At 37.7% G+C, this 72,089-nt stretch overlaps 1 long non-coding RNA gene and 1 pseudogene across 1 annotated transcript; one reads left to right on the forward strand and one right to left on the reverse strand.

The window, feature by feature from the left end:
• The first annotated feature begins 23,589 nt into the window (after positions 1-23,589).
• LOC125276280 lies at positions 23,590-44,302 on the forward strand (annotated as a pseudogene).
• Positions 25,142-26,418, reverse strand: LOC125275978. The gene is made up of 2 exons (XR_007186562.1): positions 26,013-26,418; positions 25,142-25,932 (listed from the first exon to the last, which is right to left on the reverse strand). It is a non-coding gene; the product is annotated as an uncharacterized LOC125275978 (long non-coding RNA).
• Positions 44,303-72,089: the final 27,787 nt, after the last annotated feature.

Here is a 72,089-nt window from a genome sequence, read left to right on the forward strand (position 1 = left end):
TTTCGTCTCTTAACCAGAGGACCTGTCTGTCAGACGAACTCCTGCCCCAAGACCTTCTTTGACATTTACTGTCCCGACTCTGTCACGCTTGTGCTTTTAGTGTTTTATGTGATAATACAAATTGGAAGTCAGTTTGGTGTATGATTTAAAATGAAAAGCTGGTAAATGGTTCCTCTTTGATGAGGATCAACCCTTCAGGTTATGATGACTCAAATCACAACACAAAGCAATGCTGTTCATCTCCATTAACACGTGACTGAGCGATGGAAAGAATGCTGCCCAGATGATCAAATCCTCATACTTGAGTTTCTGATTTCACAACCCTGATGATTCCAGTCAGTCCAGCAGTTACTTTCTATTGAACACAAACCCATGACATTTCCACAGCGAACAAATATATTCCAGAAGAGCTTCCCATTCATTTTGAAAACATTATTTCTGAATGTTCTCTCCAGTTTTTTTGTTTTTTTAAACTTGGTTATTGAGGAAACATTCCATTGTTTCATTCTTCAAACAAATGTTACTTTTGAATGTTCTTTGAATATTCTGCAAAAGTAACATTTAAAAACGTTACACAATATCCAAATGAAACATTACAGAAAACAAAACAAAAACATTCCATGAACATTGTAAATAATGTTTTTGTGCTAACTTTGAGAACATTATTACAGACCAGATAACTTTCTATTAACATTACTGGAGGAACGTTTGTTCATAACTTTGAGAGAACCTTTCCACAACATTCCCTGTTAGTCCAAACTAGAACGGATCATCAAATCCAGTGAAGTCATGAACATGTCGTCTCACACACCAACAAATGAACAGTTTCTCTTGTGTTGATCAAGTGGCCACAGATTGTGTTTCTGTTTCTTGTAAAGTGAAACACACCGACAGAAACTCACGTGTGCTGATGTCAGTCAAAGAGAAAGTAGTTCAACGAGGTCTAATTTGTTGAAAAGTCATCAGAATAAAATATTTATACCATAATATACAACAATGTCCAAGTTGAGAATCACAGTGGAGCAAAAGACACAGATTTGATCAAATCTGAGGATGATGAAGGAGATTCATGTTTATCTGTTTGAACACATTCTTAAAAACACAAAAACTCATTTCTGTTTGTCCAGTTCAGAGTGACTTTAGCTCAAATGATCATGAAATCTCACACAGAAACTCTTCCTCTGTTTGCTGGATCACTGATTAATAAATACATATTTCTTTGAAAACTTATATTAAATGTTTTCACACTGCAAGAAAAATGATGTTCTCACTTTCTGTCTTGTTTTCCAGCACAAATATCTAAACATTCTTAAATCAAGATACATTTACTGGTGACTGAAGATATTAAGACTTGTTTAATGAAAAATCATCAAAATGAAGTGAGTTTGTGATTAAAACAAGAACTAATATCTGACAATGGAGTCAGAAAAATCTATTTAATTCAAATGGTTGAACATTTGATGTTTTTTCAGCACAGACTCTTTACCATCATCATCGTCATCCTCATCATCATCATCATCATCATCAGTCAAATATCTTGAGGAGAATCCAGGTGTGTCACTTTACAGGAACCAGAATCTCCTCATACCTGCGGCCGCTCGAGTCTGCCGGTGTTTACTGCAGTAATACTGTGATTTACTGCTGCTCTTCATCATATCTGACTGATGATTATGATGGAAACATTCTGCGGTTTACACTGTCATAACCTGCTGATATAAGAGACTGGTTTAGAGATTCAACACTTTCAATCCTTAAAACTTGTGAACATTTTAACCCTGACTAATGACACAATAGAGAAATCAGATGATTTGAAATGGAAGTTTATTGAAACACTGGTAAACTCTGCATGTGTGTTTTATGTGAGAATATGGAGGAAAAACAGCTCAGTTTCATTCAGAGACTCAAACTGAGCAAAAACATGCTGATATTAATATGATATTCTGAAGATAATGGAAATCAATCAGATCTTTATAACAGATACTGACATAAAACACATATAAATATCAATATCTGCCAATAATGTCTTTCAATACAATGATGATTGAGAGATAAACCTGAAGATCATACCTGATACTCATGATTTTAATCATAAATGATGTCTGGATAATCAAGCGAACCTGAAATATTACATTACAATATCAAAGTTATTCTTACGTTTACTTGATGAAATCAGAGCAGATTTCAAAGACACGTGAAGCACGAGCTGAAGGACGTTTGTTCAATTATACTGAAAGACTTTCACTGGATTAAAGAGTCCAATCTATCAGAATAATCTATCTAAACAATTCAGGTACACAGGTAACACTTTACAATATCTAACCAATATTACTGTTTGTTCTTCCCACATATTTAAAATATTTAAAATATATTTTGAACTTGTAGGGTCATTAAGAACAAATATCTCCTCTGTTAATGTATATCTGCTGTAGAGCAGCTTTACTGAGCTGTGAATCTGATCTGTCTGATCAATCTGGAGATAAAATCACGTGATGCTGATTGGCTGATTGGATGATCACGTGCCTGAACAAGCGGTTTCATTACTCAAAGTTTTTCAGCACCGTGCACACCAGCGACATCTTGTGGTCAAAGCATGGAAAAGCTGCTTTTGTTTCTCAGATGATCCTCTGATTGTTTCATATAATAAATGTGTGTGAGTCCTCCTCACATCCCTCACCTGACAATAAACCAGCATACATTCAAAACGCACGTGCACACCAACTCATTTTACATACATCTAATTTTTATATGTAAAATCCATATAATTTTTTTTGATACATAGTATGTAAACAATATGCTATATATATATATAATAAACATGTATTTCTAATTTGCGTATTACACATACAGTACAAAGACATATGAATGAATGATGAAATGATTACATAACATTTGTATATGGGAATGATCCAATGAGAAGACAGAAGAGTATCACGTGACAAGATAAAACAATGAGAAGTAAAGTCACCTTTATTTATATAGTTCTTTATACAATATTGTTTCAAAGCAGCTTAACAGTGATAACAGGAAAATTAATTTATTCATCAATTATCAAATTAAGCCATTTTGGTTTTTTTTGCACACAAAAAGTATTCTCGTCTCTTCATAACATTAAGGTTGAACCACTGCAGTCACATGACTGTATATACAGGGAGTCAGCTGATGTGAGCCCGAATGACGTGACCTGCCAGAACTGACGCTGGATTTTTGAGAAAAAAGCTGAGAAATTGTGTTTTTGTTAGAGACGACATCCGAATGGGATTCAGAACAAGGATTGAAATACAGATGGAGTAGATCGAGTCCTTCACAGTCCTGGGTCCACATTTCATTCAGTAACATTAGGCAGTTTTGATTTACATGCTGTTTAATGTACAGATGTATATGATTATACATGATACTGCATGTTTCAGCTTCTTCTTTACCCAAGTTTTGATCTGGAGATTCTTTAATCTTTCAGAAAATGTGTAATAGCGCCACCTACCGTAAAACAGTGAAAACACTGATAAATTCAGTCAATGGCAGGGAAAGAGTGAAGGAGATTTGAAGTAAATTCATGTGTACACTACCAGAGGACTAGCCAACACAAAAATTCAGATAATTACGAACATATCTGTTTTCTTAATGAATTTATATTTAGATGTGGCCAAGAACTCAATTATATAAAAAGATTGAGTAAAGGCCAAATATACTTAGAGCTTTCTGTCAGTATGTCAAGTATACTTAAGTATAATTTTAAGTATATTTCTAAGTACAATAAAAAAGTAGATAAAGTATACTTTTAAATTTTTAGGTTTAAAAAAGTATACTAATAGCACTAATAAACATTTTTGTAAGGGTAAACCCATTGGATGTTTGCCACGGAAAGTGCATTGTACTTGTGGGATTTATTTTGTGTGATAATGTGGGGTAATTTGGTTTGCTGTTCGTGGGTGATGCAGTTGTGTAATTATGGATATGTGTTTGGTATTGTTATAGTTATGTGTGAGCGGGACTCCCTATATGAGCTCGCACAAATAACAGAAGTCAGTAAATGTGTGGTGTATGTCTGCATTAATACACTGGACCCGGTTACAAGACACTGGAGCTTCTTCATCTTCCACAGCTCCTCCGTCCAACCTGAAACTTGTCCCAGCAAGCAATTTTATGTCTATTAGACGTCTAATAGCCGTCAAAACATAGCCCAGCCGTCTAGGCTAAAACAAGGCAAAATTTGGGCTGTCAGTGAAAATCTAATAGACGTCTAACCATAACCCAAAAATAGACTAGTCATAAATTACACTAGGCTACTAATGAATGATTACATATATACATGCAATAGACAACAAAATAATGGCTAAAGGATTATTTTCACTTAAATATAACAGGTTCTCATAAATGACAATCCGTCCAAACAAATTAAATATAAAAGGTTTTATTTAGAAAAAGAACTCAAGATAATACACAATGATAAAAAAATAATAAATTAAATTTTACAAATACAATACAAATAAACATTCAAAGAAAATTACAACGTGTAACATAATAAAAATATATAACATTGACAAAAAAAAAGTTAAATAAAAAATTTTAACAATATTTTTTGGTTTATAAAAGAACCTGATTAATTTTCAGTTCCATGAATTCCATGTTTTATGTAAAGCACTTTGAATTACCTTGAACATTGTTGTTGAAATGTGCTATAAAAAATAAACTTGCCTTGCCAAATCAAAAACTCATATTTTTATTTCATAATGATCAAAAGATTAAAAGATATACAAGGCTTCCATAACAAATAATAGTAGGGTGCACAGGTTTCATGTTTACCCCCTTGTATTTAGATAATTACAGAGTTTTAGGGCACAAGGAAACACTACAGTACATGTGCATGTATGTTAATCTAACCACGTTTTACTCTGAGTCTGCACTGTTACCCGCTAAAATGTCACGGTTCCTACACATAATGTACATAAATAATAAACACATGTCAAAATGAAAAACACAGATACTTACAAGACCAAAAGCAGGAAAGAATTTGCTTTAACATTTGCTGTTGCTTGCTCTCCGTCTCCAACAGTTGTAAAATGCGGAAATGTTTATCGCGAGATCTGGCAACAGTGATCGAGAGTCAACGTTCAAGTCTCGCGTTGCCAGTGGTCATGTCTCAGTAGAGCCACAGTTGCCATCTAGCGGTTGAGAATTGTAAATTTTTATTTAACTTAAAATTAAATAGTCATATATGTGTGTGGTATATAATTAATATATGGCTTGGCTATACCCTGATAATATTATATATATATATATATATATATATATATATATATATATATATATATATATATATGAATATATATGATATTGTAGAATGTAGGATTGTGTGACAGCAAAAATATGCTGTTTCAAACTTGCATATAAATGTATAAATGCAAGTATATCGAGAATCCCACAAGCTTTGTGGTCGAAAATAAACACTATTTTGGTTACACTCATTGCTGGTCTGAATCAGGGCTATAGCCAAGCCGTAAAAAATAGACTATAAATTGCCTCGATTTCGCCGGGTGGACTAAAAGCAGACTACACATAGCCTATCCAATTCAGAGCTAAATCGTGACTACATATAGACCATGTCATGAAATGCCACTTAAATCTTGTAGAAATCATTGACATTGCGAACATGATGAGATATCAACCATCTCAAGCACTTCCTGTCCAAAAACTACAATAAATCAGGATTGACTATAGGTGGGCTACAAATAGCCGGTCTGACTATGAGCTAAATCGTGGCTACGCACAGCCTACACAATATAACATGTCAAAGATATGAAACCAAACACCTTGTGATCACTGTTGACTTCACTTACATGATGCAATATCATACAACTCGCAAGTTATTTTGGCAAAAACAACATGTAACCAAAGGAAAGATTATTTTGGCTAAAAGTGGGTTACACATAGCCGGACTATATCGGGTCTATAGTTAACCGAGACGGTGAAATGACGGCTATTGCTTGCTGGGGTGTAGTTTTTCTCAGAGTTTATTTAAAAACACACAATTATGCAGAATATAAGATGGTAAATATTTAATTGATGAGTTGTCAACACAATATATAACAATACAATATATACGGTATGATTTTACCTCAAAATCCAACATTTTGACTCAAAATGATTAAATCCATGTTTCTCTGCTGGAGTCCAGCTGTTTCTGTGAATTGCAGCGATAAATTTGCTTCTTTTTTTCTGCAGCTTTCGGCAGTCTGTAAATATATGCCTCAGGTTTTGTGTCAAAGCTATTTGTACAGTCAATCACAAGCTCTTTCCCGTTTTGGATGTGTTTTGTGTGTTTTTCACAGCATTCACGCTGCCACTCCGTCTTTTTGCCACTCAGTGGGCGTAACCGCAGTCATAACAGCCATCAGTGACGTCACGTGCATACCCTATCTAAATATCTTTTACTAATTTACACACTCCATCCAAAACTGGAAACCATGTCCTCTCTCTATTGCCCTCTAATGGCCAGGAAGGAGAAATTCACCCCTGTAACAGGTTAACTCTTTACCGTTACAATGTTGACAGTGCTAGCATTCAATAGAGTAGTAATCTTTAACAATCACCAACACAGCTTTGTGGTCGATTGTTGGGTATATTATTATTATTATTATTATTATTATTATATACTAACACAATGTTGGTCCAGATTATCTGGCTGAAAGATCTCTCTAGATTCAGGCTGATAGAGTTGAGGTTAACCCTTTAACTGCCCGCTCGACCAAATGGTAGAGCACATTTTGAGTCACTATATTTCACTGAGAGGAGTACCTAACTTAACTCAAGCTGATTGAGCCATCTCTACCATCTGGTTGAGGTATGTTATGCTAAAAAAATCCACTAGATGTCAGAGTGTCAATCAACAGCACTTGTCACAACACTTCCTCAAACATGGATGTCAGAAACAAAGAAATCACTCCTGCCATGTGAACTGTTCTTGGTGAAAATTTGCAAGGTAAGCAAATTTTTTTGACATATTACACTGTAAGAGCCCTAACTTTACAAAATTATGTTACTTGGTGCCATTAAAACACTTTAGTATGTTTCAAATAATTTTTCAAAAACATGCTCAACCAAACGGTTGATTTGACACTTAAAGGTAAATGCAGAAATGTTTTCAGATCATCCATTTCTGCAGTCAGAATGGACTATTTGCTGAGAAATATAAACTTCTGATCATTATTAGCTATGAATATGACAGCTATTGTTATTTCTTCATGAATATGCTGACATAATTTCTTAAATATGTATTTTTTTGCCAGTTTTGCATATTTTTTTATGTAAATATAATGAATTCATTGAATTAATGTGTGGAAATCATAGTTATCAGAGGCAATTACTTCTTAAATGACATGCTGGTGAACTAACATTACTAAAATTGTAAGAGATTGTTATTTATTTGTTTGTTGTTGTTTTTTTTACAGTTACTAGATGGATGTCAACAGTTTCTATGGTACAAGAACATGCACTCTTCAGGCCCTTGCCCCAGAAACCCCCCCAGATTCTGATGCTGATCTCAGTGATGATGATGACCCAATAGAGGATCCAAATTATCACCCTGTCTGAGAAGAGAAATGTTCATATGTCTAAAAAAAATAGAAAAACCACACTTGATGGCGTTTCTTGAATCATAAAAGCCTAAAATGCCATTATATTACTATCTTTTGCTATTTTGTTTTTAGTTTTTGAATGCAGAAAGAATGTAATGTCTTTAGTTTTGTTACTTTTAGTTATTTGTGTTATTTATTTTTGTTTATTGTTAAAAAAAACAAGAAAACGTAATTTTCTGTCATAAAATGAAAATCTGAAATATTTTATAGCATATTTCAATAAATAAACAAGATTCAATATATAAAACTATTTTATTTTGATTATGTTTTAAATAAATTAGTATTATAGTTCATATTTTCTGAATTTCATAGTATGTGTATGAATTTTTTTAATTTACCTTTAAGTGCCATCTCAACCATTTGGTAGAGGCCGATATTTTAAAAATTATGGGATGTATTGAAAAAAAATACAGTGAGTGTGATAACTAGTGACATAATGAGATAAAAAATGCAAACAAAAAATTTTTCAAATGCTTTCTTCTTGGTGGGGCAGTTAAAGGGTTAAGAGAGCTGAAATTCGCTCTCCTGCAGCCAAAAAAACAGAGAAAACAGGAGACGATGTGAAAGGAAATAGATTTATTGAACAAATGTGTTTGTTGAGAATGACACTGAGCAGGTGTTTTCTCACTGGCAGTGAGATGGAGAATCACCAGTTTGTCAGTGTCTTTAGATGGAAACATCTCGTCTTTATCAGGTGGATTTATAAAGATTGAGACACATGATCCTCTGCACAACAAATCATTGCAACAAGAAATGACCAGAGAAGAAAAACAGATTAATAGTTTCATGGAGTCTGAGGTTTGAGCTAAATCATTAAATCCAGAAAACTGTAAGATAAACAAGTGAAAGCAAAAGCAGTAATCATATACTCTAATGATCCTCAACTGAAATTTGAAAGTTTGTTTTTAAAGATAAATTTACTCTTTCCAGCTTAAAAAACGATTTTATATTTTCATAAACGAATCTAACACTAAAGCTGTTAATGTGATCACTGAGCTTCTCACATATAAACTTTTCATATTCTTCATTAACTAGATCACAGCACTTAGAATTAAAAAGTGAACAAATTTCTTTAATATTTTCCACACTAACATCCAGTTTTGTTAGTTGTATCTAGTTGTATCAGTATAGAGCAGACGCGGATTGTGTTGTTTCTTTCTTTAGATTTAGCGTTCTGATCGTTAGGCTGATCTTCATGTGTTTGTTAACGATCTACTTTGTTAATTTTTTATTTTACCTGATCATATATTGTCCTGCTTATACAAATGTTACATTGTGTTGCCAAAGCATTTATATGAGCAGGAAAAATAAAATTAACTAAGCAGAACTAATTGTGTGATGAATGTGTAAAAAAAAAAAAGTATATGTGTATGTACTTTGAGTACTTTGACACCCAGATGAACACTTCACATACCCAGAATATCAAAATCAACCGCAGGCGGTAGATCCTTCTCCTATTTGGCACCTAAACTCTGGAACAATCTTCCTAGCATTGTTCGGGATGCAGACACACTCTGTCAGTTTAAATCTAGACTAAAAACACATCTCTTTAACCTGGCATACACATAACACATTATCAATTTATATTTTCAAATCCGTTAAAGGATTATTAGGCTGCATAAATCAGGTCAGCCGGAACCGGGAACACTTCCTATAACACCAGATGTACTCGTTACATCAGAAGAAGAATGGCATCTACGCTAATATTAGTCTTTCTGTTTATCCCGAGGTTTACCGTAGTCAACCGGATCCGGGCCGTATCCAGCTGAGACCACATCATCAACACGACAGCCAGTGCCACAGCTCCTCAACAAACCGTCCATACCGGCGTGATGAATACGATCCTCATCTGGATGGAACTGAAATAAATACTTTGATTGTTGTGATCCTATCAGACTTATGATAGCAACCCGAATCGTAACAAAGCACTGTTCGCCAGAGGAGAACTGGCCCCCCGACCAAGCGGCAACCTCCCCCTTTCTCTGGTGAAGCCAATACGGAAGTAACTTAAACTGCGATTCATCGACTGGCCGCTAGGGACAGGCTCCAAAAGAGAGCAGAATCTCATAGAGTCCCATGTTAAATTGGCCAAGTTTATAGCAGAAAAAAACATGTTTACAAGTTGGTTCAAATTGTGGTTTTGGTCTATACTGCTATTTTTGCCCTTCATGACAACTCTGAGGGGGGTGAATTTTTTTATAACTTATCCGTTTAAATTATATGAAGCCTTAAAGTTCTACATAATTAAGGGCGTGGTCACTTGAGTGACAGGTAGATTGCGCTGCTGTCTGAGCCGTCATGTTACCTCAGCTGCCGCTGAATTTGGCAGATCAGCCGTATTTCTGCTCGATTATTTTATACAATTATAAAATATGGCTTGCTGCATAATATTCGAGACTGATGTGTGTCTGTGTAGATATACAACTCGTGACAGCACTGCTTGGATATTATAACTAAAACTGCTGCACTATTTTGAAAAAAATATACTTTTGTTTAGGGCCCCACTGAGCAAATTAGGTCCAGAAGACGTCTTTTTGAGGTCTTGTCTCAGGTTGAAAAGACGTCCACTGAGGGGCCAGAATGAAAGTTTTATGACGTCTTTTTTGACGTCTTCTGGACATCCGATATAGACGAACACACACAATCACCAAAGGAGAAAAATCACAATTTTTAAGCCACCATCGTGGAGATGAGTGTTTGCTTTAGTTGGGCTCTTGACCCTTGACTTATTAATATTAGAGTTTGTTTGGGCTGTTAACTCAGTCATAACAGCCAGACAAGCAAAAAGAAATGATCAGGTGTTGGTTATGATCTCACATAATCATTGTTTGATCTGAATATCTGAACTCATGAAGAGCTCAATCTCTGAGTTAGATTCACATTATTGATTACAGCAGCACTGTGATTCTACAGCACAAGATCAGCTTTGTCAATATAATCTGAAGGATTTCACATAAGGTGTTCTGATTAAAAAAAAAAATCTTTCTTTTAGGCACACACAGACATCAAGAATCAGCCTGTGAATCTCAATGACGGTGACAAAGGAAAGGAAATTACTAAGACAATTCAGCTCATAATTTATTCATGCAGCAATGCATGATGGGAGCCATGTGTGAATTTTGATTGATGGCTCCCAGAATGCACTGCAACATGCTTTTTGATGGTCACCACTGTTGAGATTCACAGGCTGATTCTTGATGTCTGTGTGTGCCTAAAATAAAAAAAAAACTTTTTTCTTATTTGTTCAACAAACCTTTTCTGAATTTTTTTAAATCATATTGTAAAAGCAGATCCTCTGCTGTAGAATCACAGTGCTGCTGTAATCAATAATGTAAATCTAACTCAGAGATTGGGCTCCAAATGAGTTCAGGTAAAATAATGTTTATGTGAAAACATAACCATCACCTGATAATCTTTTCTCTTTTCTTGACTAGCTGTTAAAACAGCTCAAACAAACTCTAATATTAATAAGGCAAGGGTCAAGAGCCCAACTAAAGCAAACACTCATCTCCACGATGGTGGCTTAAAAATTGTGATTTTTCTCCTTTGGTGATTCTGTGTGTTCGTCTATATCGGATGTTCAGAAGACGTCAAAAAAAGACGTCATAAAACTTTCATTCTGGCCCCTCAGTGGACGTCTTTTCAACCTGAGACAAGACCTCAAAAAGACGTCTTCTGGACCTAATTTGCTCAGTGGGGCTCATTTGTTTGTTAGATACGATCGTATACAGTTTTACAACATAAACGCTCAGATTGCATTATTTCTTGAAGAACGATGGCAGAGCAGATTATTCAGAAGAAATGTTATGCAAACAATGGATAATATATCAATATTTCATGGACAAAAGTACTGTTTTTTGTTTTGCAATGGACATTTATATTTTACCCAAGTGCCACAGATTGGATTTATCTCGTGATCTCTATTATAAAGGTATGAATATTTAATTTTCCATGTTGTTATTTGCACACCCAACACAAATTACTGGTGTTGGAGCATCTATATCTTAAAAAAACACCGTAGATTGACAGTAAACCTTTACAACGTTCTGATGATAAAACTTATCTTCATTAATATTTTAGATCGTATCTAAGATAGATAGATAGCTCCTTTGCTTGCTAACATGGTCACATCGAGCTAGGCGGGCGTGGTTTCAGCAACCAGTCACATCAGCTCAAACCACCTCCCCGCCTCTTTGCCCATTTTCAGTTATCCGGGAGTGACGTGCGGTGACGCGCAGCTAAGATGGCCGCAGCCTCATTTAGGCGTCAAAACTGCTGTTCAGAACTCTATGGGTGACGTCACGGATGCTACGTCCATATTTTTTACAGTCTATGCCCCCGACTAAGCCTGGTTTCTCCCAAGGTTTTATTCTCCATCTTAACACCTATTTGCCACTTGTTTGCCACCTGATGGAGTTTGGGTTCCTTGCCGCTGTCGCCTTTGGCTTGCTTAGTTGGGGACACTTGACATTTGATATTCAACAGTATTCCTGACATTTATTCAACAGTGCTTTGATCTGCCTGCATTGACACTATTATTTAAGAGCAGCTGTGCAGCCATATTATGTACCAGTTATCACTGTAAAGCTGCTTTGACACAATCTACATTGTAAAAAGCGCAAGGTGACTTGACTTGTTGCACTGCGTGAGGCAAATGGTGGTCACACCAGATACTGACTGGTTCTCAGACCCCCCCAGTACAGTAAAACTGCACATTATAGAGTGATCTTTCATTGTGGCAGCCTAAGACACACCTGTGCAATAATCAGGCTGTCTGATCAGCATCTTGATATGCCACACCTGTGAGGTGGATGGATTATCTCGGCAAAGGAGAAGTGCTCACTAACACAGATTTAGACAGATTTGTGAACAATATTTGAGAGAAATAGGCCTTTTGTGTACATAGAAAAAGTCTTAGATCTTTGAGTTCAGCTCATGAAAAATGGAGGCAAAACCAAAAGTGTTTTGTTTATAATTCTGTTCAGTGTACAACTGTTACGATACACAGGAGGTCGGAGACGCAGGTAAAGGTTACGATGTTTATTGAGACAACCAGAGCAGTAGCAGGTGAGTATTTCAGATAGAAGTTTCCAGACAGAGTATATATATATATATCAAGACAGTGATGACTTGATCTTCACACCAGGTTCGATGGAGGCAGGGAGACGTGTAACCGGACAGAGGATATATCAAAACAGGAATGCTGAACTTGATCTTCACACCAGATTCAACCAGGAGATGTGGAGCATAGGCAGTACATTGACACTCACATAGGACTCAAGAACACGGAGGATCTAGGAGACACACTGGAGACACACTGGAGACACACTGGAGACACACTGGAGACACACTGGAGACACACTGGAGACACACTGGAGACACACTGGAGACACACTGGAGACACACTGGAGACACGTAAGGTAAGCACTCAGGTTAGTATGCGTTAACGAGACCAGACAATGACTGAGTGACTGTGTGTGTTTTTTATAGTGCTGTTGATTGTGCTGGTGATGAGTGTCAGGTGCGTGTGATCAGTACTCTGGTGAGGGAGTGCGACATGATTGGCTGGGTGCAGAGCCTGGTGTGTCTGTGACAACAACAAGTCCTATACAGTAATGTGTCCATTTGTACTGTTAAAATTGATGTTTGCCATACAAAAAAAAAAGTGTAGTCTTGTGCATTTTCAATCACTGCCATCAAAACCGTAGCCATAGTTTACATCTGAAAATGCTGACAGTGTTATATTGACAACATGACTAAACATTTTGACTTTCTTGTTCGAGAACAACGACACAAGCATTGTCATTCTGATGGTATGATATGTTCATTGACTTTTGGCTTTGGCTTTTGAGAAATGAACAGAGGATTTTGAGCAAGTTACAGGCTTTTGCAGATAATCCAATATGTTGTGCTGTTTGTACGAATTGTTGTGAGAAATGAACATACAGTTTTGCAAATTGTAAGGATGATTCGAGAAATGTACCGAAGCGACTGAGAAAAGTTGTATTTTAAAAATAAATACATTTTGTCAAGGTGAAGTATGAAGTACTCGCAAAATCTCACAGTACAACTTTTCTTGTTTTTTTTCTTGGAGAACTGAACTACTGATCCTGGTTTCTCCCAAGGTTTTTTCTCCATTCTGTCAGCTGATGGAGTTTAGGTTCTTGCCTCTGTCAGATCTTTTACTTTATTTAACTTTATATAACTTTACCCATCTTGAAACAATAAATTAGACATTAATTACCACTATAACCCATCAGATGGTGGCAGAGGAGCATTTATTGGCTCATTATTAGACATTTCCTGTAATAGTTTTTCACTCAGTTTCACATTTGAATAAATATTAAACATTATAAAATCACTAGGTTTAAAAATACTTTATTGTCCTTGAAGGCCATTCTTTACGTAGACAGCAGTATACATACAGCAACACAACACACACCAAATCACACACAGTCGTTGCTGACTGTCCTGACGCTGAGAACTGAACCGAGCTCGACGATAATATGTTTTGCAGAACTGCTTTATAGATAAAATGAACTAATGTGAAAATCTTGATCTGTACAGCTAAATCAACACTGAACTGACTTCAGCTGAACTTTTGTTTGATTTAGTGCTGCTGTACAGACAAAATGAACTTGCTTCATTGAATAATTTCCCTGTTATCACTGTTAAGCTGCTTTGAAACACTATTGTATGAAGCACTATATGAATAAAGGTGACTTTACTTCTCATTGTTTTATCTTGTCACGTGATACTCTTCTGTCTTCTCATTGGTTCATTCCTATACACAAATGTAATATATGTAATCATTTCATCATTCATTCATATGTCTTTGTACTGTATGTGTAATACGCAAATTAGACATACATGTGTAGCACATTGTTTACATACGTGTCAAAGAAACTTAATATGGATTTTACATATAAAAATAAGCTGTATGTAAAATGAGTTTGTGTGCACATGCGTTTTGAATGTATGCTGGTTTATTGTCAGGTGAGGGATGTGAGGAGGACTCACACACATTTATTATATGAAACAATCAGAGGATCATCTGAGAGACAAAAACAGCTTTTCCATGTTTTGACCACAAGATGTCATTAGTGTGCTGAAAAACTTTGAGTAATAAACCATTTTAGGATGCAGTTGATGGAAAGCCAAACTTCCACAGCTGGATTTGTCCACGGCTGAACTTTAACCCTAGTCCAGCCCTGAAACACTGTACATGTCCAGAACTTGTATTAGAAGATATGTAACAAATATATGACTCTAAACAGAAAACATGTGTTGCTTTTGTGACCTTAATCCTACTGCAATATTAAACTAATTTATTTTTTTAATATATATTTGGCATAATGAGTAGCACACAATGATTCTGTTTGTGAGGTCAGCGGTGGTCCAGTGTTGTTCAGTGAGAGACTCAAAGATGTCATGTGACCAAAGATAGCCTGTGATCATTTCCTGACAGTGTCAGAGGTTTGGCAGGATCATCTCAGTGTGTGTTTGCTGCTGCGACCGACGTCTGCTGACCAGCCAATGAAAATGCAATGGTGCAATGAGCAATGGACATGGTGCTAAAACTTTCTCAAGCTCCATTTCAAGATATGCATGTCAAGTGTGCCTCTTTTCTCTAGCCATGACCGCATCTATATTCTCCACATAAAAACCACAAGAGCTAAAGTGTGATTGATCTCGCTGTTGAGATTTCATTATTTTATACTAACTTATATCCAGAGGTGTCATCATCGTACGGTCCACATGTATGTCGTACTCAAGTTTATTAGATCTGTGTCGTACAGGGAGATTTGTAATGATCTTATAGCACAGATAAAGCGTCGTCACTCGTCTCAATCATCACGGCTTACAATCAACCGACTGTCACATCAAACACAGTAGAAACTAGGTGTTGTTTTACAGTGACATTAAACCGCTGATGAGTTTAGCTGTGAGAGTAGAAAGGCCTCAAATGTTTTGTTTGATTTATATTTGATCATTTTTAAACTTTTGTTGGAAATTAGGTTCTCGAATGAGTTTTTTCTGCCTACAGTGGCATAACTGTTGATCCAGACATCATTTATTATAAAAATCATGAATGTGCTTCTCCTGCACCAAAGGAGAAAGATTGCTAAAGCATGCACGGATGTAACCATGAGTTTGGAGTAAAACACATGCTGAGTTTGGGAAAAGCCACAATGTGTTCATCAACTTTGTGACGCTACTGTTAGGATAAAGACTACACAGCAAAATCCCAGAGTTAAATCAGCTCTGCTTGGAGTACATATGAAGAGTTTGGTTCCAAAACGCAATAACTCCATTTTGATTAATTTGAGTAAAAAGGTGTTTTCTTTACCAAGAAAGTGGCAAGATGAAAACCACTATTTTCTGTTTCAGACTTTCACATAGCATATTTTGTTTATAAAAACATTAAAAATTCAAATCTACATTTTGATTTTAAAAAGTTTATTATAAAAACGTATTATTTTTTTCCCCAAAAATGCAATAAATCCATGACACTTTTTTTTCAAAATGCAATTAATCCATCAATATAAAAGTTATTTTTCAAATTGAAAATACACAACAAAGTAAGTTGATTCACATATATGACAGAGTCTTATATTTATCTTATATATAGGCATTTGACTAAAAATACATTCAGCCGTCGCTCCCAAAATGAATTCAACGTGTCGTCTTGTTAATATTATAAATTATTTGTTATTAAAGAGTATCTGGCGCCACCGCACGGTTAAATAAACACATTTGCAGAGTACATTGCTATTAAAAATGGCTTTTTAAAAAAGCCTTCAGTGTTTACGGTGGGTGGAATGGAGCTCTGTGATTGGTTGAGCGGATATATCGCGTTCTGCAGAAAAAGGAGACTGGCGTTTGTCGCGTTTTGGAAAGAAAGGGAGAAAACATTACAGAATAACACGACGGATATCGCATTTTGCACAAAATGAATAAATGACTTTTCAATACCGACCAGATACAATACTGATTTTGGCGGAAACTCCATTTTTTTTTAAAATGGCGTTTATCGCGTTTTGGAACCAAACTCTTCATATGGTCCCTCTCTATATAGTGTTAAAGTAACACTGAAGCAGAGTTAGAGTTAATGAGATAATTAAGTGATGATTGAGCATTAGTGATGAACACCTGCTGTTAACAAGCAGAATCACTGAAAAACTACGACTGACTTCAGCCACAGTCTTAGATGAAATCAACTGAAGATAAAAGACAAGATCTCAGTAGAGGAGGATTATCTTCAGTGATTCTGCTTGTTAACAGCAGGTGTTCATCACTAATGCTCATTCATCACTTAATTAATCCCATTAACTTTAACTCTGCTTCAGTGTTGCTTTAACACTATAGAGAGGGACCATATGTACTCCGTGCAGAGCTGATTTAACTCTGGTGATTTTGCTGTGTAATGTCTTTAGTGACTACAGACTGATTAAAAGAACATTTGAGAATGTCTCGCAAGTTGTTTATTAATGCTAGCTGTTTTTGCATCTAATGGCCATGTGCAGTAAATGCATCTGATTTAGTGTTGCTGTTCAACCGCAATGTTTATGAGATTTGTGAGTATTCAAGTAACATTGTTTGTTAGTTAAATGTCCTTAAAATTATCTCATCACTGTGTTTAGTGACTCATATATATTTATAAATGGTTTGTGTTTCTCTGTATAGGTTATTAGGCTAAGCGTCTGAATTAAGCAAAAAATCGCTTCAGTGATGAAGAATCGGATGTTTTGAGTTATTCCATGCGTCCTCTGAAGTTGATTGAAGCCTTTTTCAAGTTTGGCCAGACATTGAGGCTGAGAATCCCTACAATAACTTGACAATCATCAGTCAAGTATCGTTGAGAGGATTTGGAGTTTCACTTTAGAGTAGAGCTGCAACAGCTAATCGACGTGTACAGGATTACTGCAGCAAATTCCCATCACAGGTGTGTGTTTCTCTCGTCTGATGTGTTTCTGTTTGCTATAAAGAGACGCCCTGATTCTCCTAAACATATCTGACTGATGATGATGATGATGATGATGATGAAGTAAAGAATCTGTGCTGAGGATCAGGTTTGATCGGTTTGATCATTACAACACCTTAAATCAGGCACTCAAATAAACTCTTACATCAGTCTTTTGTTCGTTCTCCAGCATGTTTTCACGTGTGTGTCTTGTTGAGGAGAGATCTTGTTACTGAGTGACCAGACTTTAAAGAATAAAACAGGTCAATAAAATCCCACAGATTCCTTCATCATCATTGAAACATGTTTAGATGAATGGGAGTGTCAGAGTTTCACTTGATAGGAAACAGAAAAACTTCCTGCGACATTTTGAGAAACACACAATAAAACTGATTCAGATTTACTGGATGTAGAGTTACTTTAAGAAACGTGAATGTATGAAATGTGTTTTTCATCATGCCACATTATGCACTATACCAGTAAGCTTCTTCCTTCTTGTTTTCCAGCACAAATATCTAAATGTTCTTAAATTAAGATACATTTACTGGAGAAGCAAAGATTGTCTTATCTGCCTCATGCAACCAGATTTCATCACTGGTTCTGATTTAAAAACTCCTGAAGTCTGAGTCTGGCTTAAAGAGGAAATACAGGTTATTAGTCATCTTTATTTCTATAGATCTTTAGATTGTTTTCTTTACAGTATTAAACAGGAAAACTAGGTTTATTTGTGTGATGATGATAAAGTGTTTTTTAAGATCAAGGAAACTTGATTCCTCATGACTAAGACTGTGTCTGAAATCACATCCTTCTTTACTATATTGCTTATAATATAAAGTTTTAGATAAAGCAGAAACATTACTATGAAGCGCACGTTTTCCCAAAACAGATCGGTCGTCATTACGAGAGCTGTAATTTAGTATTATAACATTTTGTTCCAAGGCAATATCTGTGCATCTTCAAACTGCCAATGAACTATAATGCACAGACCATAAACCATCACAGATCATTACTATAGTTTATTTCGGGACACTTTTGCCTCTGTTAACTCAGAACGGGAACACAAAAATGAGAAAGATTTGATTATATTGAGTGAAATGGTCTAAAAAGATTAATTTACGAAGGGTTCAGTTGATTGTGGGAATCAGTATCCCATGCAGTGTTGTACACAGATTTCAGCAAATATGCCATGCATACAGAAAATCTTCATACTACACACAGTATAGAAATAGTAAGAGTAGTATGATAGTGTGCATTTTGAACACAAGAGTTAGTAAACACTATTCAGTCATGTGATGCTCACCCGTCTCCACCATCACAGGCTAAAATAAACCACCTGTATAACGTTACATCAAACATTCATAGTGATTACTAATGTTTTGCTCTTATCATCAGATCGTGGTTGTATCTCTCTATTAGTGTTACTGGATCTTAGTGCTGCATTTGACACTATCGATCAAAACATTCTTTTAAACAGACTCGAAAACTATGTTGGCATTAGTGGAATTGCTTTGGCATGGTTCAAATCATACTTATCTGACCGTTATCAGTTTGTAGTAGTAAACAATGAGATGTCATATCAATCACAAGTTAAATATGGAGTACCGCAAGGCTCAGTACTAGGACCGTTGCTTTTCACTCTGTACATGCTACCCTTGGGAGATATCATTAGGAAGCATGGCGTTAGCTTTCACTGTTACGCTGATGATACTCAGCTCTATATTTCTTCACGCCCTGACGAAACTTACCAATTCGCTAAATTAACAGAATGTATAGCTGATATAAAAAACTGGATGACCAGTAATTTCTTACTACTAAATTCAGAAAAAACAGAGATGCTCTCAATGCATCTCAATGAAGAATGCAGAACAGTTAGTTCATGCGTTCATGACCTCAAGGTTAGATTACTGTAACGCTCTACTGGGTGGTTGTTCCTCCCGCTTGATAAATAAACTACAGCTCGTACAAAATGCAGCAGATAGAGTTCTTACTAGAACTAGGAAGTATGACCATATTAGCCCAGTTCTGTCATCACTGCATTGGCTTCCTGTTAAACATCGTATAGACTTTAAAATCTTGCTAATTACTTACAAAGCACTAAATGGTTTAGCTCCCCAGTACCTGAGCGAGCTCTTAATGCATTTGTAGCATATGCACACGTATCAGGATAATCAATAAACTTGGGAAGGTTCAGAACGCTTTTAGCATGCTGGACTGGGTTGTAAAACCATCTCGGCTCTGAATAAGTCTGCCATAAGATGAGCCCACTTGACACTTTTGTGGACAAGCGATGGTAAACAGTAAAGTCCAACTTCCTCTCTTTGGTGACTTCAAAAGGAGCACCCCCCCCCCCCCCCCCCCCAGAGACTGACCAGATCCACATTCCAACACAGCACACACACAGGAACACACAAAAGCACACACACAGGCACATACAAAAACACACAATCATACATTTTTAACTGTATATGTGAACTACCACTATGCTGGAATATATATATGATATATTTTAGAGCCTATGCATGTTTCCTAGTGTTTAAATGAGTGTATTTGTGCTAGTGTGCATTTTAACGATATAATTTTGTCTGTAAACCATAACTTGGTTTCTATGCCTTTCTGACCTATCGAGTTTGATCTCGTTTCAAAGCTCCGGACTCGAGCTATTCATTGAGACATGTCACAAAACGGACAAATGCATTTTTCTATGTGTTTAATGATACTGTGAAGAACACACTCCATTTGGAGATCTGAACTGATAGTCATAAATCATGCAGATTAAGTCGTGAGGCCAAGCAAAGGAAAAGCTTTCCCGCCAACTTTGCACCCATGTTATTGGCTACCCCACCTCAAGGAGGTGTGTCGGCTTATCTGTCATAAAAGCAAAGACGCACAATTCCGGCTCTCTCTCCCGGCTCTCCCCCGATTGTCTCACGAGCCTCTCGTGCACGTTTTTCCCGGACATCTCCGGTGACCACGCGTTGCCATAGCGCTCAGCTTCGGGACCGCCATCTTCCAGCGAAACTCACTCTCAAGTCCTCAGTTCGAACCTTCCCGCGGAACGGAGGAAGCCAACGAACTGCACCAGCACTAACCTGAAATTCGACACACGCAACCAATGCAAGTATACTGCCGTTTCTCAATCTTAGATGATGAAACTGATTTCCGTGCTGGCCTAGGACTGGTTGTGAGTTTGCTACTTGCCTTCTCTCTTTCCTTCTCTACTTCCACTCTTGTACATAGGTGTGTATTCTTGTATATATATTTAGATGTACCTCTGTATTCGTAGTTTGCATTTATTAAAACGTTATTCACGCTCGATTGTTCTGTTTGTTCTTTCAGCTGAAAACCAAGTCACTTTAACGTTTTTCGATCGCTTTATGCTTTAGTTATTTTCATGGCCAGAAAATAACTCTGTTTATAATATTCTGTGAGGGACTTAGTTTGCTGGACAAACGAACAGTTTCTCTAGATAATTATTAAACCAGAACTAATCATATATGTAATTGATTATAATTCGTTGTAATTGATTCACAATATATGTTTAATTCCCCGTTGGGTTGATATATGAATCATAATTTATTCATAACCTTATGAATTATTATATTCATATTTCATCCATAAATTAATTAATAACTGTACGAACCGCTACATTCGTTATTCATTACACATTATAGTCCTTCACGTTTATTGCGATCTCAGAATTCAGGCCAGCTGATAATACCTAGAATATCAAAATCAACCGCAGGTGGTAGATCCTTCTCCTATTGGGCACCTAAACTCTGGAACAATCTTCCTAGCATTGTTCGGGATGCAGACACACTCTGTCAGTTTAAATCTAGACTAAAAACGCATCTCTTTAAACTTGCATACACATAACACATTATCAATTTATATTTTCAAATCCGTTAAAGGATTATTAGGCTGCATAAATTAGTTCAGCCGGAACCGGGAACACTTCCTATAACACCAGATGTACTCGTTACATCAGAAAAAGAATGGCATCTACGCTAATATTAGTCTTTCTGTTTATCCCGAGGTTTTCCGTAGTCAACCGGATTCGGGCCGTATCCAGATGAGACAGAGGACCGGTGCCTTGACACGACCACAACGCAGCCCTGAAGTATCAGCAGAGATCGAGTCGACTAGATCATCCATTGTGAAGACATCATCAACACGACAGCCAGTGCCACAGTTCCTCAAAATTATAATCACGATTATTAATTACATTTATTCTATCAAAAAGAGTAATGTAATTATGGCTATTTTGCAAGTTCTTTACCAACCTACACTTCACCCAAAAGGCCTGTAGGTGGCACAAAGACTTAATTTAACCAACTATGATAACTTCGTTAGATGGTAAATCAATACAAAACATGGTTTTGGTGAGCGCTTTGTAATATGTATTCACATTAGATTTTAAAGCAACACAATTCGTTTGCAATAAGACAAACCAGATTCAAATTGCCCGGCAAATTCGTAAAGCAAAGAAAAATCATTTCTAGCTGATCAACATTATGAAAACTGGTGAAACCTTTAGGAACTTCAAAAGATAAAACAGCGAAATTCCTAATATTACTTCCAATATTTCCAAATTATGTTCATTTTCATAGAGCGGGCCAATATCGTGACGATTATTTAAAATCAATTGAGAGAAGCAGATATCGCTATGGTGATAAAATACGATTAATCGTGCAGCCCTAATTTAATTTAATTTGACTTGACATTTGATATTCAACAGTATCCTTGACATTTATTCAACAGTGCTTTTGATCTGCCTGCATTGACACTATTCTTTAAAAGGAAAAATTATATACCAATTATCAATGTAAAGCTGCTTTGACACAATCTGCATTGTAAAAAGCGCTATATAAATGAAGGTGACTTGACTTGATTAGTGGGATTTTTTTTTATGTTATTTATTAATGTATACAGGCTTTAAATGTTTAGTTAGGTTTTTATTTGACATTTTCAAACACATTTAAACGCTCATCACTGCAGTGTTGTGTGTGTTTCAGGTCTGATGTGTTTCTGTTTCCTGTAAACTGACGCCCTGATTCTCTGAAACATATTTGACTGATGACGATGAAATCAATAACCAGTTCTGTTCATTACAGTTCCTGAAGAAATACTCAAAATCCAATGGAAAATAACACTAATTGAACAATCTGCAGGTTTCTATCCCTGAATCCACTCACTTCTGTCAGGGATTATGATGTTTTAAAGTGAACATTCCCAGAATTCAGAGCGATTTCAGTGTGTTTGTGTGTTCGTTTCTCAATGAAACCGAGAGCCCAACCCTTACACCACAGATCCTCAACATCAGTCAGTCACAGAAGAATCAGTGTGACTTTAAACTACAATATTGACTTTTAATATGAATGTAATGTGAGGTGAATCCCCATCACAGCAGTGTTGCTCAAGAGAAAAGCATTCCTGTAAAGTGTTTTGATAAACATGAACACATTCATCCTCCTCAGAAGTGAACCAGATCATGATCAGATGTGGAGATTTGACACCATTGTGATCATTTTAGCTTGTGTTCAGAAAGTTATCAAGGCATTGACTTTGATTAGAATGAAATGAATTAAAGGAAGTGCCGTCAGTCGTCGTTCATCACCCGACGAAAGTGAATCCAGACGAACAGCATTGTTTGGTTTGACACTGATGGAACAGGTTTAGGAAATAAAATAAAATGATTTCACTGAATAAGAGACACACATGTCTAAATATTCCTAAAGATGGTTTATTTCCTTGAAAGAGAAGGTCAGCAGATCCTGATGGTGAGGAGATATTCTTCCTCTCGTATAGCCTCGTCTCTCGGTGTTTTCTCTCGATGATGGTTTCTCATTCTTAGACTGGTTCATCTTCTGTCGTTGGGTGGAGGCCCTCCGGTCACGTCCCAACACCCTTTACTCTCATATTCTGAATTCTTTAAATATATCAAATATTCCATTAAACCCACACCTTTAAAGGGCGTGGCCTCAGCACACTATAAAGAGCAAACTCACCTGCTCCAAAGAAAAAAATAAAGAAAAAAATTAATGACGAATCAAAATATTAAATCAAATAATTTGTATCCTTACAGCTTTAAGGAAAGAAAAGTTTTTAAAGAACAATCCTCCCAGGGCAGGAGCACCAACACTGATCCAGCAGCAGTGGAAACAGACTCGGCGGTTCCGTTATTTGAAAATGATCGTACTATAGACCAACACACAGCAGTCCCTCCTCAGAGAGATAAGTTACCCCAGATGGTCTCGGGTGCTCCTGCCCCCACGATTTCTGCGCCAACAGCCACGGTGAGTGATTCTGATCTGTTTAACCTGTTCACTGTCACATTCTCCTTTCACAGCACAGATCTTCAAAAAATGAAAGTGTGAAGAAGTTATAGACCTTATTTTCCAGAGAAACATGCGCGCCGCCATCTTTAGAAAATTGTCTTTGAACTTCCGTTTTCGCGGTAGCCCTGTACATTTCTATGGCTGTTGAAGAATAATTAGCTGGTGAAGTGGATTTACGTGTTATAGAGTTAACAAAAGTTATCATGAGCACTGTAATGTTTAAAGCGGGTGTCTTAACAAATGTCAGTAGAACGGAAAGCTTTTAAAATGAGCAGTTCATTCATAAATACATAAGATCGCTGTGGAAATACAAGCCGGAAGTCAAAAGACAACGAGGGCAGCGCTGAAAAGGGGCGGGGCTACATAAGGTCTATAGAAGCTTAAGTTTACTGTAAAGTAAATGTACAGAACTAAATGTGAAGAGGAGCCAAAGCCACTGGAAGGCAAGCCTGCAAACTTTAGCCAAAAAAGCATAACGGAATGGAAGTCAATGGATGAGAGGCTTCACTATGCTGATTAAACAGCTTTTGTGGGGAAATTAGCTAATCATTTCATTAATCAACACCCTGTTTGCCAATCTTCAGAATGTTTTACACTAAACAATACTTTCGTTGGGAACTAATTGTAGATTTTAGATTGATAAAAATGTATTTTTTCCAAGAGAAGGCAGGGAATGTTGCGACTGACGTCACTGCCATCACACGATAGGCTGAGAGGTACCATGCGTGATTAAGTTAGCTGTTATGCTTTCTCCAATGGGAAGAGATACAGACCCTCTTATCTCCCCATAATATACAAGGTGTGTTCGACATCGGCTGCGGCTGGATGTAACCAATCGATGAGAGTATCCGCGTGCATGCGGGGAGGAGCTGAAAACAGAAAAACGAGCTGCGTTTGCATACTTTATCACAGCTGAAGTGAAATAAATGCAATATTTGACTAATACACTGATGTTTCAGAGACATCTTCATTCAAAACTTTATGTACTGCTTACAGCGTCTGTTTTTACAAGAATAAAGTTCGACATAAGTGTGGCGGGGCGGTGTAATTTTGAGACACAAGCCCAAGGTTTTGTTCACTAATAATGAAGTCCGACTACGCCACCCTAAGGATTAACCCCAGGGAAAATACTCAAACCACCCAAATTGGGGAATATAGCACACAGGTTCGGTTCCCTCAAAATGAGGCCAGAGACATGAGTATTAAAAAAAAAAAAATACAAAATGTTTATTAATACAAAAGTTAATTAAAATACAAAACAATGAATCACAGAAAAATACACGAAACCCCACTTCGAACACAAATTACAAAAAGAGAAAGATATCAAACAAAACCAACTTGAGGTAGTATGTATATGTAAAACAAAGACGGATTAATACCAGCAGGAGCTGAGGCTCCCAACGGCTGGGATCAATGTAGAGTTTGGTTTCACAAGAGCACACTGCCACGCGCACACACACCCGTGCACTCTAATCACACTATCAAACACTCAAGGTGTACACCGCACACGATGAAGGAGAACCACCACCACAAGGAGGAAGATCAAACCACCCGTGGGACCCCAGCTCCAGCAATAAATCAAAAAGAAAATAAATAACTATGAAAATAAACTGGGCAGAGAGGGCAATATGAACAGCAATGCAGCAACTCCTCACATAAGTGGTATCAACAAACAGAAGTGAGGAGAAGCAACAAATGTAACCAGAAAATCAGATAGTTAATCACCTGAAATTGTTACAAACACCAACTTCTATACAGTAGATCACCACACGATTTGAATTGCATTCATAGATTAAACATGCCCATATCGACAGATTGTAGTTTTACAAAAAAAAAAACACATCGAACAAAAGGAGATGTTAAAAAGAATAATATTATGCTCACCCAGATATAAAAAAACACTTACCATCAGGATATCACGCCGAATAAAATGCTTCATAGGCACGGGCTTGTCACAGTCATACCCACCGCTACCACCATGGGGTACAGGAAGTCATGTATACTAAATTAGGCAAGAAAAAATGTTAAATATACTATACTCACTTTATACTAACCACGCAACGAGCTATTAACATTGCATACCTGAGAGGCAAACAGTCATCAAACCCACTAAGCAGCACCAAAAGGGCAGCAACACCAGAATATAGAAACTGCACTCTAATTAAATAAACAGTTTTCAGATTATGCACGCCAACAATGTCTAAGTCACCATATTAAAACACAGCACACTTACCCACAGCCACCGTCAACACAGCCAAAACAAAGGGGAAAAACGGACGTGACGCATCCCAGGTAACAGCCAATCGGCCTTTAAATAGGAGGTACTATTTACTGATAGGCAAACACTGCTGTCAATCACCTAATCCTGTTACATAAGCATATATTATTACGTTTTTTATCAGTTTTATTTTGATAAACATGACACAATACAACATCACAACTACATGAAAACAGCTTTAACTGTTATAAAAACACAGATCTGTGAGCATTAGTGGAGCTGAAGGCGTGACAATAAACACGAAACACACGTGATCATTGTCATGCGGTGAATCCGGCCAATCATGAAACAGCTGTGTCGTCATCAGAGCTCGTGCAGCTCCTCTTGAGAAACTGCGCTGGCTAAAGGTGTGTTCGAGCTCATGCAGCGCCGCAAAGGCCGATCGGCGGCTGACTTGAAGCAGTGCATGCCGGTAAGAAATTTTGTCCGACTTGAGACAGCGCCGACACCATGTGACTGTGACGTATGGCTTCAAAGTACCACGAGAGCGATTCGAGATCAGCTTGCTGTAAACTTATGCTTAATACTGTAAAAGTTTGTATGAAAGTCCAAAATAAACCTATACACAAAACCTTTATAAACAAATTAATCAAATAATAATAATGTAAAAAAAAAAAAAAAGATGAAAACGACATGAAATATGAATTGTAGGCTACTGTTTTGAAAGTGCGTGTATGAGCATGAGTGGAACTGAAGAGGCTTACACTTACAGCATCTGTTTTTACAAGAATAAAGTTCAATATAAGCATATATTATTTAAATACCAATGTTGTGGGGTCTACGTTTCTTATCAGTTTTATTTTGATAAACATGACACAATAACATCGTGACTTCATGAAAAGAGCTTTAACTGTTATAAAAGTACAGATTTGTAAGCATTCGTGGAACTGAAGGCGTGAAAATAAACACGAAACACACGTGATCGTTGTCATGCGGTGAATCCGGCCAATCGTGAAACGGCTGTATCGTCATCACAGCTCGTGCAGCTCCTCTTGAGAAACTGCGCTGGCTGCCTCAGGCGGCTGATCTCGAATCGCTCTCGTGGTACTTTGAAGCCATACGTCACAGTCACATGGTGTCGGCGCTGTCTCAAGTCGGACAAAATTTCTTACCGGCATGCACTGCTTCAAGTCAGCCGCCGATCGGCCTTTGCGGCGCTGCATGAGCTCGAACACACCTCTTAACTCAAGCGGCTGATCTCAAATCGCTCTCGCGGTACTTTAAAGCTATACGTCACAGTCACATGACGTCAGCGCTGTCTCAAGTCGGACAAAATGTCTTACCAGCACGCACTGCTTCAAGTCTGCCGCCGATCAGTCTGTGCGGTGCTGCATCAAGTTGAAATGGCTTTATAACCTTTTCCAGACTGATAGATCTCAATTACTTTCTTTCTCATTTGTTCCTGAATTTCTTTCAAAATTATATGTAGCTTTTGAGGATCTTTTGGTCTACTTCACTTTGTCAGGCAGGTCCTATTTAAGTGATTTCTTGATTGCGAACAGGTGTGGCAGTAATCAGGCCTGGGTGTGGCCAGAGGAACTGAACTCAGGTGTGATAAACCACACCCACACAGCAGGGGACTCCTAGGCGGATCCGCATTCAAGTCGCCAAATCCGCGTGACTGTCACATCCGCTTTGGCGCTGCCCAGAGGATCAGGTCCGCATCCGGGCGGCACCATAAATTCTACTGTCAACAGAGATGGAAAGTCCAGGGGTCAGAAAGTAAAAGTCCTGCCATATTTTTTTTCCACCCGCTGAAGCGGTGTTAAAGTTAAAGGTCCCGTTTTTCGTGTTTTTTTGAAGCTTTGATTGTGTTTATAGTGTGGAATATAACATGTGTTCACGTTTCGCGTGTAAAAAAACACAGTATTTTTCACATAATTTACTTATCTGTATACCGCTGTTTCCACTGTCATAAAAACGGGCTGATGACTTCCTTGTTCTATGAAGTCCCTCCTTCAGAAATACGTAACGAGTTCTGATTGTGCCAGCGGTTCCTGTGTTGTGATTCGACAGCAGTTTAGCGCATCTTGCCCGGAAAGGTCACGCCTCTTACCATAACGTGGAGATGCACGCGCTCAGTGTTATTGTAAACATGTCCTTAATTTTACCCTATCAATCTGAGCCGGAATCAGACCCGGTGATTGGACTGCGGGATGAAAATAACAGCGTTTCGACGACATGGCGACAAACACACTCTACAAACGCAACTCTTGTGTATTCCTGTGGGCGGAGGTTAGTCAAAAAACTGTTTTAGTGACGTCATTAAAGAAGGAAGTAGAGGGATGTAGTCCAAACTGGCCGTTCGATGTAGGCGACTTTGAGCTTTAAAATTTTACAGATTTTATTTATACTCTAACAACAACATTACACACTAACTAAAGTTTGAAACATGGGATCACGAAGAACGGGACCTTTAATGAGATAATTAAGTGATTAATTGAGTGATGATTGAGCATTATTGAAGACACCTGATGATAACAAGCAGAATCACCAAAGGAGAAAATCACAATTTTTAAGCCACCATCGTGGAGATGAGGGTTTGCTTTAGTTGGGCTCTTGACCCTTCACTTTTTAGAATAATGTTTTGTTTGGGCTGTTTTAACTGAGTTATAACAGCCAGACAAGCAAAGAGAAAAGATGATCAGGTGGTGTTGGTTATGTTTTCACATGATCATTATTTGATCTGAATATCTGAACTCATCTAGAGCCCAATCTCTGAGTTAGATTCACATTATTGATTACAGCAGCACTGTGATTCTACAACACAAGATCAGCTTTATCAATATAATCTGAGGGATTTCTTAAAAGTTGTTCTCTTCAAAAAAAAAAATCTTTCTCTTAGGCACACACAGACATCAAGAATCAGCCTGTGAATCTCAACGACGGTGACAAGCAACATATTCTGATCAACAGATCAACTCTGAACATTAGAAAACAAGCTACTAAAAAGTCGCATAAACGGAACAAAATAAAATATGAGAATAAAGGAAATTACTAAGACAATTCAGCTCATAATTTATTCATGCAGCAATGCATGATGGGAGCCATGGATGAATTTTGATTGGTGGCTCCCAGAATGCACTGCAACATGCTTTATTATTCTCACCACTGTTGAGATTCACAGGCTGATTCTTGATGTCTGTGTGTCTACATGAGAGCCTTTTTTAAATTTTTTCTAAGAACAACTTTTGATGAAACCTTTGAATTATTTTGAAAAAAAAAACTGGATCTTGTGCTGCAGAATCACAGTTCTGCTGTAATCAATAATGTGAATCTAACTCAGAGATTAAGCTCCAAATGAGTTCAGTGATTCAGAACAAGTAATAAGCATGTGAAAACATAACCAACAAAACCTGATCATCTTTTCTTTCTGCTTGTCTGGCTGTTATAACTCAGTTAAAACAGCCCAAACAAAATTTAATATTAAAAAGTTAAGGGTCAAGAGCCCAACTAAAGCAAACCATGACCTCTGTGATGGTGTCTTAAAAATTGTGATTTTCTCCTTTGGTGATTCTGCTTGTTATCATCAGGTGTCTTCAATAATGCTCAATCATCACTCAATTAATCACTTAATTATCTCATTAACTTTAACACTGTTTCAGTGGGTGGAAAAAAAATATGGCAGGACTTTCACTTTCTGAGCCCTGGACTTTCCACCTCTGCGCGATACCTCCGCGGTGGATCCGCCACGGAGTCCTTTTGCTGTGTGGGCAGTTATGTTTTAACAGCGGGGGGCAAGCACTTTTTCACACAGGGCCATGTGGGTTTGAATTTTGTTTTCCGTTCATAATAAAAACCTTCATTTAAAAACTGCATGTTGTGTTTACTTGTGTTATCTTTGATTCATATTTAAATTTGTTTGATGATCTGAAACATTAAAGTGTGACAAACCTGCAAAAAAAATAAAAAATCAGGAAGGGGGCAAGCACTTTTTCACACCACTGTATCTATATGACATAAAAGATTTGTAAATGTTTTACTTGTTTTTTTGCTGTAAAAACGTAAGTATTTTTATGCTTTAGTGCTATAAATATGTCACTATTGTACATTTCAGCACCTAAATTTTACCTAAAAATCTTACCTACAGTTGTTTTTAGGCAAAATTAACAGTTTCACTTTCTTCTAGTTTTCATCCTTCCACAAACACAATGGCATAGCATTATATTGGATAAACAGTATATTACATTTTGAGAGATTTAAATGGCTCTGTTACTCTTTTTTTAACATTACACCTGATATTGTCTCCTATAGCATAAGGAGCCGGAGTGTGGAGACCTCATTGAAATCTCCCGAGGCCTATATAAGCACTGGGCTCTTTATGTTGGTGATGGATATGTGGTTCACCTAGCCCCAGCCTGTGAGTGATTTAACATGCTTCACACACTGCCTTCTACTGAATCTGAATCTTTCCATTGAAGTCTCATGAGTCAGGATTGATTTACTCTTCCATCTCTTTCAGCTGAGCATGCCGACGCTGGAGCCAGCAGCCTGATGTCAGTAGTCCACAACAGGGCCACAGTGAAGAGAGAAACACTGAAGGATGTGGCTGGCGATGATAAATACCGTATCAACAATCTTCTAGATGAGAAATATGAGCCCCGTCCTATTGAAGATATTGTACAGGACGCAGAAACAACTTTAGGAAAGGAACTTCCATATAATTTGCTTACTATGAACTGTGAGCACTTTGTTACGAAGTTCAGAAACGGAAAGCCATATTCCCGCCAGGTACAGTTGTTTGACTTGACCTCGCATGTAGAATTATATTGTACTCATTAATGTCTCAAATTAGAAAATCACAGGATTACATGACTGTATTATGCTAAAATATTTTAAATGAATTTAATATTAGGATTAAGGTCACAAAAGCAAAAACTTTTCACAGTGAATTAATGTAAATACTTTCTGTTTTTCTCATACTGTAGGTGGAAAAATTTATGAAGGCTGCTGCTGCTATAGGGTTTGCAGGAATCGTGATTTTTATTTTTATTTTTCATAAAAAGAAATATAATTCTGCTGATCATTTATTCCATAATCATATTTTTAGCCACTTGGCACCTTTTTCTCTAGAATCAGGAGTTATCCCTGCATTTAGTTTCATTTCTAACGCTTCATTTTTATCTAAAATACAAGAGAAAGTAGTTCTCTTTCAACCTGAGAGTTTCTTGGTCAAAGACAAGATATTCGATAAATCTGAAGTGGGTTTTAGGAAACCTCATTGTACTGACACAAATCATTTTAAAATTGTATATACAAACTCAGCTTGGTTTCAATCATACTTTTCAAACAAGAAATATTTATTAACTTCTGATGATTTAAATCACAGTTTCTTAAACCCTGTGAAAAATCAGGGAGTTAATGCACTACAGCTGGATATACAAGTTAATCAGACTGCAAAACCTATTTTCTATCAATCGTTATCTTTGGTAAAACCTTTTGATAATTTAGATTTTAATTTGGGGAATAGACATTCTTCTCTAGCCTACCTTCAGAGGGTTACAACAGGAGCTCCAAAGCAAGAGTATTTTACACAAGTCTCACGGATTTTACATCGTCTACCTTTGCGCCATTTTAAAATGTTTTCATTGATTCCATTTTTAGCACCACTGAGAGCTCTAAGGCCTGCCAATTCTAGAGTTTATCCAACAAAATGGACTAGCCTGCGAATGAAAATCAAAAACATTGTTGAAAGATTTTATTAACCTGGATATGTTTGTCTCTGTAATTTAAATCTTAATAAATTGATTTTAAGCGCAAATGAAGTGGTTTTGATCTTTTTTCTTTTTTTTCCTTTTTTTTGCCAGATGTTATGTGAATTTAGTTTAAAGGTTTGGTTTTGTTTAATGATGTCAGAAAATGGGTCAAGTCAAGTCAAGTCAAATTTATTTATATAGCGCTTTTACAATTGGTAATTGTTTCAAAGCAGCTTTACATATTAGAAGCACAGAAAAAAGGGAAGTGGTTAAAAATAAGCTGTACAAACAACCCACTGAGCAAATTAGGTCCAGAAGACGTCTTTTTGAGGTCTTGTCTCAGGTTGAAAAGACGTCCACTGAGGGGCCAGAATGAAAGTTTTTATGACGTCTTTTTTTGACGTCTTCTGAACATCCGATATAGACGAACAAGCAGAATCCTTCCAAGGAGAAAATCACAATTTTTAAGCCACCATCGTGGAGATGAGGGTTTGCTTTAGTTGGGCTCTTGACCCTTGCCTTATTAATATTAGATTTTGTTTGGGCTGTTGTAACAGCTATTCAAGCAAAGAGAAAAGATTTTCAGGTGTTGGTTATGTTTTCACATAATCATTATTTGGTCTGAATCACTGAACTCATTTAGAGCCCAATCTCTGAGTTAGATTCACATTATTGATTACAGCAGCACTGTGATTCTACAGCACAAGATCAGCTTTATCAATATAATCTGAAGGATTTCACATAAGGTGTTCTGATTAAAAAAAAAAATCTTTCTCTTAGGCACACACAGACATCAAGAATCAGCCTGTGAATCTCAATGACGGTGACAAAGGAAAGGAAATTATTAAGACAATTAAGCTCATAATTTATTCATGAAGCAATGCATGATGGGAGCCATGGATGAATTTTGATTGGTGGCTCCCAGAATGCACTGCAACATGGTTTATTATTCTCACCACTGTTGAGATTCACAGGCTGATTCTTGATGTCTGTGTGTGCCTAAAAATAAAAAAAAAACTTTTTTCTTATTTGTTCAACACACCTTTTCTGAATTTTTTTTAATCATATTGTAAAAAGCAGATCCTCTGCTGTAGAATCACAGTGCTGCTGTAATCAATAATGTGAATCTAACTCAGAGATTGGGCTCTAAATGAGTTCAGTGATTCAGACCAAATAATGATTATGTGAAAACATAACCAACACCTGAAAATCTTTTCTCTTTGCTTGAATAGCTGTTACAACAGCCCAAACAAAATCTAATATTAATAAGGCAAGGGTCAAGAGCCCAACTAAAGCAAACCCTCATCTCCACGATGGTGGCTTAAAAATTGTGATTTTCTCCTTGGAAGGATTCTGCTTGTTCGTCTATATCGGATGTTCAGAAGACGTCAAAAAAAGACGTCATAAAAACTTTCATTCTGGCCCCTCAGTGGACGTCTTTTCAACCTGAGACAAGACCTCAAAAAGACGTCTTCTGGACCTAATTTGCTCAGTGGGAAGCGTGGTAATATGTAACATATACAAGATGGTGCTACATTAAGCCAATGTCGGCTGACTCCCAGGGGTGGAAAAAACCCCCTAGGAGAAAACCCAGCGTGGGAAAAAAGTCCATAGGAGGGAAAAAAAACCCTTGGAAGATATATATAATATATGTAAATGGATATGGAGATCAAAATCTGAATTATACATTTTTATTATAGAGATTAAAAATAGATTATATATATATATTATGTAAGCGGATACAGGAGATTTAAAAATCTGAATTATAGATGCAGCCAGAACTGGATCTGTAGGCCCATTGTCTCCTGGGCTACGTTGTAGTCAGGTCCAGACACAGGTTCTCCATCTGATCTGGATACGGCCTGGATCCAGCACCCGGAAAACCTCGGGATAAGCAGAGAGACAGATATTAGCGTAGATGCCATTCTTATTCTGATGTACAGGTATATCTAGTGTTATAGGAAATGTTCTCGGTTCCGGCCGACCTAATTATTGCAGCGTAACAATCCTTTAACGGATTTGAAAAATGTTAATGTATTGATAATGTGTTATGTGTATGCAAGAGCAAAGAGATGTGTTTTTAGTCTATATTTAAACTGACAGAGTGTGTCTGCTATCCCGAACAATGCTAGGAAGATTGTTCCAGAGTTTAGGTGCTAAATAGGAAAAGGATCTGCCGCCTTCAGTTGATTTTGATATTCTGGGTATTATCAACTGGCCTGAATTCTGAGATCGCAATAAACGTGAAGGACTATAATGCATTAAGAGCTCACTTCAGGTACTGGGGAGCTAAACCATTTAGAGCTTTATAAGTAAGTAGCAAGATTTTAAAATCTATACGATGTTTAATAGGGAGCCAATGTAATGTTGACAGAACTGGGCTAATATGGTCATACTTTCTGGTTCTAGTAAGAACTCTAGCTGCCGCATTTTGGACCAACTGTAGTCTGTTTAAAAGCCGAGCAGAACAACCACCCAGTAGAGCGTTACAGTAAGTCTAGCCTTGAGGTCATGAATGCATGAATCAACTGTTCCGCATTTGTCATTGAGAGCATATGTCGTAATTTAGATATATTTTTTAAGATGGAAGAAGGCGGTTTTACAGATACTAGAAACATGACTTTCAAATGAAAGATTGGTATCGAAGAGCACACCCAAGGTTCCTAACTGAGGACGAAGGTTTAATGGAGCACCCGTCAAGTTGTTAGAGAGTATTCAAGGTTTTTTCGTGAGGAAGTTTTTGGTCCAAAGATTAGGATATCAGTTTTTTCTGAATTTAATAATAAGAAATTTCTTGTCATCCAGTTTTTAATGTCAGCTATGCATTCTGTTAGTTTTGTGAATTTGTAGGTTTCGTCAGGGCGCGAGGAAATATAGAGCTGAGTATCGTCAGCGTAGCAGTGAAAACTAACACCATGCTTCCTAATTATCTCTCCTAAGGGCAGCATGTACAGAGTGAAAAGCAACGGTCCTAGTACTGAGCCTTGTGGTACTCCATACTGAACCTGTGATCGATACGACATCTCTTCATTAATTATTACAGACTGATAACGGTCAGATAAGTACGATTTGAACCATGCCAAAGCAATTCCACTAATGCCAATATAGTTTTCAAGTCTTTTTAAAAGAATGTTGTGATCGATAGTGTCAAAAGCAGCACTGAGATCTAATAACACTAATAGAGAAATACAGCCACGATCGGATGATAAGAGTAGATCGTTTGTAACTCTAACGAGAGCAGTCTCAGTACTATGGTATGGTCTAAATCCTGACTGGAAATCCTCACAGATTCCATTTCTTTCTAAAAAGGAAGCACGGTTGTGATGAAACTGCCTTTTCTAGTATCTTTGACAGAAAAGGTAGATTCGAGATTGGCCTGTAATTTACTAAATCTCTCGGATCTAGTTGAGGTTTTTTAATAAGAGGTTTAATAATAGCCTGCTTAAAGGTTTTTGGCACGTATCCTAGTGTTAACGATGAATTAATTATATCAAGAAGTGGACCTACGACCTCTGGAAGCATTTCTTTCAGTAGTTTAGTCGGCATTGGGTCTAACATACATGTCGTTGATTTTGATGATTTGATAAGTTTAGATAATTCTTCCTCTCCTATAGCGGCGAATGATTCTAGTTTTACCTCAGGGACACTACAGTGCACTGTCTGAAGCGAAACTGTAGACGGTTGCATGTTTTTAATTTTCTCTCTAATATTATCAATCTTGCAAGTAAAGAAGTTCATAAAGTCATTACTGCTGTGCTCTATGGAAACGTCAGCAGTTGAATCTCTGTTTCTAGTTAATTTAGCCACTGTGTCAAATAAATACCTAGGATTATGTTTGTTTTCTATTAAGAGATTTGAAAAATAAGTAGATCTAGCATTTCTTATAGCCGTTCTGTACTCAATCATTTTTTCTTTCCACGAAAGGCGAAAAACTTCTAGTTTTGTTTTCTTCCAACTACGTTCAGCTTTTCTAACAGCTCGTTTTAGAGCCCGAGTGTGCTCATCATACCACGGCGTTGGATTAGTTTCCTTAATCTTCTTTAGACGTAAAGGAGCGACTGCATCTAATGTGCTGGAAAAGAGAGAGCCAATAGTTTCTGTTGCAGCATCGAGTTCTTCTAAGTTGTCAGGTATACTAAGGCGATGAAACTGCTCGGGGAGATTATTTATAAAGCAATCTTTAGTGGTAGACGTGATGGTTCTACAATATTTATAGCTGGGTGGTGGTTTTGTAGCCTTGGCTAATTGTATTATACACGAGACTAAATAATGATCTGATATATCATCGCTCTGCGGTAGGAATTTCAACAGCATCAATATCAATTCCATGCGACAGTATTAGATCTAAGGTATGATTACGACAATGAGTGGGTCCTGACACGTGTTGTCTAACTCCAATAGAGTTTAAAATGTCTGCAAATGCCAATCCAAATGCGTCTTTATTATTATCTACATGGATATTAAAATCACCAACAACAAGGACTTTATCCGCAGCCAGTACTAACTCTGATAGAAAATCAGCAAATTCTTTGATAAAGTCAGTATGGTGCCCTTGGTGGCCTGTATACAGTAGCCAGCACAAATGTCAACTTACATAATGTTACATAAAGCACCATCACTTCAAAGGAATTATATTTGAAATTCTTTTGAATGATTCTGAATATATTACTATAAATTACAGCAACACCTCCCCCTTTGCCTTTCTGTCGAGGATTGTGTCGATAATCATAACCTTGAGGACTAGATTCATTTAAAATAATGTAATCGTCTGGTTTTAGCCAGGTTTCTGTCAAACACAGCAAGTCTAGTTTATTGTCTGTGATAATTTCATTTACAATAAGTGCTTTTGAAGAAATAGATCTAATATTCAGTAACCCAAGCTTTATCATTTGTTTATCTGATTTATCTGTGATTTTCATTTTTTGAACATCAATTAAATTTTTACCCTTAAAAGGTTTCGGAAGTTTTTTGTATTTACTAGTTCGAGGTACAGACACAGTCTCTATGTGATAATATCTAGGTGAAAGAGTTTCTATGTGCTGTGAATTATCTGAGTTCTGTGACGTGAGGCGGCTAGCAGACGGTCGGTTTAGCCAGTTTGTCTGCGTCCTGATCTGGGCCCTGGTTTGTCATGGTTTAGCTCTAAGACTATTTGCCAAATTTCTAGATAGAAGAGCAGCACCATCCCGGGAAGGGATGAATACCATCTCTTTTCAACAGATCAGGTCTGCCCCAAAAGCTTTTCCAATTGTCTATGAAACCTATATTATTCTGCGGACACCACTTAGACAGCCAGCCATTGAGTGATGATAACCTGCTAACTATCTCATCACTCCGACGAACAGGAAGAGGGCCAGAACAAATTACTTCTGCTGACATTGAATTTGCTAGTCGCATCCAAAGCAGTATCTAAGGCCCTTTCATTCTCACTATCCTCAATTAAAGTTTGGATGCGTGTCTCTAATTCTGAGATTCTCTCTGTCAGCCTGACAATATCCCTGCATTTATCACATGTGTAAGTCTCACTGCTGACAGAAAGAGCTAAGCTGTACATGTTACATTTAATACACATGATAATCGTCGGACATGACTGACCGTGTGTTTGATGAACGCCGTCCGAAAAACTGCAACGCACACGGGACTCGCTGGCTGGATGTCTCGGTCGCTTGCCGGTGCCTGGGGCAAGGGTGATGTGCGGGACGCTGTACCTCGTGGTGGATCGATGAATGCCGGGCAGCAACGTCTCCACAGCTTCCCGATCTGGCGAGGACAGATCAGAATAACATACATCGGATAAATCCGCCATTAAATCGACAAGGAAGGTTGGTTTAGAGGAAATAAGAAAGTAGACGGTAGCTAGCAGGCTAGCGGGCTATGGCTAACACTAGGTGATTACGCTGGTAGATTACTGGTAATAAATCGTTCCGTTTAGTAATACTATGCAATAGGTCAGGGATGGACAACTCCGGTCCTGGAGGGCCAGTGTCCAGCAGAGTTTAGCTCCAACCCTAATCAAACACACCTGAACCAGCTAATCAAGGTCTTTAGGATTAGTACACAGCAAAAACTGCAGTGTTAAATTAACTCTCCTGGGAGTACATGTGAGACCATACTCAAGAGTGTTAAAGTGTTAAAATAAGAGTGTTAAAAGAACACTGAAAAGTGTTAAAGTTAATGAGTTAATTAAGTGATTAATTGAGTGATGATTGACCATTATTGAAGACACCTGATGATAACAAGCAGAATCAACAAAGGAGAAAATCACAATTTTTAAGCCACCATCGTGGAGATGAGGGTTTGCTTTAGTTGGGCTCTTGTCCCTTGATTTTTTAAAATAAAATTTTGTTTGGGCTGTTTTAACTGAGTTATAACATCCAGACAAACAAAGAGAAAAAAATGATTAGGTGATGTTGGTTATGTTTTCACATAATCATTGCTTGATCTGAATCATTGAACTCATTTAGAGCACAATCTCTGAGTTAGATTTACATTATTGATTACAGCACAACTGTGATTCTACAGCACAAGATCAGCTTTATCAATATAATCTGAGGGATTTCACAAACAGTTGTTCTGAGCAAAAAAAAAAAAAATTTTGTCTTAGGCACACACAGACATCAAGAATCAGCCTGTGAATCTCAACAGTGGTGAGAATAATAAACCATGTTGCAGTGCATTCTGGGAGCCACCAATCAAAATTCATCCATGGCTCCCATCATGCATTGCTGCATGAATAAATTATGAGCTGAATTGTCTTAGTAATTTCCTTTATTCTCATATTTTATTTTGTTCCGTTTATGCGACTTTTTAGTAGCTTGTTTTCTAATGTTCAGAGTTGATCTGTTGATCAGAATATGTTGCTTGTCACCGTCCTTGAGATTCACAGGCTGATTCTTGATGTCTGTGTGTGCCTAAGAGAAAGATTTTTCTTTTTTTTGCTCAGAACAACTGTTTGTGAAATCCTTCAGATTATATTGATAAAGTGGATCTTGTGCTGTAGAATCACAGTTCTGCTGTAATCAATAATGTGAATCTAACTCAGAGATTGGGCTCTAAATGAGTTCAGATATTCAGACCAAATAATGATTATGTGAAAACATAACCAACATCGCCTAATCATTTTTTTCCATTTGTTTGTCTGGATGTCATAACTCAGTTAAAACAGCCCAAACAAAACATTATTTTAAAAAGTGAAGGGACAAGAGCCCAACTAAAGCAAACCCTCATCTCCACGATGGTGGCTTAAAAATTGTGATTTTCTCCTTTGGTGATTCTGCTTGTTATCATCAGGTGTCTTCAATAATGCTCAATCATCACTCAATTAATCACTTAATTATCTCATTAACTTTAACACTTTTCAGTGTTCTTTTAACACTCTTATTTTAACACTTTAACACTCTTGAGTATGGTCTCACATGTACTCCCAGGAGAGTTAATTTAACACTGCAGTTTTTGCTGTGTACTAATCCTAAAGACCTTGATTAGCTGGTTCAGGTGTGTTTGATTAGGGTTGGAGCTAAACTCTGCTGGACACCGGCCCTCCAGGACCGGAGTTGTCCATCCCTGCTGTATGGGATATTGATTGTTATCACAGTTATGCTTTTACTGTTGGTCTGTCAACAAATTACTGTAAATGTCCTAGTGATAAATGAAAAAGACAAGACTATATGTCACAGACACGCCCGGCTCCACCATCAACCAATCACAACGCACCCGGTCACTGGAATACTGATCACGCACACCTGCTTGAATGATTGAGGAAAAGGTTGTTCTCCTAACGTTTGGCTGCACCTTTAGACCCTCATAAGCCACTGTAAGGTCATAACTGAGAACGTTCACAGTCCTTTGCCTCTTCCTCTGTTTTCCTTCTTCAAGACCTGAAATATTTCAGTTGGTGTGCAATGAATCTAAAATATATGAAAGTTTAATTTTTATCATTACATTATGGAAAATAATGAACTTTAACACAATATGCTAATTTTTTGAGAAGGACCTGTGAAACACAGCATTTTTAACATCAAAACTAAAAGTGTGTTCTCTGTTGATTTTATAACAAATTCAGCTGAAGATACACAAAGAAATAAATGAAAATACATGTTTTTCATTAAGTTCTTTAATGAGGAGTTCAGGTGTATAACAATAAGTTGTCAACCCCCACACACAAATATATTTATATATATATTATGCAAATAAGTACATAGGTAAATAAAAAAAAAAATAAGGTGATAAATGTACTGCATTCATTGAATCAATTATTTTATTGATCATGCCTCTCAATTACATCTGGCCAGAGAATTTCATCAACATCACAGACAATATTTTCACGAGTCATGCATCGTGGGGAAAAACGCCATGAATGCTGTATCCATCCTTGACATGCTTGTGCCCCAATATCTCCACAGGCCTCTTCCATCGCTTGAAGAAGACTTACTTGGTTGTAAGGGTTGCGATCATGTACTTTCCATCTCCAAGAGGAGAAGAATTCCTCAATTGGATTCAGGAAAGGAGAATATGGTGGAAGAAACACGATCCTGAATTGTGGGTGATTCTCAAACCACTCTCGCACTAGTGCTGAATGGTGGAATTGGACATTGTCCCAAACTACAAAATTCCGCACCATTTGCTCCTGATCACCCTGCGGAAAGAGGATTTCATTGAGGAGGTTTAAAAAATGTAGGAGCCTTGCTGTGTTGTATGGTCCCAAGACATCATTGTGTGCCACAACAGCAGTTGTAGAAATTGCTGCACAGAGAGTGATGTTGCCTCCTCGTTGTCCAGGGACATTGACTGCAGCACGATGGCCAATCACATTTCTCCCTCTCTCCTTTTCTTTTGAAGATTGAAGCCTGCTTCATCAATATACAGGTACTCATAATGAGTTACACTGCTATCCAACTCCAAGATTTTCTAGAGTAAAAAGAACAAGGTAAAATATAGTAAATTTGTGTTTTACAGTAATGGCATGGATTGCAGTCAATACTACTGTGAAATTGTTGCTGAAGTTTGAGTTCACACATTGAAGCAGCAGTATACATAGATATGCCTAAATCTTTTCACATATATTAGCATGGAATAGTTTATGGACACATACTTAAAATTCAGGAAAAATATATCTTTGAGTTGACAGTAAAATTGCAGTAATTGGGTTGCACATACTTGAACAAACTGGAATCGCAACTCCTTCACTCTAACGGAGTTCCTCTCAAAGGGCACTTTGTATACTTGCTTCATTTTTTGTCTTACTGTATCTCCTCATTTGTCTTCTTTGTTCTTCTTCTCTATCCCTTTTGTAGTTGTTGTAATTACGTAAAACAGCTGTGTGAACAATTAGGAAATTGTCTTTTTCTGTGTTGAGTGGATTACTAACTCATCAGATAACAATTTGGCGTTAATTGAAGACACAATACTGGTCATCTGTTTTTCAAACTTTATCCGAGGTTATAAAAATTCAAATTAAGCCCTGTCCGCTGATTGCAATATTTGGTATTCCAAATGAGAGCTTACCTCTAACCCAGGACCAATCGGACATTGCTTTTACTTCACTTCTTGCCCGTCGTAGAATCTTATTAGTTTGGACTTCCGCTACTCCACCAGCGGTGGCCGAGTGGTTAAGGGATGTCTTATTTTTTCTTAAACTAGAAAAAGTTAAATTTACCTTGAAAGGATCAGTTCAGAAATTTTACTCAAAATGGCAGCCCTTTGTGACATATTTTGAGAATCCTAAAGTATTGCCTGAAGTATGAGACTATTTTATATATATTTTTTTTATTATTATTATTATTATTTATTTATTTATTATGTGTTTAATCAAATCAGTGGTCAACTACCTTCATGGGGTAGGAACTGAGTAGCCAGATCAACAATTGTGAAAATGTAAGTTTAAAGCCTTGCTAACCAACTGCTTTCGAAATGTGGATATTCTGGTCTGCTTTCCAGTTGAAGATTTGTGACATCTTTGAGCTGCTTTAGAGAACTGGTCGTGTCTTTGGTTGATCTAATGCTTTACATTCCCCTGAATACATTAGTGAAATTCAGGATTCACCTGGGAAATTCATCAATTCAGGACACATTTACAAAAGTCTAATAGAAATGTATAGATAATATACTTGACACATTATGATAACTAGGTCAGCCATTTTGCATTTAATGACTTGTGTGATGAACTAATGACTAGATGTTTAGACTATTGAACTGAGAACCAAATAATACATGTGTAAAAAAAAAAAATTAGCATGGATTTACCAAAAGCATTTGCTACTTGTTCAAAGAAATGAGAAAATGCTTTTTTGATGAGCACAAGTGACACAATGTTGTGAAGATTGAACAGGTAGTTTTGAGAATTTCAATTCTGATCTGAGAAATGTACCAAAACTGTAATTTAGTTAATTCATCGATACAGCAGCTCTGGAGTAAACAGTAGCCGTGTTTCCACTGTCGGGCCTAAAGCGGGCGTGCTAGTGCTTGCCAGGACCAGTTGCTTTTCCATTGTCACTTCCAGGGCTTGATCGTGCCTCGTCGGGGCTTCCTCGAGGCCAACGGCCCGGGTTTTTCGGCCCGCCGAACAAAGGCGGAGTTTATCTGTGTGTGTGGAGACGGAGGCGCCATGGATGATTACATGTAGGTTACCAGCTAACACCAGCATTAAAGACTTTTAAAATCATTTTAGCTCAAAACTCACTTTCATTTTATCTGTCAGCACGTCTCGTCTCGTCTCTCAACGGACTGATATCCATATTTAGTTCCCCATATTTCATAAAATAAAGCAACTCCATGTTTTCGGGATTGTTTCTCTGTCACTGGAGAGAGTGCTAAAGCTCCTCAGGTCGTATTTTTGGTGGAAAATTTGTAGAAATTATTATTCTTTGTAAATGTGATGTAAACATACTGACTACAAATAAACAGAAACAGACGCGACTGAATGGCTACGTGTGTCCTCTTTCTTTTGTGAAATAACAGTAAATACCACTTTATTTGTGTGACTAATGTTTAATCTTGACACAAATTAATTAATTATGATTAATTTGTTTGGTAAAACATCGATGACGTTTTTAAATAAACAACAAAATGCTAACAAACGCCTCCTTTTATCATGTTCACTTTACGATCTCGCTATAGTTTCCAGTGATTTCTTTCTGATTATTTTTCTGATAAAACTTCCATTTGTTGGTGAAATGACGGGTTTGTGTGACGTTGTTCCAGTGAAGCACTGCGGAGCTTCTGGCCCGACAGTGGAAATGCAGTGTGATTTTGGGCTCTGTGTTAAAAGTCTGGGGCTATTAGCCTAGCCTGGCCCGCTGAAAGCCCTGGCTCGCACAGTGATAGTGATGTGATCGTCCAGTTCAGTCCAGTTCTCATACAGTGCAGACAGATCAGTAATATTGATATGATGATGATATGATATGATATAATACTTTATTGTCAGAACATGCCTGAAATTTTTCTTGCATCACAGTATTTTACATGTTTGCAACAACCATATTGTTGAATATCAAGAGTCCCCGACTAAACAAGCCAGTGGCTCCGGCTCCGCCTCTGCCTCCTTCAGCTCAAAACGACGACCCTGACATGACCCCAAGAAATCTGACGCCACACACGCACACACACACACACACACACACACACACACACGCACGCGCACGCACACACGCGCACACGCACACGCACACACACACACACGCACGCACACACGCACACACGCACACACGCACACACACACACACGCACACACGCACACACACACACACGCACGCGCACACGCGCACGCGCACACGCACACGCACACACACACAGCCGTGTCATCCAAAGCAATTGAGAAAAATAGGATGAATATTCTGAGAAAAAATGATTTCCTTACTTAGAGTTTTTGTCTTGTTTCAGTCCAAATATCTAAAAATTCTTAAATCAAGAAGCATTTTCTAGACAAGTAAAAATTGCCTTGTTTTCAGAATTAAATTAGTCAAAATTAAGTGAGTTTTTGCTTAAAACAAGTAAAATAATCTGCCAGTGGGGTAAGAAAAATAATTGACTTCGTTTTGAAATATCATTATTTTGCTTATCCCATCGACCAGATTACTAAGAATATCAACCTTTAATAAAACAAGCTATATGTTTAATTACAGATTATGATTATTCATGCAATTTTACACGATTTTGTATGTAATGTAAGAAAAATACTACATAAATACAGTAATTTTCTAACCCATCTAAAAAAATGAGAAATACTGTAATTTGCCATTAACGCTATAATACTTAAAATAATAGTCAATAATAGTCTTACTTGATTAAAGTTTGATTAAAAGTCCTGTTTTGATTTCCATTCAGTTTGCTCCGGTCGCTCTCGAACGTCCAGCATTGTTACGGCCCGTATAGGGGAAAGTGTGCAGCATGAAAAACTCTGAGAAATGAACTGAAATTGAATAATGACACATTTATTGACTTTAACTTTGGGACTTGAGATTCAGGAGCCAAAATAACAAACAAAATTTCCTTGTTTTAAAACCTCATTTCTAAACCCTAACCCAAAAGAAAAGAAAAGAAAAGAAAAGAAAAGAAAAGAAAAGAAAAGAAAAGAAAAGTACAATATACAAACCTAACTCCCTAACCAAAAAACAAAGATCAAACAGTTTACAATAAACAAAAATGGCGTCAGACTCCCTACTTTCCCAAATAATCAGTATTTACAATATATACAACCAGGCAACCAAAACTGAAAGTGCAATCCAAACTCAACGTCAAAACAGGCAAATGGGTCAAATATAACAAAGTTCCTCAATTACAAACAATTTAGATTCAATCAAACAAACAAACAAACAACTCTCAGTCTCTAATACCCTAAACACATTCAAACTCTCGACACACACAGATTCTGCACTACACATCCAGACACTCAAAACAAAACAAAAGCTCCTCCTCTCTATAGAGGAAGTGATGACATGCTTTTTTAAAGTACTGTGCACCAATCAGGACACAGCAGCAATCAGCCTGCAGAAACCAATCAGGATGATGTCTCTAGACAGACACTCAGACACTCACAGAGACGTGGATGACGTCACTCGGTAAACTTAAAAATAATAATTTAAATAGGAGCGTTTACTCAGAAATGTTGAGCCACGCAAAATAAAACTAAATTCCTTAATAAAATGTAATAGTTTTACTTTGCATTAAGCTTTATGTAACAGACTTTACTTGCAGTGTTCTCGATCTGCTCTGGTTTACTGTGAAAAAACTGTCAGAGATTCACCAAGAACAGAAAACAGGAGACAAAGGGAAATAAGGCCTTGCACATCTTAAAATTTTTTATTTCAGGATCACTTTTAATTAATTATTTTTTTAATTATTACATTATTATTAATAAGTAATATATGAATAAGTATAATATGTATATAAGAATTCATCTAAAAATTATCATTTAAACTTTGACAAATCTACTCTGGTCAGATGATAATGGTTAGTGACGGTCTTCATATCTTCAAGAGCGAAGTTTACAGTAAATGCGTTGATGACATCACAGAGCTTCTGATATTTAAACTCTAACGCTTTATATTTTTTTCCTTTAAGTTCTAGTTCATCATGTTCTTTATTAAACATGTATTCTTTATCTATTAGTTTACACCACTCAGAATGAAAAAGCAAACAAACTTTTTCACTAATTTCCTCACTAATATTCTGTTCTTTCATGAGTATTTTCAGTTCATCTGCCTGTTGTTTTCCAGAGCTCTTCAGCTCATCTAATGTCAGTGGATTACTGGGAAAAACTATTTCAAATTTGTGTAGAGAAGAGAGGAACTTCTGACTTTTCTTATCGGTTCTTTTCTTACTTTCTTTTATGATATTTTTTAGCATATCTGATTTCTTTCTATCTTCAGTTTTTTTCTTCATTTCTGTTATGATATTATGTCGCATATCTGATTTCTTTCTATGTTGTTGGTTTATCTGTGAAAATGTAAATTTTGATCCTCGGTGTTCTTCGTTAACCATTTCTTTTAACCATCTAAACATAATAAAATAATCTTTATCAGCACTCAGTTCCTGTATCTCATTTAATATATTCCTCCCTGTTGCACCATAAATGCACTCAAAGAAATTGTGAACCTTTATATTATAAGTACGGTGTATTTTCTCAGAGAAATTACCTAACTTAATCGTACAAGATTCATCATCCTTTTTGTCTAAACAGGGGCTGTTATTAGTGAAATTTAATATAGACTCAATCTGTTCTATAATATTCTTATTGTTACTCAAGTATTCTTCTATTGCTGTAATACTTTGTTCTTCAGTATGTTGTAAATCAGGACAGCATTTACTTTGTTTGTTTGACTTGTTTTTTCTAGGCATAGGTGTGAATGGTCCGATTAGTTTATGTGATCCAATTTTAAACACAATTATGCTAAATGAAAACTGTTTTTCAAAGTCAACCTTCATAAAATACATTATATTATCATTTATATACTTTAAAATCTTTAAAGACATAGTTTGATCTACGGGAATATTGGAATATTTAGAAAAGAGATAATAACTAAAAGATTTTGAAATATAAATTCGTTTAAGTGTCTTTCTGACAGCTTCTATCCGGTTACTTAAATCAACACTCTTCTTTATTAAAAGCTGTTGATCTCTGCGAAACCACGGCTCATATGTCCAGCTAAGACATTTAGAGATAAACACAGGGCCTTGGTACAATTCATTTCTTTGGTCTGTCCCTGTTTGAAAATGCAGTCGGATCTTTGCTGGAGTGCCTGGGAAGATAATAAGCTCTGTCTTTGCCAGATTGAGATGTTCTTTCATCCATGCCGAGATGTCTGAGATTTGTGCAGCTATCATTGCATCATCTGTTTGGAATGAAAGGAAGAGTTGTGTGTCATCAGCATAGCAATGGTAGGAGAAACCATGTGCCTGAATGATGGGACCAAGAGATGTAGTGTAAATGGAGAAGAGGAGGGGTCCAAGCACTGAACCCTGAGGAACACCCGTGGTCAGTTGATGAGCTTTGGACACCTCCCCTCTCCAGGCGACCCTGAAAGACCTTCCTGTGAGATAGGATTCAAACCAGAGAAGCGGAGTACCTGTGATGCCCAGTGATGAGAGGGTGGACAGGAGGATCTGATGATTCCCCGTGTCAAAGGCAGCAGCTAGATCGAGCGGAATGAGAACTGATGAATTGGAATCAGACTTCGTCATCCTCAGGGATTGAATGACCGACAGCAGTGCAGTCTCAGTTGAACAGTTACTGTTCAGCTGGTTGTTCTGCAAAAGGAAAGATGATACCTGTTTGAAAACAACTCATTCAAGTGTTTTTGCTATGAATGGGTGAAGAGAGACAGGTCTGTATTTATAGTTTTTAGTGAACGTTTACCCGAGCCTCAAATTATCAGCTCTAGATGTGATTAGAGTAATTCCCTGGATGTGTGAAACTAATGGCGCTTTGGTACAACTCTGCTCGGCTCAGTTCGGTTTGGCGTGGCATGACAAGGCTCGGCTTGCTTACTTTCGGTACTGCAGTTAGTACCGCTTCAAAGTGGGTGGGATTATAGACTGATTCTTATAGTTGTGCCGCCTTTACTGCCATGGATCCGCTCCTCATCTACCAAAGAGTCTGCACCTCATCTACTGACCACAAGACAGCCAATTCTTTTTTCCAAGCTGTGTGCGACGGTCGTTTAAAGTCATTTAGCAAAAAAATGATACTGCAGTGGCTGTTACTGACTATTTAAATCTAGCAGGTTTGGTGTCTTGTGTTTCAGAACCAATGACACTGGTGATGACGATTCTCTCTGACCAATCAGTGATCTGCAGTGTTTACATGTCACATTTAGTATCAGTTTGGCTTGCTTGGAACCTCCACCGAGGTGCTGCTATTTAAGAGAGCTGTACCATGCAGTGGAAAAGCGCCACAAGAGCTGACCTCTGATTGTGTAGTTTTGTGTGTGAAGTAATGAGACAAAATCATCAGTTGTTAAAGAGATGGAGGAGAGCGACAGAGGAGAGAATTTCATGTGTTAAAATGTTCTGTGTCTAAAGCTCTGTTGATCTTGAATATCTGCACAGTTAGTGTGTTTATTATAGTTTTCTTGCTTCTTGGTTGTTTATTTGAGGTAACAGGTAATTTAAAGCGTTATTGTATTATATTATTAATAAAGTTTTGTTTTACAGTGTGATGAATGAATGAAAGTAACCCAGGAGGTAAACTAATGAACACACTTTATAATGTTGAATCAATAATATTACCTTTGATTCGAGGTGAAATCTCAACATTGCTTCAACATTAACTGGGGGTGCAAGAGTTACACTGAAGCAAAATCACTTTAAAACGTTAATTCAATGCAAAAAGCATTGACGCATCCACACTGATTTAACATTGTTTCAATGATTACATGCTCTCTAGGTAAGCATGTGGAACAACTCTGAGTCGGGAGGTGAACGAATAAACTCTAGGCTTGTTCGAGATGAACTACCCTAGCCTGCCACCGTCTGGTGAGAATAAAGTGTGTCATCATCAAGGCTTTCGCAGCCGATTTGAGCAACTTCAGCACCTGACCTAGGCGGCTGGTCTTATTTTGCTCTTGCGGTACTTTGATGGCACATGTGATCATAAGCCGGCTGCAGCGCTGATCAAAGTTGGACACATTTCCTAACCAGAATGCATTGCTTTTATCAGGTAGCAGCCAATCTTTGTGGTGCTGCATGAAGTCGAACAAGCCTTTTGTTTCCTGTACTAGCCTGTGTGGCTGTCACATGACAAAAAATGAATGACTCAGAGCAGAAGCTCACCTCGGATGACAAGGCTGTCGATGTTTGGGCCTCAGGACACATCCTACTCCTCTTGATGAATGCCCTGGTAAAACCAAACAAACGATTGTAGAGAACAGTATCTGAAGCAGTGAAGAACAGTCCCACTGAGCAAATTAGGTCCAGAAGACGTCTTTTTGAGGTCTTGTCTCAGGTTGAAAAGACGTCCACTGAGGGGCCAGAATGAAAGTTTTTATGACGTCTTTTTTGACGTCTTCTGAACATCCGATATAGACGAACACGCAGAATCACCAAAGGAGAAAAATCACAATTTTTAAGCCACCATCGTGTTTGCTTTAGTTGGGCTCTTGACCCTTGCCTTATTAATATTAGAGTTTGTTTGGGCTGTTGTAACGGAGTCATAACAGCCAGACAAGCAAAGAAAGTGATCAGGTGTTGGTTATGATCTCACATAACCATTATTAGACCTAATCATCTGAACTCATGAAGAGCCCAATCTGTGAGTTAGATTGACATTATTGATTACAGCAGAATTATGATTCTACAGCAAAAGATCTGCTTTATCAATATGATTTAAATGAGTTTTGAAAAGATGTGCAGAACAATCAATAAATAAATATGTATTCTCTTAGGCACACACAGACATCATGAATCAGCCTGCGAATCTCAATAATAAATAATAAACTGGTTATAATAAATAATAATAAACCATGCAGCAATGCATGATGGGAGCCACCAATCAAAATTCACCCATGGCTCCCATCATGCATTGCTGCATGGTTTATTATTCTCACCGTCGTTGAGATTCGCAGGCTGATTCATGATGTCTGTGTGTGCCTAAGAGAATACATATTTATTGTTCAGCACACGTTTTCAGAAATTATTTGAATCATTTTCTTAAAGCTGATCTTGTGCTGTAGAATTACACTGCTGCTGTAATAAGTAATGTGAATCTAACTCAGAGATCAGACTCCAAATGAGATTGGTGATTCATGTCAAAATAATGATTATGTTTAATCATAATCAACACTTACTAATATTAATAAGGCAAGGGTCAAGAGCCCAACTAAAGCAAACACTCATCTCCACGATGGTGGCTTAAAAATTGTGATTTTCTCCTTTGGTGATTCTGCTTGTTCGTCTATATCGGATGTTCAGAAGACGTCAAAAAAAGACGTCATAAAAACTTTCATTCTGGCCCCTCAGTGGACGTCTTTTCAACCTGAGACAAGACCTCAAAAAGACGTCTTCTGGACGTAATTTGCTCAGTGGGGTATCTTGTGAGGTCCTAAAGGCTTGTCGTAAGGAAACTTAGCTTTTTATCACTACTATGGAGCATGACTACATAATTAATATACATCTCTTTATTGAACATTGATGATTTTGTTTTGTTTAGAAATCATATAAATGTACAGGGCAGTATTCCAGAAAGCAAGGTTAACTTACCATCACAAATACCCTCAACTCTCGGTTGATTAACCCAAACCTTGTTTACACTGCAAAAAATGCTGTTCTTACTTAGAATTTTTGTCTTGTTTCCAGTCTAAATATCTAAAAATTCTTAGATGAAGAAGCATTTTCTTGACAAGTATAAAGTATTTTCTTGTTTTTAGGAAAAATAAGTCAAAATTAAGTGAGTTTTTCCTTAAAACAAGCAAAATAATTTATACTTGTCAAGAAAATGCTTCTTCATCTAAGAATTTTTAGATATTTAGACTGGAAACAAGACAAAAATTCTAAGTAAAGAACAGCATTTTTTTTCCAGTGTACTCGAGGTATACTGGTTCCAAAAGCGCATCCGGGAGTAAGTTCAGCCAGCCCAGAGTATGTTCCCAATGTCTTGTGTTACACAAGACATGCTTAACAGAGCAACGACTTGATGATTCACCATGGAAACAGACAGAAAAAGCGCGCCATTCTACTTCCATCTTTTGTTTAATGGTGATGTACAAGATCCATTAATGTACTAAAAACATATTTAAATCAGTTCATGTGAGTACAGTGGTTCAATATTAATATTATAAAGCGGCGAGAATATTTTTGGTGCACCAAAAAAACAATATAACGACTTATATAGTGATGGCCGATTTCAAAACACTGCTTCAGGAAGCTTTGGAGCACAAATGAATCACAAATGGAGGCCTCACTGAGCCAGTGGATTTCATCAAAAAATATCTTAATTTGGTCTGATGGGTGTGGAACGACATGAGGGTAAGTAATTAATGACAGAATTTTCATTTTTGGGTGAACTAACCCTTTAAGAAAACTAACCCTGGAACAGAAGTTGCTATTGCTAGTTACATAACCTGAAAGTTACCAGCGTTTTTTGGAACCGAAAGTTGCGATTGTCCACTTACTTACTCTTAATCATACCCAGGTGTGTCACATAACCTGCTTTCTGGAATACTCCCCCAGGTATTTAGGGGTCTTTACTTCACTAGCAGGGCTTTTCATCCCTTTGGTGATCCAAATAATTTGGCTAAAGCAGTATGTTTTTACTAGTTAAAATTTGTTAGCCCCAAAAATAAGGGCACTTTTTACAACAAACACCACACTTTACTGTTTTCTACAGTTACTGGAAAACTTGCCTTGAGCAAAACTAAAAATCATAGAGAAATAATTGTTTTTAAAACATATTGCCAATTTGATATATTCTCATTAAATCAACTTCCGAAGAATCAACTTCAGGTTTTTTAGCCATCTGGTGGTTTGGAAGAAAATGAAATCAAATGTGTGATTTTTGTTTTACATATATATATTACACATGATGTTGTTTTTTACTTTCTGATCTTAAAGCGCTTGTTGTTCATCTCGTCTCTCTTTCTTTTCATCTATAATGGAACAGAGGAATCAGGGTCAATGGTTAGTATGATTTTATCCTTATATAATCATCAAACACAGTAGAATAGCAAACATTTAAATCTATAAATTAATATCTCAATAGATTGCATATTTACTTCTTGGTTGGTTATTTGAGGTAAATTACTTTAAATTTAATGTGTTATTTTAGATTAGATATTGTAATTCAACACAGATTTTTCTGTATATTTCTATATTATTTCTTAAATTTATTCTGATGTTTATTCCTATAATGTTTCTCTATTAGCCACTAGAGCACAAGTAATTCATGGAGATATAAAAGTTGTAACTCACCGCTCGTAGTAAAGAAGCATGGTTTCTCTTAAAGGATGGAACTGTAGAATCCATTACAGTAGAAACGCCCTCCACCTGAACGCCCTCCACCTGAACGTCCATCACCAGAATGCCCTCCACCTGAAAAATAGTAAACAAACATTTTAAAAAAAACTTTAGATAAACATCCAACAAAAAGGTTTCAGAAAAATATGTTCCAAGAACGATGTATAAATAATGATTTTGTGTTATCTTTTGAGAACGGGTTGTGTCGAGCCATTTATTAGTCTGGCTGTTTGATGAGAACGAGATTAAATGTAGTTGCAATAAACTCTGTAATAATCCGTACAAATGTATCGGATAGATATAAGCTACTATATATTCTGTTGCGCGGAGCTGATTCTGGAGCTAAGAACTGATGACGGCTTGATCTTTGGTTGACCAATCAGCGGAAAAGGGCGTTTTATTCCCGCCCATGTAGAGATCGAATATTCAAGCTGTTTATCCATTTTGGTTTTATTGTTTTTCCATTTGGCGGATTAGAACAAAGTGTGATTAAAACAAAAACAAAAATATGAAAAAACGACTCGAGATTTGTTTATTAATTCTCACTAGGAGGGTTGAATGTGTGATAAATTAATGCTTTCTTCGTCATTTCATTTATTGGACAAAAACAAGAAAACAAATTATCTGAAGGTACATAAACAATTTTTTGCAGTGACGTAAAAGGCAATTTGGACTTTGATTCGTCATTCAGAATCGTCATTCATAGTGGGGCGTTTGTTCATCTATAATAGTAACATTTAAAAACATTAGACAAGTAATCTCACACAACATTAGATGACTGAATCACTGATTAACAAACATTTCTTTGACCACTTATTTTTAAATGTTTTGTTTATGCACAGTACATAATGTGGTATGCATTTTAAAAGACATTTCTTACGTTCACTAAACATTTCAAAAGAAGCAGTTAAACTAACAATAGGACAACAATATATAAGAGCTGTGTGTTGTCTAGCACAGAACACGTCCCACGATTTTCTTTTAATAAATAGAAAAAAAGTGATTTTGTGCCTCTTTGAGATGTTTGACAATTTTTGTGATATCAACTTCACATTTAGAACACAACTTGGTAAGACTCATGGCTTTGACTTTCTAGCCAAGTTATTTTGTAATATATATATTTTGTGTTAAAAAATGGGAGTTCTAGTGCAAGTTCTACCTGGAAGACTCAAATGTTGCGTCATTTCATTACTTTCATTACTCTGTACATTTGCTTTACAGTAAACTTAAGCTTCTTTACACTTTCATTTTTTGAAGATCTGTGCTGTAAAATGTGACAGTTCACAGGTTAAACAGATCAGAATCACTCACCGTAGCAGTTGGCACAGACAAACCCGGGGCAGGAGCACCCGAGTTTTTCTGAACTGACTTGTCTCTTTGAGGAGGGACTGCTGTATGCTGGCCTACACTCAAAAAAATATTTCAGGCTAAACATAAGTTTTATGTAATTGAATTACATATAAAATTTCCATCCATTTGGATTACATAGTTTTTACATAAACAAAATAATAAACTTAATGTGATTCATATTTGTAAGTCATATGTAAATGCAATAGGTAAGATTTATCTAATAGTATGCCCAGTCTATATAACACTGCTTAGTGTTCACGTGTTTGCGCACTACTGAGTTAAAGTACCATTGAAGCATGTGTCAGAGTTAATGAGTTAATTAAGTGATTAATTGAGTGATGATTGAGCATTATTGAAGACACCTGATGATAACAAGCAGAATCACCAAAGGAGAAAATCACAATTTTTAAGCCACCATCGTGGAGATGAGGGTTTGTTTTAGTTGGGCTCTTGACCTTTGACCATTTAATATTAGTTTTTGTTTGGACTGTTGTAACAGCTAATCAAGCAAAGAGAAAAGATGATCAGGTGGTGTTGGTTATGTTATCACATAATCATTATTTGTGTGAATAACTGAACTAATTTAGAGCTCAATCTCTGAGATAAATTAACATGATTGATTGCAGCAGCACTGTGATTCAATATATCCAAAGTTATTCTCAAAAGTTGTTCAGAATAAAAAAAAAGAAAAGTCTGTCTTTTAGGCACACACAGACATCAAGAATCAGCCTGTGAATCTCAACAACGGTGACAAGCAACATATTCTGATCAACAGATCAACTCTGAACATTAGAAAACAAGCTACTAAAAAGTCACAGAAAAACAGAAAAAAAAAATAGTGACAATAAAGGAAATTACTAAGACAATTCAGCTCATAATTTATTCATGCAGCAATGCATGATGGGAGCCATGGATGGATTTTGATTGGTGGCTCCCAGAATGCATTGCAACATGCTTTTTGATGGTCACCATTGTTGAGATTCACAGACTGATTCTTGATGTCTGTGTCTCTAAACACGTAACTTTTTTTTTTTTGATCAGAACTTTTGAGAGATTTTTCAGATTATGTTGTTGTATAAAGCTGGTTTTCTACTGTAGAATCACAGTGCTGCTGCAATCAATAACGTAAATCTAATTCAGAGATTGATCTCTAAATGAGTTCAATGATTCAGATCAAATAATGATTATGTGAAAACATAACCAACACCACCTGATCATCTTTTCTCTTTGCTTGACTAGCTGTTACAACAGCCCAAACAAAAACTAATATTAAATAGTCAAAGGTCAAGAGCCCAACTAAAGCAAACCCTCATCTCCACGATGGTGGCTTAAAAATTGTGATTTTCTCCTTTGGTGATTCTGCTTGTTATCATCAGGTGTTTTCAATAATGCTCAATCATCACTCAATTAATCACTTAATTATCTCATTAACTCTGACACATGCTTCAATGGTACTTTAACTCAGTAGTGCGCAAACACGTGAACACTAAGCAGTGTTATATAGACTGGGCATACTATTAGATAAATCTTACCTATTTCATTTACATATGACTTACAAATATGAATCACATTAAGTTTATTATTTTGTTTATGTAAAAACTATGTAATCCAAATGGATGGAAATTTTATATGTAATTCAATTACATAAAACTTATGTTTAGCCTGAAATATTTTTTTGAGTGTATAGTACGATCATTTTCAAATAACGGAACCGCCGAGTCTGTTTCCATTAACATTGGATCAATGTTGGTGCTCCTGCCCCGGGCTGTCTGAGCCATGATTAGCAGTGTTTGCTTTAGAGCAGCTCTTTATAGTGTGCTGAGGCCACGCCCTTTAAAGGTGTGGGTTTCGTGGAATATTTGATATATTTAAAGAATTCAGAATATAATAGTAAAGGGTGTTGGTACGTGACCGGAGATGAACCAGTCTAAGAATGTTCCACACGAGGAGAAACCATCATCGAGAGAAAACACTGAGAGACGAGGCTATAGGAGAGGAAGAATATCTCCTCACCATCAGGATCTGCTGACCTTCTCTTTCAAGGAAATAAACCATCTTTAAACACAGCTGGACATGTGTGTCTCTTATTCAGTGATATCATTTTATTTTATTTCCTAAACCTGTTCCATCCGTGTCAAAGCAAACAATGCTGTTCGTCTTGATTCACTTTCGTCGGGTGATAAACAACGACTGACGGCACTTCCTTTAATTCATTTCATTCTAATCAAGTCAATGCCTTGATAACTTTCTTTCTGCTTCTGAACACAAGCTAAAATGATCACAATGGTGTCAAATCTCCACATCTGATCATGATCTGGTTCAGTTCTGAGGAGGATGAATGTGCTCATGTTTATCAAAACACTTTACAGGAGTGTTTTTGAGCAACACTGCTGTGATGGAGATTCACCTCACATTACATTCATATTAAAAGCCAATATTGTAGTTTAAAGTCACACTGATTCTTCTATGACTGACTGATGTTGAGAATCTGTGGTTTAAGGGTTGGGCTCTCGGTTTCATTGAGAAACGAACACACAAACACACTGAAATCGCTCTGAATTCTGGGAATGTTCACTTTAAAACATCATAATCCCTGACAGAAGTGTGTGGATTCAGGGATAGAAACCTGCAGATTGTTCAATTAGAGTTATTTTCCATTGGATTTTGAGTATTTCTTCAGGAACTGTAACGAACAGAACTGGTTATTGATTTCATCGTCATCAGTCAAATATGTTTCAGAGAATCAGGGCGTCAGTTTACAGGAAACAGAAACACATCAGACCTGAAACACACACACAACACTGCAGTGATGGACGTTTAAATGTGTTTGAAAATGTAAATACACAACTAAACATTTAAGGCCTATGCTGATCAGAAACGTGCTGACGTGCATTTTCATCCTCAGAACACAAATGAAGATATTTTTGATGAAATCCGAAGCCCGTCGTCTCCTCTGTCCTGATAGCCGTAGAGCTGACGGACGCTCCTGGTATCTCAGGTGTTGACGGGGACGGTGTCGTACTCCACAATGCTCCTCATCAGTGTGCAAGGTGAGAGAATTCAGAAATATTGCAAGATCTTCTTCATTTAACTTCAGACCAGAAACCCAACATCACTAAGTTCATCTCTCATTTGAAGTGTTTGTTTCGTGATGTTCCTGGACATTATTGTGAATGGTGCTCGCCCTGTTCAGCAGCATGCTTATCGTGTGAATACAGTCAAGGGATCTATTGTGCGTCAGGAGGTAAGTGATATGCTGGAGAATGGTTCAGCCAAACCCATCTGCAGTCCCTGGAGTTCTCCATGTTTGTTCATGCCTCAATCTGATGGCACCTTTAGATTCTGCACCGATGACCGCAATTATCCGATTATCCTTTACTGCGCATGGAAGACTGTATAGACAACATTGGTTCTGCACGTTTGTTAGTAAACTAAGTATGCTGAAAGGCTAGTCCCACTTACACCACAAGCGTCCGACATCTCAGCATCCATAACCTCAGATAACTTCCTTCAATATACAGCGATGGCTTTGGGGCTGAGAAACGCACCTGCAACGTTTCAGCATCTGATAAATATAGTCTTGGCTGATGTACCGAATTGCAATGCATTTCTTGAAGATCTGGTTATATATATATATTAGGGGTGTAACGATACGCTCAGGTCACGATACGATACGTATCACGATATTTTGAACAAAATGAAACTGAAATTCAAATAAGATTTATTAAAAAAACATGAACAAATTTCAATAATTTTCCTTGTTGTACATACAAGATCACATTTCAATAAAATAAATAAATATAAAATTTTAATAAAAACCTTCTGTATTCAAATTAACAGCTGAATAGGGCTGTCTGTCACTGAAAAAAAATGTTAAATTTAACATGAACTTAGAATTATGAATAGGGGCCGTTCACATATCGCGTCTAAAAACGCGTGGAAGGCGCGGCCGATCTGGATCTTGGTAAGATCCAGATCTTCTCCTTCTTTCCAAAGCGCTTGCGCTCCCGTGGCGTCGGTCGTTGCTATGCAACCATGAACTGAGCTCTCCAAGAGGATCAGGATGTTTCTGCAAAGGATAAATGATTTCTAGCCCTTGCATTAGTTTTACTACGAGATATATTGATGGAGATAAGATATAAAAACCACCATGTACAGCTATGATCAGCTGTTCGGCTGAGCTTTTGATGTTTTGTTACGGAAAGGCCATAGCTGATCGGTTGATTCTTGTCACACGACCTGCGGTGCGCTTGCGGCATTCTGAGAAGTTGAGAATTGCATGCGCGTCGCGACCGCGTTGATCCCATTATGAGCGCGCCTGCCGCGCGGCTACATTTGAAAATAATAACTGACTTGCACGCGGAAAAGACGCATTATGTGAACGGCCCCACAGAACTTCTTAAAGCAAAGCATCGCAAGCGTCTTTTGCTTTTCTGTGAGCACAGCTGTTGCTGTGCACTGCGGTGAAAGAAAGCCACGACTTTTCTCACGCGACCATGCAAGAGACTGACATGAGAAACGTTTAAACCTGCTTGCAAGATTCAATGTGTGCCCGAAACACTTACTGAACTAGAGAGCTGATTGAGACACACCATCTACGATAAATCGTTACACCCCTAATACTTATAGTAATTTAAAAATGTGGTAGCATTGGATCTGGACAGGAAGGATAACTCTGGGAGTTGGAAGGGGTGTGTCGCGATTCTGCCTTCTCACATCGCGATACAGGTTCGTGGACCTGCGTATCGCGATTTCGGTTTCATATCGCATATCGTTACAGCCCTAATATATATATATATATTTATATATATATATATTTAGAGAATATAGTTATGGCGTGAAACACGCTGAAGACTTCCTTTTTAGGGCTGTCAAATGATTAATCACATACAAAATAAAAGTTTAAGTTTGCATAATATATGTGGGTGTACTGTGTGTAATTATTATGTATATATAAATACAAACAAATACATATATATATATATAAATACATATATAAATACACATATTTAAGAGAAATATGTTATTTATGTACAAAATATTATTATTTATATATAATAAAAATTATATAAAAATATAAATTAATACATATACTTGTAAATATTTCTCAAATATATACATGAATGTGTTTGTATTTATATATACATAATAATTACACACAGTACACCCTCATATATTATGCAAACTCAAACTTTTATTTTGTATGTGATTAATCATTTGACAGCCCTATTTCTTTTCTTATTTTTCTGTTCATTAGTTAGGTTAGACGTTAAACTTGAGTTAGTTTTTGTTTTGTTCTTTTCTTTGGTATCACTTTTGTCCTTTCCCCCGGTTTATTTTTGTTTTCTTCTATTGTTTATGTAAACATTGTATATATTTTTCCTTTTGCTATTTTGTTACCTTTTCATTATTTCTATTATTCTTAATATCTCATGCCTTTTTTTCTTTGATTGTAAAATGAATTACGTTTAATGGCAGTTTGTGTAGCGTTTTCTGCCACCATCTCCAGCACACGTATATGATCACAAACTCAAAGTTGCCTCTTCTAACCCTAGACCAATGTTAGGAAGATGTAACATCGGCCTACAGTTTCGTCTCTTAACCAGAGGACCGGTCTGTCAGACGAACTCCTGCCCCAAGACCTTCTTTGACATTTACTGTCCCGACTCTGTCACGCTTGAGCTTTTAGTGTTTTATGTGATAATAAAAAGTCAGTTTGGTGTATGATGTAAAATGAAAAGCTGGTAAATGGTTCCTGTTTGATGAGGATCAAGCCTTCAGGTTATGATGACTCAAATCACAACACAGAGCAATGCTGTTCATCTCGATTAACACGTGACTGAACGATGGAAAGAATGCTGCCCAGATGATCAAATCCACGTATGTGAGTTTCTGATTTCACAACCCTGATGATTCCAGTTAGTCCACCATTTACTTTCTATTGAACACAAACCCATGACATTTCCACAGCTAATAAAAATATATTCCAGAAGAGTTCAGCTGAGCTTCCCGTTCATTTTGAAATCATTATTTCTGAATGTTCTCTCCAGTTTTTTTTTTTTTTTTTAAACTTGGTTATTGAGGAAACATTCCATTGTTTCATTCTTCAAACATTACAGGAATGTTACTTTTGAATGTTCTTTGAATATTCTGCAAAAGTAACATTTAAAAATGTTACACAAACGTTCAAATGAAACATTACACAAAAAACAAAACAAAACAAAAACTTTTCCATGAACATTGTAAATAATGTTTTTGTGCTAACTTTGAGAACATTATTACAGACCAGATAACTTTCTGTTAACGTTCCTGGAGGAACGTTTGTTCATAACTTTGAGAGAACCTTGCCACAACATTCCCTGTTAGTCCAAACTAAAACGGTTCATCAAATCCAGTGAAGTCATGAACATGTCGTCTCACACACCAATAAATGAACAGCTTTTCTTGTGTTGATCAAGTGGCCACGGATTGTGTTTCTGTTTCTTGTAAAGTGAAACACACCGACAGTAACTCACGTGTGCTGATGTCAGTCAACGAGAAAGTAGTTCAACGAGGTCTAATTTGTTGAAAAGTCATCAGAATAAAATATTTATACCATAATATACAACAATGTCCAAGTTGAGCATCACAGTGGAGCAAAAGACACAGATATGATCAAATCTGAGGATGCTGAAGGAGATTCATGTTTATCTGTTTGAACAGATTCTTAAAAACACAAAAACTCATTTCTGTTTGTCCAGTTCAGAGTGACTTTAGCTCAAATGAACATGAAATCTCACACAACTGTACAGAAACTCTTCCTCTGTTTGCTGGATCACTGATTAATACATCAATATTTCTCACACTGCAAGAAAAATGATGTTCTCACTTTCTGTCTTGTTTTCCAGCACAAATATCTAAACATTCTTAAATCAATATATATTTACTGGTGTCTGAAGATATTAAGACTTGTTTAATGAAAAATCATCAAAATGAAGTGAGTTTGTGATTAAAACAAGAACAAATATCTGCCAGTGGAGTCAGAAAAATCTATTTAAATGGTTGAACATTAGATGTTTTTTCAGCACAGACTCTTTACACCACCATCATCATCATCATCTTCATCATCATCATCATCACCATCATCATCATCATCATCATCATCTTCATCACCTTCATCATCATCATCATCAGTCAAATATCTTTAGAAGAATCAAGGTGTGTCTTTATAGGAACCAGAATCTCCTCAATCCTGACGGAGTTTACTGCGGTAATACTGTGATTTACTGTCGCTCAAACTGCAGCTCTTCAACATATCTGACTGATGATTGTGATGGAAACATTCTGTGGTTTACACTGTCATAACCTGGTTTAGAGACTCAACGCCTTCAATCCTTCAAACTTGTGAACATTTTAACCCTGATTAATGACACAATAAGAGAGAACGTTTCGGTTATGTATATAACCTTAGTTCCCTGATAGGGAACGAAACGCTGCGTAAAGACTCTATGGGAACGCCTACGGCGTGATGTCTCTGAAGCACGTGTGCAATCTGTCCAATCAGGAGACGGGACGTGATGGTGACGTCACCGGCCAGGAAACATAAAGCAAGCCCGCGAATGCTGTCATTCAGCTTCTCAAAGTCTGAAGCAAGACACTCTCGGGCATGCAGGGAGTATGGCACCTTTACGCAGCGTTTCGTTCCCTATCAGGGAACTAAGGTTATATACATAACCGAAACGTTCCCTTTCAAGGGAACTCCCGCTGCGTAAAGACGCTATGGGAACGCAGTACCAACGTCGCCATAGTTACAAGTGCCCGATCGTGTGTAGCCGAAGCGCACAACTCACAGTAACACCTGTGCCCCTGGAGCGGAGCCGAGGTCTAGCTCATAGAACCTCACAAATGTGTGCGGTGAGGACCAGCCTGCCGCATCACAGATGTCAGAGAGGGAAACCCCGAAATAAAAGCCTTGGAGGCAGCCATACTCCTAGTAGAGTGCGCCCGGACAGCCAATGAAGAAGGCTGACCGACCGCCTCAGAAGCAAGTGAGATGGTCTCAACCACCCACTTGCTCATCCTCTGTTTGGATGCCGGTAGACCTTAGGTGCACCGAAAACAAACAAACAGTAGATCATGCTTACGCCAGTCAGCAGCTATATGGACATGCGTCCAAAGCCCGTACTGGGTAAAGCAAGTTAAGCTTTTCCTGGTCCGATGACGAGAATGGAGGAGGACAGAAGGCCTGCAGCAGGATAGGTCTTGCAGTATTAGCAAGGACCCAAATTCCAGACACGATGGAGAAAAACGACAGAGCTTGAATATCTCTAATTCTTTTTAGAGATGAAACAGGCCCTGAAGGACAGTGGCCACATCCCATGTCGGTACTCTCGTGTGTACTGCAGATCTCATCCTCAAGGTGCCACGGAGGAAACGTGTAATATGTGGGTGTCTCCCCAAAGAAAACTCCACTGAAAGGGGAGTGGTAAGCAGTTAAAGCCGCCACGTACACCTTTAGTGTGGAGGGGGATAGCCCTGCAGAGAACCTTCTTTCAGGAAGTCCAGGACTGCGCTAACAGGGCAGTTGACTGGATCCCACTAGTAGTTCTCACAAGAAGCGAAAAAATTTTCACTTCAGGTGTAGAGTTTCCTCGTGGAGGGAGCTCTGGATTGGAGCATGGTCTCAACAACCTCAGTTGAGAGACCGGAGTTTATGAGACGTGCCCCCTCAGGGGCCATGCCAAAAATTCCACCACTCCAGTCGGGGGTGCAGTATTAGACCGCCCGCTTATGAGAGCAGATCCCCCCTGAGCGGTATCTCCAAGTGAGACCCGTCCAGTAGGGAGATCGGGTCCGAGAATAAACTCGGACCGGCCAGTACGGGGCTACTAATAAATGAGCCCTTTCCCAGCCACTCTCTCCAGAACTCCTGGGAGCAGAAACATCGGGGAAAAACGTACCGCGGTAGCCTCAGCCACGGCTGTACTAAAGCAACCAGCCCAAGAGGTGCTGGGTTTGTAATGGAGACCCAGAGTAGATATTGAGTCGTCTCTCGAGACGCAAACAAATCCACCTGGGCTTCCCAAAGGGAGCTTCACCACTCAGGACGAAGTCTCCATCCCCCCGGGCCTCGGCCCCTGTCTCGACAGGATGACTACTCCCACATTCAGGTACCCAGGGATGTAACTGTTTGAGGAAAAACAGTTTCCTTTGGGCCCACAGGAGAATCTGATTCGCCAGCTTGTAAAGCGGGCGGGATCTCAGACCCCCCTGGTGTAAATGTACGAGACTACTGATGTGTTGTCTGTTCTGACTAACACATGTTTGTCTCTGATGTCCGGGAGGAAGTATTCACAGCTAGAAACACCGCCATCATTTCCAGGCGATTTATATGCCAGGAGAGATGATGGTCCTGCCACAGACCCTGTATAGAGCGACCACTCATGATCGCCCCCCAGCCCGTGAGGGATGCATCTGTCGTTAGCGTGACGCGACGACTGAGAGCTCCCAACACGGGTCCCTGGGACAGGAACCAAGGATGTTTCCATACCTTCAGAGCACGTAAGCAACGCCGCGTGACTTTGATGGTACGAAACGGATTCCCCCTCGGTGAGAACCCCTTGGTTTTGAGCCACCACTGCAGCGGTCTCATGTACAACAGGCCGCAAGGTATAACGTTGGACGCTGCTGCCATGAGACCCAACAGTTTCTGGAACTGTTTTACAGTGAGTGACTGGCCCTGCCTGATGTCCGAGACTGTGGTGAGGATCGATTCTATTCTGGCCGGAGATAAACGGGCACTCATAGTTATCGAATCCCACGCCACGCCTAGATAAGTAGTTCTCTGCAGGAGAAAGCACACTTTTCTTGGCGTTTAGTCTCAACCCCAGCTTTTCCAAGTGAGCGAGAACAACACCTCGGTGTTGAACCGCTATCGCCTCTGATTGGGCGAGAATCAACCAATCGTCGATGTAATTCAGGATGCGGATGCCCTGCATCCGCAGGGGTACCAGAGCCGCATCCATGCACTTGGTAAAGAATCCGGGTGACAAGGCTAAGCCGAAAGGGAGAACCCGATATTGTTATGCTTCGCCCCCGAAAGCAAACCTCAGGAATTCTCTGTGATGTGGAAGGATTGACACATTGAAATAGGCGTCTTTTAGATCTATCGTCACAAACCAATCCTCGGATCTGATTTGTGACACGACATGGCATTTTGAACTTGAGCCTTGCTACTGTTCAATATAATTGTCTCAGATCTAAAATCGGACGTATCCCCCGTCTTTCCTTGGCACAATGAAGTAACAGCTGTAAAAGCCTGACTCCCTGCTGGGAGGAGGGACCCTTTCTATAGCCTCCTTTCGCAAGGGTGTCTGCACTTCTTGTCCCAATACCAGAGCCTGCTCGGGATCTACCACCATGGATAGAATCCCATTGAATTAGGGTGGCGAACTGAATCGCATACCCCTTTTCTATCGCAGGACCCACTAAGATACTTTTGACAGATTTTCATTCTGACAAAAAATCTACTAGGGGTACCAGTCTCTCGAGACTGGCCTCTGGTGTGACATAAGCAGCCAGCACAGTGCCCTGAAGCGGCGAACCGGCAGGGAACAACTGGCATGAACTGCTGAAGCGCGTCACCCTCAAGTGACACGCAGGGAACTACTGCGCCCCGGCATTGCGGCGGGGTTGGCAGAGCGCCCTTAAAAAACACTACCTGGGTAGTGTGTATTGTGCAGCCAGCACAGTGCCCTGAAACGGCGAACCGGCAGGGAACAACTGACCTGGCTTTCACAGAGAATGCGAGTCACCCTCGAGTGACTCGCGAGGGATCACTGCGCCCCGGCATTGCGGCGGGGTTGGCAGAGCGCCCTCCTGAGGGCACCGAAGATTCACAGGTACCGTATAATGAGGTGAACACTGTTTGTCTCCGGCGGGGGCAGTCCTCAGGATCCTGACCCATCTGGCGTCAGGATTCCTTTGACGAGGACCTCTTAGCGGTAAGGACGGCCCTCAGATCCGTCTTACCCTTCGAGGACCTCGCCTGAGAATGTGAGTGTTGTCCCGCCTCCCAGCTCCTCGGAGGGGGAGCGCGGGTGGCAACACTCACTTTCTGGTGTTGTCTGTGCGGTAAGTTACACTCGGCCCCACACCCGTGTTTCCTCATCCCCGCGCCATTGCTGTACCCGGAGGTATGAAAACACGGGTAGACACCGGCTTTCTCCACGACCTCGACACCTCAGTGTGGAGGTCGGGAAAAAACGGCAAAGCCCGACGTGGAGGCTGAGCAGACCTGTTCGGCAAGAAGCGTTATCTTACCGTCCGCTGGCAGGAGTCTGAAGTGGCGGATCTTCAGACTCCCCCGTGGCCACACCAACCACATCTAATTCCTCAGAACTAGATGCCATTAATGTGACCGTGTCACCCGGAGCGGAAGAAACCGCCAAGCGTGCTTCCTGACTCCGAATAAACACTCCGGATGTACCGGGTGAGGGAAGAGATAAGGCGTGGCCCGTCTCTATCCCCTCCGATACATCCATTTGCGAACCCCAGGACATGAGACGCCGCCCTGCCTCGGCAGAAGCGGGCCCGAGCCCTGAGGAACGCGAACCGAGCCACTCTCCTCGAAGAGGGCTCGGCGGGAGCGCAGCGTCTTCAGTGGTAGCTGAAGACAATGCTCACAAGCAGTTCCCTCGAGAGCTGCTTGGGCATGCTGCACTCCCATACAAACAACACAAAGTTCATGTGAGTCCCCGTCCGGGATAAAACGCGGACAAGGGTGCACACAATTCCTAAAGTGCTGTTCACTCGCCATTTCACAAAGATAGACAACAATTAAATTGTACAGACCACACACACGAAGAGTGCTTGCTGAAGACAAAAAAGCTGAATGACAGCATTCGCGGGCTTGCTTTATGTTTCCTGGCCGGTGACGTCACCATCACGTCCCGTCTCCTGATTGGACAGATTGCACACGTGCTTCAGAGACATCACGCCGTAGGCGTTCCCATAGCGTCTTTACGCAGCGGGAGTTCCCTTGAAAGGGAAATCAGATTATTTGAAATGGAAGTTTATTGAAACACTGGTAAAACTCTGCATGTGTGTTTAATGTGAGAATATGGAGGAAAAACAGCTCAGTTTCATTCAGAGAATCAAACTGAGCAAAAACATGCTGATATTAATATGAAATTCTGAAGATTGTAATGGAAATCAATCAGATCTTTATAACAGTATAGCAGATAAAATGCATATAAACATCAATAATATCTATTAAGATGATATTTAAATGCTCAGTTTTATGATCAGATCTCTGTAGTTTTAAAACATATAATGCAATATAATGATGATTGAGAGATGAACAAATAAACCTGATGATCATATTTGATACTCATGATTTTTATCATAAATGATGTCTGGATAATCAAGTAACCCTGAAATATTACTAACAATATCAAAGTTATTCTTACGTTTACTTGATAAAATCAGAGCAGATTTCAAAGACACGTGAAGCACGAGCTGAAGGATGTTTGTTCGATTATACTGAAAGACTTTCACTGGATTAAAGAGTCAGTCAGAGACAGAAGGACTGCAGGAGATTGTGTGCGACAGCTTCATCATTAGTTCTGATCAATATCGAATATGATACAGTATCTTTATAGGGTTGAGTGTCTTTCTGCTCTGAGTAGATGACTTGAGGTACAGTACTGTCATAAATGAGGTTGATTATTCTAGTATTTTCAGTGAGATTAAATCTTATTACACTCATAGTTTACAACTGGGTTAGTAAGGATGTAGTAATGTGTTCATTTCCTGAGTAAATCGTCTGAAACCGACACACACCGTCTGCAACTGACTGAACCCACGAGTTCGTGTTTCCCTCTGATCTGATCTGAAACCTGATCATCATCATCATCTTCATCATGATCTTCATCATCATCATCATCATCATCAACAGTCAGATATGTTTAGGAGAATTAGGGCATCTCTTTATCACAAACAGAAACACATCAGACGAGAGAAACACATATTTACTGCTAGAAATGACTGGTGAAAGAGAGAAATGTGTTTTCAACAGTGATGCCACTGTATGCAGAAATAAACTCATTTGAGAACTAAATCTCCAACAAAAGTTTAAAAATGATCAAATATAAATTAAACAAAACATTTGAGGCCTTTCTACTCTCACAGCAAAACTCATCAGCGGTTTAATGTCACTTTCACGAGTTCACACTTACAAATAAGTCAGGTAAATTAATTGGTAAACGTATTTGGCGTGCTGTCCGGGGAGAGGGCTCCGAGCTCGGTAATCAGCCCGAACACAGAGTACCCCCCCCCCCCTTTTTAGGTTATATGAAGTAACCCAGAGAGTGTGAGGAGACGGGGTGGTGGAGGGATTCTGGAAACTGTCGAGGATCCTTGGGTGAGTTTGACTGTGATTATATATAGGCCTGAACTCATGCCGATTGGGTAGATATTGTTGACAGCTGGTTGAGATGACGTAATGAGATGACGTAATGATTGTGTAGCTTATTTGACTTGTTCCTCTCGAACTACGTTAATAAAACATAATTTAAAACAACTAGAGGTGGGCATAGATTAATTTTTTTAATCTAGATTAAAATGGCTCATTTGAATTCTGCCGAAGACAGATACCCAAATTGTCCCTGCGTCCCAATGTCCGTACTATCCATCCTAGATAGTATGTGAGATTAAAATAAGTGTGTCCCAAAGCATAGTATGATGAAAAGAGTATGCCAAAAGTCCCCGGATGGTCTACTATTTCCGGTAGATTTTCGAAGTGTGGATCCGTGCACACTATAGAGGCTAATATTGCCCACAACCCATTGCGCGTTGGACGAGGATTCAGTTCAGAACTACAAACACGAGTAAAAAGTGTTAAAAACTACAAAACATGGCGAATCTGCACGATAGAGACTGAGAGGTTGTTTGAGTGACTAATAATCAGTTCAAACTGATAGAAAATATTTATTTTTATCTGCAAATACCAATGTGGACTTTTATAAAGATCTGATTGGCCATTAACTTTTAAATGCATCATTATGCATTAATATGAGGAGAGTTCTCCACATGAAAGACTCGCGACTGCAGATCAACGTGCTGCATTTCTCTCCGATACGGTAGGAAATTAGCTAAATGAAATGTGGAGGATGTAAGATGATTGACAGGGCAGTTTACGGTGACAGGATGCGACAGAGAGAAAAGACGCGATTGTATGACGTGTTAGTATGTCCCAAAGCTTGTCTACTCTTTTGCTACACACTCAAAAGTAAGTACTTTTTGTTCACAAAAAGAGTACATACTTTTAGGGCGTAGTATAAGTAGGCGAATTGGGACGCAGCAAATGACTAAAAGTAATCCGCCATTTTGTCCGACAAAGCAGATAGGAGTTAGAAGACTAACCTCGGTGGAGTTAAACTTTTGTATATTATATTTTGTATATTGACATCTTTCCGCGTTTGAAACAACATTGATTCTCATGTTCATTCATGTTTATTTGATGCTATAAATGGACTCGTAGTAAGAGATGATCGGTTTACGAGCCTCTTGGTCACGACACATTAAAGAAAACGGGTTTTATTGTTTGAATTTCTCAAAAAACTACGCAGTTTTAAAGCTGGGACTTTGTTAAATATCATAAGTTACCTGCTCTGTCTTGTCTGTCGATGTGTTGTCAGTGTCCTCTTTGCTCCGTGATGCATTTATCACTGTGTGGCGTCACAGCGCCACGGCTTGACAGACAAAGCAACAGTAACTAAGGGGGGCGGGTCTTTGCGAAGGGTCAGTTCGGCTAGGAATACATCCGCGCTAAAATATCAAGGTGAAAGTCATCATAACTTGCGTAGTATAGACCCAGCTCCCAACCCAACTTTCAGAATAGATTAACGGCGATGATGGTTGAGACGAGTGACGACACTTTATCTGTGCTGCAGACGATCCTATAAGATCATTACAAATCTCCCTGTACGACACAGATCTGATAAACTTGAGTACGACATACATGTAGACCGTACGATGTTAACACCTCTGAATATAAGTTAGTATAAAATAATGAAATCTCATCAGCAAGATCAATCACACTTTGGCTCTTGTGGTTTTTATGTGGAGAATATGGACGCGGTCATGGCTAGAGAAAAGAGGCACACTTGACATGCCAATCTTGAAAATGGAGCTTGAGAAAGTAGTTTTAGCACCATGTCGCGTTGATCAATTGGTCATTTCATGTTGCATTTTTCCTAGTCAGTAGACGTCAGTCGCAGCAGCAAACACACACTGAGATGATCATGCCAAACCTCTGACACTGTCAGGAAATGATCACAGGCTATCATTGGTCAGAAGACCATGACAACGGCCATCTTTGAGCCTCTCACACTGAACAACACCGGACCACCATTCATGACCACGATCTTTCGTCTGGGACAGAATGTGTACTGGACATTATTTGTCCTGGAAACAACACCACATGACAGGTTAGTGCAGTGGTTAGGAGCTGGGCGACGACATCATTTATTTATTTATTTACAACAGAACTGAATCAACACTGAACTGCCTTCAGCTGAACGACAGTCGAAATGCATCATTTTATCACTGTGAAGCTGCTTTGAAACAATCTGCATTATATAAAGCGCTGTAGAAATAAAGGAGTATTGACTTGAATGTTTAGTTTTTCTTCTTGTTTCTCACATCAACCAATGTATGTAAGAGTCAGAGGTTTATTTCCCACATTCCTCAGCGGTGCGTGTGAGATCATCACTGCCCTCTGCTGGCAGATATGAAATACAGACGGAACTTGAATCATGAGGAATTCAGTTCTTACAGCTTTTCTGATTGCTTAAACACTATAACCAGGTTTTGAACTAAAATTTCAAAACATTTGAAAATTTAAAAATGTCAAAATTAATCAAAAAGCACAGCCATTTCCCTAAACTATAAACACTATTCCCCTGTTTTGACACATGAATCAGATTTGTTGAACTGTCACTGCAAAACTCTACACACAAATCCCTTCCTTTCTCATTGCCTAAACCATGTGGTAATTTAGAAAGCACTATCATTCAATGTTGTTCAATCAAGTCAGTTTGTGTGTTTTGCAGTGACAGTTCAACAAATCTGATTCAGAATCTTGTGTAGTACCACACACACACACACACACACACACACACACACACACACACACACACACACACACACACACACACTATTGTTCTAAAAAGAACATGTTATTTAAATGGTCTTTCTGAATGTCTTGACTCAGATTTCTTGTCTGGATTAACTCTGATCCTGACACTGAGGGGTCGACAAAATGTTAAATTTGCTTGAGTGTCTTTAACCCCAACAACCAAAGGAAACATGTTCACAGAGATATATCCTCCATAAATATAACCATAAATCTAACTATAAACTATGACAGCTGCTGACCTGCCAGTTGGGGTGACAGGGATCATAAATCTGGTCATAAAACATATTTTACATATATAGTTTAGGTTATTGCTGATAATATACCCAGGTGAAAAAAGTATACTTGAGTGCATTAAAAATACTTAAATACAAGCAAGTACATTTGTAGTACATTCTTTATTTTGGTGCTAAATAAAAGTGTCAAAGTTATACACTATAAATACACTACTTTAAAGTATATTTGTAATTCAGTAGTACTTCACTGCACTTGGAAAAGTATACTAAATACCACTACTACTTAAATTGATTTTAGTGCATTGAAATAAAGTATACTACCTCAAAAATATACAGAGGAGTTTTATTAGTGTATTTGTTTTGCTTTAAACATTAGTTCAATCTTAGTAGACTTTTATGTAGTAATCCTAAGTTTAAATGAAATTCATTTTATTACAAATGTATTATTAATGTACTAGTCATAATTGCATTTTCCCAACTGTGGTACATAAGTACACTTAATATAAATGCACAAATTAGCACTAACACTTAAATAGTTTATTAGTGCATTGAAATAAAGTATACTACCGCAAAAATATACAGAGGTATTTTATTAGTGTATTTGTGAAAAGTGTGCTTTCAATGCTTTAAAATGAATTTTAATCTTAGTAGACTTTTACATGTTAATTCTAAGTTTAAATGACAATCATAAATATATTACTAATATTGTAGTTATAAGCACAGTTTCCCCAACTGTGGTACTTAAGAACACTTAATATAAATGCACCAATTAGAGCTAACACTTCAAATGATTTTAAGTGTAGTCAGATAAAGTAAACCAAATAGTGTTTTATAAGTGCATCACTTAAAAGTGTGCTATGAATGCTTTACATAAAATAATACTGTATTTTTATATATACTGTCACTAAGTTCAATTTTAATGGATTTTGTACAGTACAAATGAATTAATTACAAGTAAACAGGTGAAAAAGACATAGGCCATTAAATGTATTAAAAAATATACTTGAAATGCAAGTTGTTAATAATACATTTGTATTCCCAACATGCTTATTAAAAGTGCATTAAAATATTTTGAATTGCATTTTAATATATTTCGAAACAGCTGTTTATTTATTTATTTATTAATGTACTTCTAGTAGACTAGAAGTACATTAATAAATATATGCTTAGTTACATTTTTAACATATATTCTGAAAATAAGCATACTTTTAATATATTTCTAAACAGCATACTAGAAGTACATTGGTAATAAATATATGCTTCGATACATTTTTTAAAAATATGCTAAACACAAGTATATTTTTATTGAAGTTAGTGTATTTACAGAAAACATATAGTTATGTTACTCTTACTTAAAGTATTTTTTATATGTACTTTAAGAAAATAGCAAAAGGATTCAGTTTTAAGTGGGTTTAAATGTACTTAATAACCATGTGTAGGCTTACTGCAGTATAACCTATTTTAATATTTATATATTTAGAATTTTAATATTTTCAAAATAAAGATATTTTGAAAAACATTTTAACATTTACAATGTACCAACTTAATGTATTATAAACATTTGTCAACTATTATTAAGCATTGCCAAAAGCATATTTAAAATGAATATGTTGTTCAGTTTTACTTATTTACCTGTAAAAGGTTACTAGGCTGTTGTCCATTACATATGTATAGAGTACTACAGGAATTCCTCTGGATTTAATTAATTCTTGGAAATATTTGGGATAATGTAATTACACAAGAGGTTTTTAAATATATTTCAATCCAAAAATCCTACATATTTTGCCTTTAACTGGTTGCATAACCACGAGATCGTGTTTCCCTACGATCTGACCAAACCTGATCCTCATCATCATCATCAGTCAGATATGTTTAGGAGAATCAGGGCGTCAATTTATAGGAAACAGAAACACATCAGACGAGAGAAACACACACACATTTACTGCTAGAAATGATTAGTGAAAGAAAGAAATGTGTTCTAATAACAGCAAGAACTGGAGTGACTTTAACAAATCACTATTTACATGAGCAGTCTGTTTGCTTCTTACTAAAAGAAGAAATATAAATAAATACTTTTTTGTAATTTATTAGCCTATTTCCTGCATGAACAAACTAAACAACAAATCATGCCAATGTTCTGAGGGTATAAAGTGAACTAAGACAGTGCACAAATAAATGTATATGACAATAAAAGAGTTCACATCTATTTTCACACTTCGCTTGTTTGTGTCGTGTCGTGTTTAGTTTTGGTTTGTTGAGATGGATTGTAGCCCCAAATATTGTTTGAATGTTTTGTATTTTGCAAGAGATAGCAAGAAAGGTTTGCTGCATACATGTGAGAGATGCCATTTAGATGACTATACATTATTTAGGGTGATTCTATTTGTTAGGATAGTTATAGGAACTCTTGTAACACTTTATTTTAGGGTCTTTCAACTAGTTGCTTCTTAACATCCATATTCATAGAATATTGGCTGT

This window comes from Megalobrama amblycephala, linkage group LG9, assembly GCF_018812025.1.
Source record: "Megalobrama amblycephala isolate DHTTF-2021 linkage group LG9, ASM1881202v1, whole genome shotgun sequence".
Lineage (NCBI taxonomy): Eukaryota > Metazoa > Chordata > Actinopteri > Cypriniformes > Xenocyprididae > Megalobrama > Megalobrama amblycephala.